This window comes from Amblyomma mixtum, chromosome 2 (assembly GCF_055824585.1).
Source record: "Amblyomma mixtum isolate Tamu chromosome 2, ASM5582458v1, whole genome shotgun sequence".
Taxonomy (NCBI): domain Eukaryota; kingdom Metazoa; phylum Arthropoda; class Arachnida; order Ixodida; family Ixodidae; genus Amblyomma; species Amblyomma mixtum.
Window position 1 is genome coordinate 133626412 of NC_143013.1, and position 72089 is coordinate 133698500.

At 45.1% G+C, this 72089-nt stretch overlaps 2 protein-coding genes across 2 annotated transcripts in view; one reads left to right on the plus strand and one right to left on the minus strand.

Moving 5' to 3' along the window:
* Nucleotides 1–894, plus strand: part of LOC149360953 (P2X purinoceptor 7-like) — a 1492-nt gene extending 598 nt beyond the window's left edge. The window contains exons 2-3 of the mRNA XM_089569427.1: nucleotides 453–668; nucleotides 729–894. Coding sequence (XP_089425553.1) covers nucleotides 463–668; nucleotides 729–894 — 372 coding nt within the window. The 5' untranslated portion in view covers nucleotides 453–462. The remainder of the gene's footprint in view (nucleotides 1–452; nucleotides 669–728) is intronic.
* A 4282-nt stretch (nucleotides 895–5176) lies between these two features.
* On the minus strand, nucleotides 5177–45868 carry LOC149360954 (uncharacterized). The gene is made up of 10 exons (XM_089567959.1): nucleotides 45797–45868; nucleotides 8775–9108; nucleotides 8443–8596; nucleotides 7871–8255; nucleotides 7641–7805; nucleotides 7292–7478; nucleotides 6968–7210; nucleotides 6202–6373; nucleotides 5411–5559; nucleotides 5177–5349 (listed from the first exon to the last, which is right to left on the minus strand). The coding sequence occupies exons 1-10, from the start codon at nucleotides 45866–45868 to the stop codon at nucleotides 5177–5179; spliced, it is 2034 nt and encodes a 677-aa protein (XP_089424085.1).
* Between the last annotated feature and the right edge of the window lie 26221 nt (nucleotides 45869–72089).

Below are 72089 nucleotides of genomic sequence, written 5' to 3' on the forward strand. Positions count from 1 at the left end.
TCTAGAGGCCCGTGTACTGTGCGATGTCAGTGCACGTTAAAGAACCCCAGGTGGTCGAAATTTCCGGAGCCCTCCACTACGGCGTCTCTCATAGCCTTAGTCGCTTTGGGACGTTAAACCCCATAAACCAAACCAAATTCTAAAGGCCCGTGTACTGTGCGATGTCATGGCACGGTAAAGAACCCCAGGTAGTCGAAATTTCAGGAGCCCTTCACTACGGTGTCCCTCATGGTCATAGTCGCATTGGGTCGTTAGACCCCAGTAAACCAAACCGATAGCATGATCGGCGTATGACAGTCGGTCTTGAATATAAGTTCTTTCAGTAAACGTAAATTATTCGGCATGCGCACGTTTGTTTTTCATATCTTTAGAGTAATGCATAACACCATTTTCGACGGTTTGCCTAGTCTCGGCACTTAAACATTACCACAGCTTTTCACCTTCCACCTCAGGTGTTCCTGCATGCACTGCTCTGTAATGAGTGAAGAAGAAGACTGCTCTTGTTGTCAAGAGATCCCCAAAATTACTGGAAAGCAGAAGCAGGCACGCTGCATCACAACAACAAAAAAATTCAAAGATGTGTGCCTAAATAAAGCAGTGCTTCAAGTTGCACTGGCACGAGAGGAAACTAGTCCATCATCGAGAAACGGCAGGGGCTCTGTGAACAGGTGAGAAGGAGCTCATATGGTAGCTTGGGCAGTTTCACTGACCTGCATTCTTTATTTTAGGAGGATGAGGCACGCTGCATATGGGCAGTTTGTGCACCTTGTGTGGAAGCGACTGAGCAGGCTCAACAGAAAAATCCTGCCGAGTTGCGTGCTCAGTGCCATACGCAAAAAATATCCATCTCCAGATGGCAGTTACACAGGATTCAAGCATCCTTACACCTGCTGAGGTATGTACAGTCGCGAGCAAAAAATATTAGCACCGATCACTGGCGATTAGAATTGCGATATCTGACCACGTGGCGCTGCGGTACGCAGACCTGCCTAACGGGCCGTTTCCATGTTTGCAGCCTAGGGGGGGATGGCAGGAAGTAAGCTTTATCAAGCGTGAACCGCCCGAGCGTTGAAGTGCCGGCCCTACGTGACTGTGCTTGCAGCATTTATTTTCGCTCGGTTATGAGCAAAGATGGCTTCTTTTTATTACGGTTTTTTATGTCCGCGATGGTTTGTCAAAAGGAACTTGCGGGAAGAATAGATGATAGCGCTGCTTTTAGCCAGTAATTTTTCTCTCCGTGGCCGTCCGCTGAACCCCCCTAATACTGTAGAATGGAAACGGCCCGGCACTCTCGTTATCAGCCTCTTCGCCACCCGCAGCGCCACGCGTTGTCATTCCGGCGCTCTGGTGTTCCGTCATGTCTGCTAATCTTTTTTACCCGCGACTGTACAGGCGCGGTCAAAAGTAAACGGAGCACGCAACTGCCTTCGAAAATTTTTCACGCGTCACCTAATTGAAATTTCCAGCAGTGGTACGCGAATGTTGGTAGAGGAGGTTGGTGGGCTTTCTTGTAGACAAACAATGCTTCTTCATTACCAATGGAGAAAGCGTGATTGCACTTCGAACGCAATAGCGTGCTCCGTTTACTTATGGCCGCGCCTGTACACATCATGAAGTCTATATAGCTATCCACACAAGCCATTTCTCTAATGTTCAATTATTTGTACCTCCTTTAAAAGTTCATGCAAATGCCAAGCACCTTTATGCAATAAATTTTCATACATGGCTGGCAAGACCAGAGTTCTGTGTAGAGTGCTTCATAAACACACAGATGCTTTCAATAAATTATTTATTTGGAAAGATTTTGCAAGTCAGCATACATCTCACCAGTAAGAAGGTGAACCAAGTGGGCTGTAGAAACCATGCTAAAAATGAGCTGCATGAGAATGAGATTGTAGTTCCCCATTCCCAACAATACAATGATAATTCCAGCTGTTTCATTTTTAGTGCTTTCATTTTCATATCTGGAAATTCCATTCATGGCACCACATTGATTTTCTGCGCCTGAATTTATAATCGTGCCATTTTCCAAATTAGGCACTGCATTAGCTCACCATCTCCATCACACAGTGTTCCGTAACAGTGTCTTTACACTGACAAGAAGCCGTCACACACTGCTTCAAAGGCAAAGAAATGGCTATATTCAGCTGGCGTTACCTATATTTGCTTCAAACTGTGGTTCACAGGTAATTAATAATGTCATACTGATTTCGTTCGTGGAGACACACAAGAAACAGCAAAAACATGCCATGGACAGGGCATCCCTCAAGTTTCCTACAGAGGTGAATTATAAAATATGAGAGCAGTCTGACTGAAACAAGGAAGAATGGAAGCTATTTTCTGTATGGTCTGGTTTTGCTCTGCAATGTTGCAACATCAACAGTGCAAGAACACAGATAAGCAGGGACACTTCAGGCAACAGATTACTACCATAACTCATCAGCCCACTCAGTTTGCTACAGAACAAAGTCCTCTTCCAATGACCTGTAAATAATTAACACTATACTATGCCAGCTGTGACCACTGTACCCAAAAACTTTATAATCTCGCCGGTCGCCTCTTGTTACGTTTACCTTCCCTTAAAATTCACTCCCTTTCCTACCACAATTAGAATCACTGGAGTGAACTTCCTTCCAGGGCACAGTAATAAATTTCAGCCTACATTAAATACTACAATAGTCTTAATAATTAAAATTACACTCGTAGAAACAGTTTCATAGAAAGATTGTAACAGTGAAATACTCTTGCAAGAGGCAGATAGAATCACAAGAAGACAGGCTTCCAAAAGTGTAGCAGCACACAATACTCTGGAAGAATCCAGGTAATGGCGCTTGTCAAGTGCAACGAACCTGCTTCAGTTGCAAAAAAATGTACACATGCAAAAATGTTTAAAGCACAATAAATCATGGAAGTATGTGAATTAAAAAAGCGAACAAGGGGCATGATCAGCAGGCCTTGCCTCTAAGGAAAAGTTCGGAACAAAAACCATAGCCAAAAGCAAGCAACACAAGTTAAAAAGGAAATATTGCAGCAGAGAAAGCTGAAAACCATACTATAAGATGGGTGCATTTATTGGCACATTTCATATTATCAAGCGACCTGGGCGAGGAGAAACGAAGAATGATAAATGGTGAGAGTGACGCTAACACCACTAATTTCATCTAAGTGTGACCCCTATTAGTACGCCACGACATATAAAGCATACCAGGCTGAACAAGAGCCAAAGAACTTTATCGGCACATCAACTCAAGAGGCGAGAATTTGCATTGTAAGGCAGATCGCTGATTGAAACACAAAGATCGCCATTCACAACTTACAAAATTTCTTCAACTTCAAACACATCAATGTCGTCCAAGTCTGAACCAAGGAAGGCAAAGCCGCAACTGAAAAATTCCAATAGTGCAATGGCTAAAACAGTGTTTGTTTAACCCTTTATCCTCCAATTTCTCAGAGCCCCACTTCAGATGGTGCCTTGATCGTGAAACGAATCTACCTCACATTTAATGTTTGCAGATGACCGTCAAACAGGCGTTAATGAATGGAGTCAGCTGAGACGAGCACCTTGCAGACTAACACAGACCAGTAGTTCATTGCAAAGAAAGCTTCAATAACCAGTTTGTCCAGTCAATACTGTTCCTGTATGAACTGCTCGTTAATATAAAAAGGTGGAATAAAAAATACAGATTTTGCAACTGCTACAAGAGGCAGTGCATTTGATACCCGCATATTTCTTGGACGCAGTACATGTATAATGAATTTTTACCGGCCAAACCCAGGCAAGCGGCTAAAAGGCACCCCTTCGTGCAGGGCTTTGCATTAATTCTAAGCATCTGGGTATTTTAGCATGGACATTAACGTTCATATATGAATGTTAAAGTGCCTTTTTAACCTAAACATCACCGCAGAAAAAGAATGGCACAGTCGCAACCGGTATTCAGAAAGTGTGTGTACGACGTATACTACCAGCTGAGAGACTGCAAAAAAAAAGAACATGAAAGTTCTGGCTCTTCATACTGATGGTACTCCCAAGATATTTTAACAACTGAAATCACTTGCATCACTTTTGCCTAAGTCAGAAAGAATCGGTTGGGAACAAATTATCATGGGAGAATGCAACAATTACAATGGCACCAAGTGTATCAACATAGTTCAAAAACGACAAAGGAGTACTAAGTCCAATACTCAGAATATGCATCCATTTGTTCTTATACACAAGGGGGCTTGACAATCAGGACCTCTGATTGCTGGACGCTACCATGACATCAGAAACCACACCCACAGTAAATCATGAAAAAATATAGTACAAGGCTGTACAACACGCTTGAGCGATTCAGAGAGCTTGGAAACTCCAGCTGTTGTTCTAGCTCTAAAAAAACAAGCGTTTTTCTTCCTTCTTGACAGGTTCAATGGACCCCTGTGGCTAATTACTATGTTGCCATATCCTTACATGGTGAAAGGAATTTAAGCCCATGACTGCAAGTGTTCTGAGAAACTGCAACACGAACTTTTAGCATAAAGAATATACGTACAAGACTGAATGGTACACCGCAGTGTGATATACGAGGTCCAATGCCTGAAAGCTGCAAGTGGACTATTGGGTATGGAGTAGCGGAAGGCTCTGGTTTAATTAGGCCACCTTGGGTCCTTCAATGCCTACTGATATTGCGTAGCACACAAACATTTCTGCATTTTGCCAGCATTAAAATGCAGCCGCTGCCGCATAAATGAAGAGGTGTGCACAGTAGACATGAATAACTTCAAAAAACAGCAACATTAACAGCTTCAAACCATATGAGAATAGTGAGCAGGCTAGTTTTTGGAGCTTCATTCTGGCAGAGAAACAGAGCACAAAATGACACAAGAAGTATACAGCACAGCGTTCCAGCAACACTTCTAGATACGTATTAGATACACAGTCCATAGTGAGAGATGCACCTTGTGCGTTCATCTAAAGGCATTCAGCGGGAGACGAAACTTGCAGATGCTACCAAAGTCTGTCTCCTGCACAACGCATGACAACAAACGCACACAATGCATCTCATACTGCATGGATGCTGTATGTAGAACAGCTGGTACAGCACTAAGTTATATACTTAGTGTTCTTTTGTCCTTGTTTGTGCACTGTTTATCTGCCAGAATAAGCTTCCGACAAGCAAGAGGAAGGTTTTACAGTTTTTCATGTCTGCACATTGAACCTTGACTGTCTGTTCTGCACAACATCTTTCTTTGCCACTCGAGGATAGCAGCTGCTGAGGGGCGGCGGAGTTGGTGAGGCCGCCTTCTGCTTCTTTCTTGACTTGTGCTTGCCTGCTTCCGACTCAACGTAGTCCATCAGCTTTTGCACATAACCTGTGTAAGCAAATAAAACCATTGTAACCTGTGGGGAAATGCAATGGCTCCATGAGCCTACCTAATGTGGGCTTTTCCTTCACAGGACAAGCAGTAGGTGCACTACCTCTTGCTTTTGAGTACTTCCCATTCCACCGAGCCACACCATCTGTTATGCATGCTTGTCTTCTTTCACAGTTCTCATTATAATGAAGTAGTGTAAGTCGCGTCCTTAAAAGGTGCATTTCATCAAAGCATTCATCAGGAAATAAAAAAACTGCATTGCACCTGCATCACCTGGGTCGATGCAACATGCATGAGCTTCCCTCCAGCCACATTCAGCGAGCAAATTACTTCATACTGCATTCAAAACATCGATTATTTATATTTGAGGGATCTTGTAATAGTGCAACGCTACGAACCTGAACACAGGATGAAATGTCAAGTGAAAATCTAAAAGCGTTTTCGAACAATGCTGTATTTAATTTTGTCTCCTTTCACGTCCCTGTCTTTCGCGCAGGTAGATTCACCACGACACCATACCAGCCGTTAGAAGTTTAGAAGTGTTTGCAATTATTGGGTTAGTGCAGTCTTCACCTTCTACGCCCTGACACTAATTATTTTGTACAAGCTTCCCCGGCACAACGGCTGCTTCTAGTGGCTTGACTCCGAACAGCAAGGGTGTTGGCAAGTGCACCCTCTGTAGTAATAATTCCCCCCGATATGGCTAAGAAGGTATGCCCATTGGTGTGTGTCTGGTCGCTGTTGCCAGCACAACTAGAAAAGTTCCGACACTAACACTTTATACAGTACCTATGATTGTCTTCCATCAGGCTCACCACAATGCTAAGAACATTAAGTCGAGGAATTTACCTGGCTTTCATTCCAGGATTAGAATACTGGCAGGACTTCGGAGCAAAATGCAGCAGCAGGGCATGAAATGCTTCCAACCCGTAGGTTTGAAACCTTGTTGAGAGCAGTGGCATGTCAGATAGGAGAAGTTTAGCTGTTGCAATCTCGTCCAGCTTCCTGCATGCCTTGGAGTCTTGAAAAAGTGAGGTATAGCCATTTTTGTTTTGTTTAGAAACAACCATGAGCACACAATGCTATGAACTTGTCACGAGTCAGGTTTTGTGGAATATACTAATGCAATTACAAGTTGCCACGGGAGAAACCAAAGCTACGCAATAAGTACGTCAGTAGTTTCGGATTTTAGAGAGAAATGAAATTGCAATGCACACTTGAAAAAGATAAACAGCTGCGTTTCCCCTATAGACAAAGCAGTTTGTTCTGATGAATCCATTTTCTAAAGTCAATGGTGTCTAAATGTCACTTGTTTACATCTTGAATGGCAAACTGCAATCCATAGCTTTGCAGCTGACGGTAACTAGTAAAGCCAAAATTCTGGAAGGAGTTCTTTACAAACCTGCTTCCCTTGCTGCTCGCAATTACATGTGCTCATAATCTACACAACTTAGTGATGTTTCAATTAATTTGCAATGCCTCAGATTCAAGTTTGACAAGGCACGTCACATGAAAGCAATGTGTTATCAGGAGAGTAAAAAGATATAAAACTTCTTATAAAAAGATAAAAAAACTTCTTAGCAAAGTTGCCCCAAATAACAAGCAGAAAAAATGCCTGAATGAAGCCACTTTCTGGGCTGAACGTCTCCATGAAGGCACACTGGGAAAAGCTGCTCTTCATGTGTGTGAATATTTCTGATATGATTAAGCAGCGACGTCCACTTCGGAACAATCAGTTCTTTATGTCCATCACTTGATGCTGCCGACCAATAAAGATGATTGTTGATGGACTGAATCCACGGCTCAAGTTCCTCCTGGCCAGCCTTTTTGGCAGCTATCTGCAGTTTTTTGCAAACCCCTGAAAGATGTTGACTGAATGAAACCACGATTGTCTAAAACATCTTGCTACACTAGGTGCAATGAAGGCTGCTCATGGTACCTTTTGCTACATGCCAGACGTCAAACTCATGTTTGATGTCGCTCCTTTCCTTTTTGAAGAAGGATTTTATTTGTGAATGTCTGTCCGTCACCACTCCTTGGACTTTGACGCCGTGACTTTCGAGGTATGTTAAAGCCAGCTCAAGACCCCTTCGTTCCATTCGGCAACTTCCACCAGTTTCATTGGACTGAAAGATATGATTCTGTTACTGCAATTTTACATGTAAGAAAAGTGTTGCGTTAGGTTTCATGGCACGCCATGAAAGGGCAGCATTATTAACATAATTAATGGTGAGGAATAACGCCAAGCCCTGGCAGCAAGTAAAATGACAGCAAAAATTTCAACATACCTGCACGACTTCAAAGGGCAGTATCTTGTTGCGTTCTACATCTAGAAGTGTATATGTGCCAAACTTTGCACTAAACCCCGGCGAGTCTGCACGCCCATCACCAGCGAGTGTCACAGCCTTTTCTTGGGCTTCCGCCAGTAACACAGCTTGCTCTTCTTCCCAAACCTAAAGAAAAAATCACACACTTCATGGATGAAGAACTTTAAAATCTTTTTGGAACCTCCACTTACTTTTTTGACTGCAGGCCACAAGTAGGAACGCTGAATATTAAAAAATGTCCGGTTGGTGACCACTTGCACACCAAATGAAGCCAGCATCTTTAAAGTGGTAGCGGCATTGTTCCCTGAAGAAAGGATGGCTGCACACAGCTGCAGGTTGAGAATAGGTTGCTGATGCACTATTTCCTGGTTTGACCATGAAAAATGGTGGCCAGCTCCACACTGACTCTGCACCTGCAGCAGAGTCCCCTCACAAATCATCACTACATAACAAGGCGCCAGGCAGACTTTGCAGGTTATGAAAAGCTGTTTCAAAAATTCTTCTCTGACCAAAAAGATGCGGCTCTTCGTCTGTTGTTCGGAACTTGGCTCCTGTGATGCACGACCAGCTTCGAACCTGCAAAAAAGTCCAATATAAAATTGAGGTAACAGCGGACATCCATGCAATAAGAATGCAAATTTTTAATCTTCCCTGGCAGTCAGCACTTAGAGAAGCTAACTAGTTTATGCATTTCTACATAGCTAAGTTGTTTTACTTCTAGAGAGACAATTAAGCAGGAATCAACATTGTGAAATTTACGTGCTCTGATTCCAGCTCATCCAAAGGGCTGTGATCGTCGGAGCTGTCCTCATCAAGCACAGGCTCATCAACAAAATCTTCAGCTTGAGCTTCAACACGGGGCTGCGCCATATTTACTTGTGTTCCCACATCAGCAGTGCAGCTGCCAACCTGGATACCTGAAAGAAGGTGCGCAAGAGGTATAAGTGGAATAGTGTGCATAAACACAACTCGCACAGTAATTAGCTATTTGTAATGGGCACAAAAGTACATGCTCTGCAGCACACTGTATTTAAATCTTTGATAGGCATCCTTTTTGAACAACTGCGAAATTAGTATGCAGCATTCACAACTTACCAACAGAAACACCACGAGACCTTGCCTGGATTTTCTTCGTTGACGTCAATTTTTTCAAATCTGTTTGTGAAGATTGGCTGCATGTTTCTGCTGGTAACGGGGTTTGTGTGGCTGTTTCAGCAGTCTTGGTGTTGGCCTCTGCAACTTGTGCAACAACCATCTGGGTGCGCGGTGTGTCTGGATGTACAGCATCTGCCAGAGACCTCTCTTCACATGCCGCTGGTGGCGGCGAGTTGCCGAAAATGAAAGACCCTGGACTAAGCGCATGGCTGTGCTCCTCTAGTGCTGCTTCAGCTGGAATTTCCGTGCTGTCATTTAGCAGCTCGGCCAATGTCTGCAACAACATGACACAGAGGTTCATGACTAATTATAGCACAAGAGATAAAACAGGTCGACATTTCATTCCCTGTCTTTTCATACCCCTCCACAAAACACACCCTACTCCTGCTGTAAAAGCGATTGGTACAGACATAAGTTGTGAATATCAGCGTTTTCCCTCTGAAGATCAAATGCGGCCGAGAGCCGGTATCAAAGGTACTCATAACAAAGGGGATTTTTTTTAAGGACGACAAAACAGTGCAGAGTGAAAATGGTACGTGAGCTAGGCTAGGGAAGTCATGATTTCACGCAAGCAGCTTTCGTGTTCAAGTTCATTTTGCAGTAGATAGCAGAATTAAGTAGAGATTGCGCCCTACACCACGTATGGACGAGCGGTGGTGGCCGCCGAAGTTGAAGCCTGTCGTCCCGCGGCAGTATTGGTTTATTTTGTTTTAACGTCCCGAAGCAACTCAGGCTATGAGGGACGCCGTAGTGAAGGGCTCTAGAAATTTCGACCACCTGGGGTTCTTTAACGTGCACTGATATCGCACAGCACACAAGCCTCTACATAGAATTTCGCCTTCATCGAAATTCGGCCGCCGCAGCCGAGATCGAGCCCGCATCCTTTGAGTACGCGGCAGTATGGCGAGAGGGGCAATGTGCGTACCCTTTTGAGTACGTCAGGTCCCGGTGAACCAAGATACGCAGAGTGATACATTCGCGGATCAAAGAGCATACAGATTAAGTCCTTGTTCAACCGCTTCCTCGACACCGAAAAAAGGAACTCGGGGAAAAACGAACAAGTAGGAAACAAACATCCAAATACACCTCATGCATGAATCCCCACAAACATGGACGATCAGAAATATTAGAAGACACAATAATGCTCGGTAAAGCATCAACTAAATTTACTTCTAGGGATTCACGCACTACTGGGTGTGTAGTGTCCAGGAAAATATGAAACGTGAAACCATCTGCCGGACATATAGGTGGACTAAACCGAGGCCGCCAGCGCTTATAGCCCGGAAAACGTTATCACGCCTCAATGATTCAAAAGACCAATCCACACAAAAGTTTCGAAAACTCTGTGGAACCGCTGGATATAAAGTCTTGTGCAATGAATAATTTGCATTAAATAATAAATTTTTGTGGCGAGTAGCAGGTTGCATGCGGGCGCCCGGCCAAAAATCGAGATACCATGAACACAAAAGTCTGAGCATATCGCTCAATAGTTGGCACGTGGTTCCGACGCTCATCAAGCAAGGCCTGTCTAACTGGCTCCTCAAAGGGCAGAGCATGATTGCGGCGGGATCGTACACGGGCCTCTCGAAAGAGTTCTGCATCGGTCATTTTAAGGTGACACTTTATAGTGCAATTTCTTGTGTGTGCAGCCGTGGAGCCTACCATTCAAGTTCGTGCAAATTATAAAAGCTCTGAAGCAGCCATTTCTCCTCACCCTGCTTAAAGTAAGACCTCATGGAGACGATCTCAATAGCTACGCCTGGAACTTCCTGTTTAAACATCTCCCAAGCTGCAAATAATTGTACTGCCATAGTTAAGCAAGATTCCAAAGCTGTCCTCACTCGCTGCTTGAAGTCCTCCTCATTTAAACGAAAAAGTTGGCTACCACAGTGACCACTGTGACTTAAATTTGGGATGGGCACATTCTCCAATCCGCGCAGTGATCGTGGCATGATCAGACAAAGAAACAGGCTCTAAAAGGGCTTTAAGAGCTCTAAAATTTCGAAGAAGGCAGAGAGAACTTTAAAAAAAAAGACATTTTAGCCGGCGTGTCTATTCGCTGACATGTTACTCTGCTTAAGGGAGGGAATAGGGGATTAAAGATGGAAGAAGAGGGCTAGAAAAGAGTGTGGTGGTTGAAGAGGGCTGTAGCGCAATAGTTTAGTGCAAGATGGATTCTTTGGATGAGACTAAACTAATGTTCTATGCCTGTACAACGCGGTGATCTGTAACAGGCAGTGCCATCGCACAGTATACAGGCCTCTAGAATTTCGCCTCTGCTTAAATTCGACCGACGCGGCCGGGATCGAGCTTTCGTCTTTCGGGTCAGCAGCCGAAAGCCATAACCACTGTGTCACCAGGTCACCAGGTTGTTGTCATTCCAGGTCTTGAAGTGGACTAGTTTGTGTTGTAGTGAATTAAAACTACGTACCAGCGTTTCTATTGCAGGCTTTTTCATGCTTCGCACATCACATTCATCGTTCAGCTGATGAAACCGTAGCCGCAGCAGCATCTAGAAGAAATTCAAGCATAAATTATTTGGTGGTTGTAAGCGAATACTGTGCAGCGACCCATGTATCCTAACATCTAATGCGTCATATGAAGGAAGAAAACACACAGCTAAAATTCGGTGTTTAGTCCTTTGACGCAACAATCCTATTGTCTCACCACACTCATTTGTCTTCTGTACTTCGTAATTCTCTTGTGACAGTTTATAACTCAGGCTGAATAGCAAGCAATCTGTGGCGTACTACTCAAGGATGCTGTCTTTTAAGGCGGAAGGAAGTCTTTAATGCCTTATTGTTGTAGGAGTAGTCGACAGAAATGTCACGCTTTTCAATCGGTCGAAACGGTCGTGACGTCACAGTGCGCGCATTTCAAACGGGGCCAAAGGTACTTTGGCTAGTAACCATGCAACCAATTAAAGGGATGGTATAGTGATGCTCCAAGTACAATAAATAAACAAACAAAACTGAGAAGGTGATTGGTCGAGTTAGGGGATGGAACCAGGCTCTCCGGAGTGCGAGACGAGCACGCTAACCACTCCGCCATGCAAGCTCTATGGTATGCAAAGAACAAAGGCGCGTGTAGTGAATACGGTGTCTTCGTTCACTACCATCTTCCTCCGTCCCCTGACAGAAAAAAAATAAAACAGCAACAAAAAATTGAAAAACAAAATTGATAAACATTAAGAACAAATAAAAAGAAAAGAAGTTAAAAATAAATAAAATTAGAAAGCTCAAAAATAATAATGAGAAAATTAAAAATAATCAAGACATCAATGCAAACCAGCGCACAAGGAAAGGCCTTCGCCTTGCAGCACTTTAGAGAGCCAAAGTGCCCCTTGAATTTGTTTTTTCATGGTATGCAGATAGTTCAATTACCTAGAACATTGCTGCACTGTAATAAACACCATGTTTAAAAAAAACAGCGGTATCGTAGTGGTCTCATGCAGGGGTCTTTGAAGCTGATCTGTTCGTGCCGTCACGGATTTGACTCTCAGTCGTGGATATTGATGACATTTCTTTTACGCGCCTCTTCTTCTATGCGGAAATACATCGGTATTAGACAATTTTACTATGCTCCGACCTTCCAGACAATTGCTTCACACTATAAACAGCTGATTCACCTTCCCAACATCCCATCGTACGTTATATTCAAAATACAGTGAGTTCTGGCTGCAACTGCAGGCAAACTGCCACATCTCACCCTACTTCCCTCATCGCTACCACCCTGCCTTCGCACTCCTTCTGTACTTCAATATGTGGGGCGGCCAAGACCACTTTCGTACCCAACCTGTCGGTATTGCCCCACCCATGGGAGTGCCCCCCCCCTACCCCACCCATCCCTCTCATGGGAAACTACCCAGCGAATTCCTCAACTTACTGGCCAAACATGGGTGGTGGACAGAGTTCTCCGTGAAGCCCAGGCGCGTGGACTCTAGGACAAGTATGAGCCCGCCGTTGTTGATTTTTTTTTAAATTTTGCTTCAAGAAAAATTGTTACTACCAGCACCGGCACCCGTATCTGCCAAATTAACCCGTTGTTGTGTCATCTGCGGCAGCCTTATCCGCTAAAACTTCTTGAGCTTATCAGCACACATATCTTTTTGACACCCTCTCCTGTGATTTCCTTCTCTTGGAATCTAATCCTCTACCCTTAACTAAAATAGGTTGCCTTGCCTTTGCAATACATGCCCTGCCCATGCCCTTTTCACCCATTTGAACTAGGACATCGTTGACTTGCGTCTGTTCCCTGACCCACTTGTCTAAACGTGACACATACTTTTATCAAAACGCTGAGTAGGGCTAGTTGGTACGGATTCATGACATAACAGCGCTCGTCCTGTGTTCTCCTTTCTCTGGTCCGTTGTCTTTTGCGCTGTTAGGAACATAATTTTATTTTCGTACCTCGCTTGCGTTGCCCTTTATTGAACCCTTTGAACCCTTTCTTCAGCCTCCACCTTTCTGTCCGATTAGAGAGAACCGATAACATAGAGCAGTTATATACTTTTTTTTATTTTCCTGCGGGACAATGAGGAATTGCCATTCATGATGTGAGAGTACCTACCAAATGCGCTCCCCGCGATTCCTAAGCTTCTTGTCATTTCACTCTGATGGTCTGGATCTGCGGTCACTGCATTACCGGAGTAGGTGTACTTCTTTACAACTTCCAGTGCCTAGCTACATATTATTAACTAGCACTTTGGGTTGGAAACCCATAGCCTAGAGGCAGAGGAACGCCAACAAATGAAACGAACGATAAGCGGCAGTAACGTCGAGAGGCGGTCGGGGCGGAACTTAAAGTTCTCCACCAAAGCCACCAGCGTGGTGTATGAACTTTGTGCCAAGCAGCCGCCGAGCGGCCGTTGTTTTAGAAGCGCCATTACACTCCATCGCGCAGTGAGGATACACCCTTTGCTTTAACAAGCCAACAAACAACAAAAATGAATAGCGCGCTGCGCTTTGCCACTAATTGTCTCGCAAAAAGTGAGGATTCTTCCGCGCGACACAAGGTCAAGGGGTGCCATAGAATGGGGTAGAGTACAAACTCATCTTCTGAGCTTTGCATTTTAAATAACATTAGTCCTACAAAATGCGCAGGTTACTCCTCTTGGTGCAGATCAAGCCCCGCGCTCTAGCACCTCTGTAGGGAATGCCATTACAATCAGAACCAACGGTAAACCTAGGAAGGTTACAAACTGCGGGAAAGGGCGAACACAGTAGGTAAAGCAACGAACTCAACACCAGGGGCGCAGGTTGCGGCGAAGTGTTTGCTGAAAGACGCGAAAGCACAGGATATTTAAGGAAGGAACCCAAGGAGAGCGACCAACTATGTCACTCGCGCACGTAGGAAATAAAAGCAGGGGAGTTAATTGTACAAAACAGCTGGTAATAATTAAGGCGCCTCAAGAAACAAATCTGGAATCGCCTAACACATGAATGGTTTGGCTTATGTGGGTTTAGTGTTTTAAAGCGATTCAGGCGATATGTCTAAACAAATAAGTGGAGTAAAGGAGAAAACTAACTAAACAAACAAGCTGTATGGCATCCTAAACGGTAAAATGAAAAGCAGCAGTTACAACAGTAAAAGCGCTTGTGAAACAATGAAACGCGAGGTGACTGCCGCGATGACAAAATGTAAAACAGAGTAAAAGTTAAGGTGAGGATGTAAAACATGGTAAGTATTGTGAAAATTAAAAAAACATGCATGACGTCAGGGTAATAGCAGTGAGCAAATTAATGGAAATAAAATGAGATAAAAGATTGAAACCATGCCTAAAACTCATAGACTAATAAAGACGGAAATGGTGAACAGAGCCCGTGTAAAGGTAAAAAAAAATACTAGAAGTGGCTAGTGTGCTGTGCGATGTCAGTGCACGTTAAAGATCCCCAGGTGGTCGAAATTATTCCGGAGCCCTCCACTACGGCACCTCTTTCTTGCTTTCTTCTCACTCCCTCTATCCCTTCCCTTGCAGGCGCGGCGGTGGTGTCCACTGATATGAGTTACTGCGCGATTTCATTTTGTCAAAAAAACAATTTTCAATTCTCGCTATGAAGAAGGATACCCTGCAGGTTAGATCCTACGTGCATCGCGTTGCGCATATAAAAAAAAATGGCGAGCGATACGAGGCCAAGATCGCCTTCTCGGCCGCTTCTAAAATTAGCTGGGTGTGCCGTATGATGACTAAAGATTAGGTCCCAGTGCAGCAAGAAGACGTCAGAGGTCCACCAAGTGTATTTCGGGGGTTGTGTACTATTTGCCCCTCACCTGTGGCCGGTTCTGCAGTGGATAAAGGAGCAGATGTTTTAATGAAAGGGGATGTGGGTATAATTCGGCAGAAATGAATAACCCGGGAGGACACCTAGGCCAACATTGTAAGAGGAGCGAAGTTAAGGGTGATGGCAAGAAGAAGAGACCTTGCAAACCGATCTTTGAAAACACGGCTTCTTTGTTCAGATCGAAAGACTTGACGGAGAGGGAGATGGTGGAACCAGTTCACGTAGTAAAAGCCGCCGCGGTGGCTCAGTGGCTATGGTGCTCAGCTGCTGGCCCGAAGGACGCGGGTTCGATCCCGCCTGCGGCGGCTGGATTTCTTTGGAGGAGAAATTCGAGGCCCGTGTACTGTGCGATGTCAGTGCACGTTAAAGAACCCCAGGTGGTCGAAATTTCCGTAGCCCTCCACTACGACGTCTCTAATTGCCTTAGTCGCTTTGGGACGTTAAACCCCATAAACCAACCAACCATCACGTAGTAAAACCAAGGGCAGCTACGTCAGCCCGCTGTCCATTTTTTTCTACCGAACGAATTCGCTTTTCTGGAAGGCTATTTCTTTGTTTTTTAGAGCGGGACCTCTACTCATCGGGGTACTTCTTCCAATTTCGATGTGCATGAGGCAACCACCTTCATTGCCTCAGAAGGTCAAACCGAACTTAACTGTGTGATGGTATGGCCCAAGCTGTGGTAGTATGACCACGTGTTCATATGACTATGACCATTAGGTACCTGACCTTGACCTCGTCATCTGATTTCAGGCAGTGGGCTTCACATCGACAATGACCTTCACTGCCTCACAACATAAAACCGAACTTAACTGCGTTGGGTTATGGCCTAAGCTATGGTTGTACGACAACGTGATAGTATGACTATGGCCATTGGTTACTACATCTTGACCTTTGACATTGATCTTGATTGATTTCATTTTTGAGTGTGGAGACCATGCTTAATAGAGTTTTTTCTCTTATAACTATCGTCAAGCAGCTTTGAACCCCATTAATGTTTTTTCACCTTCTCATGCACTGTTTTCACCATTTCTATCTTTACTTGTTGCGAGGTTTAGACCACGGTTTCAATACATTACCTGATTTTATGCACATTCGTTTGCTCATTGATATTACTTTGGAGTCATGTCCGCTTTTCTATTTGCACATGAATATCACGTTTTACTGCTACACTTTCACTTTTACTTTGGTTGATTGTTTCATATTCTGCAATCTACGTAGTCATCTCACGTTTTATTTCCCCACCAGCGCCCTTACTTTTGTTAACTGTTGTTTTTAATTTTACTATTTAGGATGTCATAGAACATGTTTACATTCCGTCAATTTTCGCCTGTACTCCAGTTATGTGGTGAGACAATATATCATCTTTACATCTTTTTCTGCGCTGCTTTTACGTGAATTCTGGCGTGATGCGATTCCAGATTTATTTGTTGATTCGCCTGGCCTCAAGTATTGTTAGCAGTTGTTTTGTTCATTCAACTTTCCTCTTTTTATCTGTTTTCTTCTTTTTGCGCCGTTTCTAACCTTCCTTGAGAATGAACCAACTAGCCAGAAAATTCGTTCTAGATACGTTAAAAGTGCCACGCCCGGTACACGAGCAGTGGTAGGCAGCCCTGACCAACGACAAGCTGGATCAGCAAGCCTGGATCAACCAGCAACTCCCCAAGTCAGTTGCCACCAGGGGAGACTTAGACCAGAGATACCTACCACCCAGCTCCTGCAAATTCCTGTTTTACACAACTGCCGCCGCGGTGGCTCAGTGGTTATGGTGCTCGGCTGCTGACCCAAAAGACGCAGTTTCGATACCGGCCGCGGCGGCTGGAATTTCTTTGGAGGAGAAATTCTAGAGGCCCGTGTACTGTGCGATGTCAGTGCACGTTAAAGAACCCCAGGTGGTCGAAATTTCCGGAGCCCTTCACTACGGTGTCTCTCATAGCCTGAGTCGCTTTGGGACGTTAAACCCCATAAACCAAACCAAACCAAACAAATGTTGCCTCTCTCAGCCTACAGTGTGATTACGCAATGCAGACATGACTACTGAGCTGGGACTGAGTAAAATGCATCTCCTCATCGATAAAGGATATATAGGGGTTAGTTATTGCATGTGCTTACCTCTGTCACCTGATTAAGGCTTTGGATGAGGTCTATTGAAGACTACCTTTTACGAAAGCATGCATTGCCCTTTGGTGTATTAAGTGTAAGGTTATCCTGATTATAATACGATTACCTTGGCGAATACCTTCTAAGAAACCACCAGTAAGCCAGTCGGTCTAATTTTCCAAGTCTTTGACGTTTCGTTTCTTATTGATTAAGAGAATATTAGCCTTCTTCCTGGTACGCCTAAGGTCATACGGCAGTGCGCATAAGAAGGGGCTAGTTTTTCAAGCCCAATCTTCCCGATATCCTTCAACAGATATGGTGTGACGTGATCCTAACCAGCTGCGTTCCCCTTTATTTTAGCTGCGTTCTTCCTTAAGCTTATTTTATTTTCATTATTGTTAGTAGTAGTCGGATGTTAAATTGCACGGCGCTACTCTCTCTTTAATGAACGCCCTTTTTATTTCGGTGACTGTCAAGATCAGTGTTAGAGTCCTCGGCTACTCTATCGTATCAATACCGGTGATTACACCCTCCCTGTCTCTGCGACGTCATCTTTCGCACATTGTCACCAGAGTGTCGCGAGTCAGAACCAGACGAGGGCAAAAGCTTCTTCAGCTTCGAGTACATATCTCTAAGAAATTAAACGTGCCTCTGCTGCCGGACAAGCGACAACAAAGCATCGAAGCACAAAACTATCGGGTTTGAAGAACAGCAAAAATTTGATTTCATCCTTCTTCACTGCCCTTTGAAAACGTCTCCCAGATGACTTTGTGGGCATTATAGTTAGGGCATGCCCTAAGTGCCAAAGCTAAGAGCAGTAGTAGTTTAGAACTGTGTCAGGTTTGCATTTTTTACGTTGTGTCAGGTCAGCATGAATTGTGCCTCAGTATTCATCTGTGAGAAATTCGGCACCAAGAAGACAAACTCCAAACTCTCCTTAGGTGGCAGACCAACGACGTACTGACGTGCGCTCCTAAGTAATGAAAGTGAGTAAGTCTGCATGAAGGAGTAACCTACATGCTCTCTCTCTGCACGGCAAAACAACATTCCGTTTATTCATAAGTTGTCATACATATACCAAACCGAAAAAAAGCGTCGAAGAATTGAACAAAACCTAGTCTCCATGACTGCACGAGAAGCCGTTGTTAAATCCGAGCATATTGGTCGCCTGCAGGAAAAGTTGGATACATGAAATTAGGATATGGTGTGATATAGAATACTCTTCGCCCAGAAAGACCTCCAAAATTCCCTCGTCACCTGCGCCATCCTGTCATCGCACTATATCTCCATAGTGAGAAAGAAATGTTGGTATAACAGCTCGTTTTTATGCAAAATAGCTATTGTTTTGTTTCGTAATTGCAATTTCATTGCGCACCGAGAAAATATTTCTTGTGCACGGTGCGCAAAGTAGAATGTGCCGGAGCACTTTGATAATATAAAGCAAAGCAGCAGAGGACACCTTCTCGATTTTTCGATTTTGTCCTTCAGCAAGTTTTTGCTGAGCCTTGAAGAAGCAAAATAAACCTCATCTCTCTAACAATGGCAGCTGCGTCGGGCGAACTTTCTTCACTTTTGAACTTGGCCTCAAACTGTCGCATAAAGTTCCTTCTCGAGTTTCTCTGCCTTCACGGTTCTAGCGACCAATCGCGTGCGATGACCAGAGTCGGTTTGTGAATGGGGTGTAGGGCGCGAGTCAATCGACGACAAACGATTGGGGCGAAGCTTTATGATGCTTGCTTGCTGATGCGCGAATCCACCGGCAAGGGGCTTATAATTTTCTGACGCAAAAGGTGACCACATCTCTCTGTCAAGATTGTAGCTACGCGGAAATACTTCTATGTAATAAAAACAAAGGACAACATCAAGAAAGCAACAAAGGGGCACTAAACTTACAAGTCGTGCTCTTCTGCCGCTTAATCCTCTTTCCTGTTTGTCGCGATGTGTATATTTTTTTAACTGTGGTATACCAACTCGCCTAGTACGTCATATTGCTATACATGCGCTATGTTCGCGACATTTGATGGCGCTTTGAGCGCCTTAAGTGGAAAGACTCTCGCCAGCTTTAAAATGACAGTGGCCGAGAACGGCTGTCGGTCTGGCAATCGCCGTGTACAATTGCAGCTTTCACCACCGCTGAGTTTTGTTAATTCGAAGGCCAAGGTTCGCCGAACAAACAGTTCCCTTCGAAGAAATCGAGCTCTCTTCTTGCTTGACTGACGTCACCGCTACGTGACATTTGACGAGGGGCTGTCCGGATGTCCAGGGCTGTTTCAGCTCCTCAGAGCCGCCGAAAATCCCGAGCCGTCCGCAAAAATTAATAATGGAAAAGCCGCCGAAGCTACCTGTACAAACACCTCTCCAGCCCTTAACTCGAACAGGAAAAAAGGCACGATGTCGACTATGGCCCCATCCACAGAGTCGGCTCCGGTTATCCTTCAGCACTCCCAAAAGCCGCCCAAATAAGCACTGCCATATGAGAAAGGAAACACTTGATCACTTTTAAGAGTCGCATTGTTCATTAATATGCATTAAACAGAACACCGAGCAGAACTGTGGCGTGAAGAACATGAAGCTCGCCTTCATCTACGGGAGCCAATCAAACGGGAAGTGCCCAAGGCCTGCATCATCTCCGTCGGAAACGAAAAGAGAAACCTTTGCTATAGACATGCATAAAATACCCAAATGTGGCGTGGACCACAAACATACAGCAACTACAGCGGTTTTTCTTACGAGCCAATTCCTGCATAAGCCGGGTGAAAAAAGTGGTCTTTTATAATGTCAAGTGTCAAGGCGTCACTTTCTGCTGCTCTGATCTCACAACAGAAGAATGGACAGTTGAGAAGAGGTTGTACGCATGAAAAGATAGCAAGACTGGGCTCTGGAAGCAACCCTGACCGCTTATACGAGCGAGATACAGATACTGGTTACGTCTCTGTCTTTTCTAATCTTCGTTGCACACATGGCCGAGTTTTACCATTCTCACTATAAAGAAAGTCTTTTCCTACTACCGTCGAATATTGCATCGTAATGCCGTCTCTATACTAAATTTTCTAAAAATTACGCATTTACACCACCGCCGAGAGATCGTTCAGTGTCTTTTGCTACTGCACCTATTCATCCTGCGTTTAAAGAAGGTGGCGTTTATTTCAACGGGACCTCGCATGTTTGCGACGATTCACTGTGCGCATAGCATATTAAAAAATCGGAGCTAGATAAAGAATTAGTTTCACCTCCATATACTTTTAATATTCGTTACTCACATGGACTGATTTTAGCATTCTTATTATAAGGAAAATATTTTCCTAAGTCTGTCGAATACATCGTAATGCCGTCTCTATATTGACTTTTTGTAAAATTGCATACAAACGCCACAGCCAATCGCTCGCTCAGTATTCTTTTATAGTGCAACCACTCGTCCTCCGTTGTGAGAATGTGGCATTCATTTCGACGGGACCACGCACGTTAGCGACGACTCACTAAGTGTCATAATACACTACAAAATTCGGAGCGAGATATAGAATAAGTTTCACCGCCATATCCTTTTAATATTCGTCACTCACAGAGACGCCTTTTAGGGTTATCATTGTATAGAAACTATTTTCCTAAGTCTGTTGAATATGACGTCATAATGCCGTCTCTGTATTGGCTTTTGTAAAAGTACATACCTACACAACCGCCAGGAGACCATTCTGTTTCCTTTTAGGGTGCATCCGCCCATCCTGCGTAGGAGAAGATGGATTTCATTCCGACACGACAACGCAGTTAGCGACGACTATCTGTGCGTATAGCACTCTACAAAATTTAGAGCGAGGTACAGAATAAGTTTAACCTCCCTGCCCTTTTAATATTCCTTATTCACATGGACGCATTTTAGCATTGTCTGTGTAAAGAACCCCTTTTAATTTGTCTGTCAAATAGTACATCGTAATGCCGTTTGTATATTGGCTTTTTGTAAATTTACATACCTACACCACCGCCGAGAGAACGTTCAGTTTCCTTTGATGGTGCATCCACCCATCCTGCATTGTGAGAAGATGGTTTTCGTTTCGACAGGACCCCGCACTTAGCGACGACACACTGTGCACATAGCATACTACAAAATTCGGAGCGAGATACAGAATAAGTTTAACCTCCCTGCCCTTTTAATATTCCTTATTCACATGGACGCATTTTAGCACTCACTATGTAAAGAACCTCTTTTAATTCGTCTGTCGAATATTACATCGTAATGCCGGTTGTATATTGGCTTTTTGTAAATTTACATACCTACACCACCGCCGAGAGAACGTTCAGTTTCCTTTGATGGTGCATCCACCCATCCTGCATTGTGAGAAGATGGTTTTCGTTTCGACAGGACCCCGCACTTAGCGACGACACACTGTGCACATAGCATACTACAAAATTCGGAGCGAGATACAGAATAAGTTTAACCTCCCTGCCCTTTTAATATTTCTTATTCACATGGACGCATTTTAGCACTCACTATGTAAAGAACCTCTTTTAATTCGTCTGTCGAATATTACATCGTAATGCCGTTTGTATATTGGCTTTTTTAAATTTACATACCTACACCACCGCCGAGAGAACGCTCAGTTTCCTTTGATGGTGCATCCACCCATCCTGCATTGTGAGAAGATGGTTTTCGTTTCAACAGGACCCCGCACTTAGCGACGACACACTGTGCACATAGCATACTACCAAATTTGGAGCGAGATACAGAATAAGTTTAACCTCCCTGCCCTTTTAATATTCCTTATTCACATGGACGCATTTTAGCATTCCCTATGTAAAGAACCTCTTTTAATTCGTCTGTCGAATATTACATCGTAATGCCGTTTGTATATTGCCTTTTCGTAAAGGTACATACCTACACCACCGCCGAGAGAACGTTCAGTTTCCTTTGATGGTGCATCCACCCATCCTGCATTGTGAGAAGATGGCTTTCGTTTCGACAGGACCCCGCACTTAGCGACGACACACTGTGCACATAGCATACTACCAAATTCGGAGCGAGATACAGAATAAGTTTAGCCTCACTACCCTTTTAATAATCTTTACTCACGTGGACGCATTTTAGCACTCACTATGTAAAGAACCTCTTTTAATTCGTGAGTCGAATAGTACATCGTAATGCCGTTTGTATATTGGCTTTTCGTAAAAGTTCATACCTACACCACCGCCGAGAGAACGTTCAGTTTCCTTTGATGGTGCATCCACCCATCCTGCATTGTGAGAAGATGGATTTCGTTTCGACAGGACCCCGCACTTAGCGACGACACACTGTGCACATAGCATACTACCAAATTCGGAGCGAGATACAGAATAAGTTTAGCCTCACTACCCTTTTAATAATCTTTACTCACGTGGACGCATTTTAGCACTCACTATGTAAAGAACCTCTTTTAATTCGTCAGTCGAATAGTACATCGTAATGCCGTTTGTATATTGGCTTTTTGTAAACTTACGTACCTACACCACCGCCGAGAGAACGTTCAGTTTCCTTTGATGGTGCATCTTCCCATCCTGCATTGTGAGAAGATGGCTTTCGTTTCGACAGGACCCCGCACTTTACGACGACACACTGTGCACATAGCATACCACAAAATTCGGAGCGAGATACAGAATAAATTTAACTTCCCTGCCCTTTTAATATTCCTTATTCACATGGACGCATTTTAGCATTCCCTATGTAAAGAACATTTTTTAATTCGTCTGTCGAATATTACATCGTAATGCCGTTTGTATATTGGCTTTTCGTAAAAGTACGTACCTACACCACCGCCGAGAGAACGTTCAGTTTCCTTTGATGGTGCATCCACCCATCCTGCATTGTGAGAAGATGGCTTTCGTTTCGACAGGACCCCGCACTTAGCGACGACACACTGTGCACATAGCATACTACAAAATTCGGAGCGATATACAGAATAAGTTTAACCTCCCTGCCCTTTTAATATTCCTTATTCACATGGACGCATTTTAGCACTCACTATGTAAAGAACCTCTTTTAATTCGTCAGTCGAATAGTACATCGTAATGCCGTTTGTATATTGGCTTTTTGTAAACTTACGTACCTACACCACCGCCGAGAGAACGTTCAGTTTCCTTTGATGGTGCTTCCACCCATCCTGCATTGTGAGAAGATGGTTTTCGTTTCGACAGGACTCCGCACTTAGCGACGACACACTGTGCACATAGCATACTACAAAATTCGGAGCGAGATACAGAATAAGTTTAACCTCCCTGCCCTTTTAATATTCCTTATTCACATGGACGCATTTTAGCATTCCCTATGTAAAGAACCTCTTTTAATTCGTCTGTCGAATATTACATCGTAATGCCGTTTGTATATTGGCTTTTCGTAAAAGTACATACCTACACCACCGCCGAGAGAACGTTCAGTTTCCTTTGATGGTGCATCCACCCATCCTGCATTGTGAGAAGATGGCTTTCATTTCGACAGGACCCCGCACCTAGCGACGACACACTGTGCACATAGCATACTACCAAATTTGGAGCGAGATACAGAATAAGTTTAACCTCCCTGCCCTTTTAATATTCCTTATTCACATGGACGCATTTTAGCATTCCCTATGTAAAGAACCTCTTTTAATTCGTCTGTCGAATATTACATCGTAATGCCGTTTGTATATTGCCTTTTCGTAAAGGTACATACCTACACCACCGCCGAGAGAACGTTCAGTTTCCTTTGATGGTGCATCCACCCATCCTGCATTGTGAGAAGATGGCTTTCGTTTCGACAGGACCCCGCACTTAGCGACGACACACTGTGCACATAGCATACTACCAAATTCGGAGCGAGATACAGAATAAGTTTAGCCTCACTACCCTTTTAATAATCTTTACTCACGTGGACGCATTTTAGCACTCACTATGTAAAGAACCTCTTTTAATTCGTCAGTCGAATAGTACATCGTAATGCCGTTTCTATATTGGCTTTTCGTAAAAGTTCATACCTACACCACCGCCGAGAGAACGTTCAGTTTCCTTTGATGGTGCATCCACCCATCCTGCATTGTGAGAAGATGGATTTCGTTTCGACAGGACCCCGCACTTAGCGACGACACACTGTGCACATAGCATACTACCAAATTCGGAGCGAGATACAGAATAAGTTTAGCCTCACTACCCTTTTAATAATCTTTACTCACGTGGACGCATTTTAGCACTCACTATGTAAAGAACCTCTTTTAATTCGTCAGTCGAATAGTACATCGTAATGCCGTTTGTATATTGGCTTTTTGTAAACTTACGTACCTACACCACCGCCGAGAGAACGTTCAGTTTCCTTTGATGGTGCATCTTCCCATCCTGCATTGTGAGAAGATGGCTTTCGTTTCGACAGGACCCCGCACTTTACGACGACACACTGTGCACATAGCATACTACAAAATTCGGAGCGAGATACAGAATAAATTTAACCTCCCTGCCCTTTTAATATTCCTTATTCACATGGACGCATTTTAGCATTCCCTATGTAAAGAACATTTTTTAATTCGTCAGTCGAATAGTACATCGTAATGCCGTTTGTATATTGGCTTTTTGTAAACTTACGTACCTACACCACCGCCGAGAGAACGTTCAGTTTCCTTTGATGGTGCTTCCACCCATCCTGCATTGTGAGAAGATGGTTTTCGTTTCGACAGGACTCCGCACTTAGCGACGACACACTGTGCACATAGCATACTACAAAATTCGGAGCGAGATACAGAATAAGTTTAACCTCCCTGCCCTTTTAATATTCCTTATTCACATGGACGCATTTTAGCATTCCCTATGTAAAGAACATTTTTTAATTCGTCTGTCGAATATTACATCGTAATGCCGTTTGTATATTGGCTTTTTGTAAATTTACATACCTACACCACCGCCGAGAGAACGTTCAGTTTCCTTTGATGGTGCATCTACCCATCCTGCATTGTGAGAAGATGGTTTTCGTTTCGACAGGACCCCGCACTTAGCGACGACACACTGTGCACATAGCATACTACAAAATTCGGAGCGAGATACAGAATAAGTTTAACCTCCCTGCCCTTTTAATATTCCTTATTCACATGGACGCATTTTAGCATTCCCTATGTAAAGAACCTCTTTTAATTCGTCTGTCGAATATTACATCGTAATGCCGTTTGTATACTGGCTTTTCGTAAAAGTACATACCTACACCACCGCCGAGAGAACGTTCAGTTTCCTTTGATGGTGCATCCACCCATCCTGCATTGTGAGAAGATGGCTTTCGTTTCGACAGGACCCCGCACTTAGCGACGACACACTGTGCACATAGCATACTACCAAATTTGGAGCGAGATACAGAATAAGTTTAACCTCCCTGCCCTTTTAATATTCCTTATTCACATGGACGCATTTTAGCATTCCCTATGTAAAGAACCTCTTTTAATTCTTCTGTCGAATATTACATCGTAATGCCGTTTGTATATTGGCTTTTCGTAAAAGTACATACCTACACCACCGCCGAGAGAACGTTCAGTTTCCTTTGATGGTGCATCCACCCATCCTGCATTGTGAGAAGATGGCTTTCGTTTCGACAGGACCCCGCACTTAGCGACGACACACTGTGCACATAGCATACTACCAAATTTGGAGCGAGATACAGAATAAGTTTAACCTCCCTGCCCTTTTAATATTCCTTATTCACATGGACGCATTTTAGCATTCCCTATGTAAAGAACCTCTTTTAATCCGTCAGTCGAATAGTACATCGTAATGCCGTTTGTATATTGGCTTTTCGTAAAAGTACATACCTACACCACCGCCGAGAGAACGTTCAGTTTCCTTTGATGGTGCATCCACCCATCCTGCATTGTGAGAAGATGGATTTCGTTTCGACAGGACCCCGCACTTAGCGACGACACACTGTGCACATAGCATACTACCAAATTCGGAGCGAGATACAGAATAAGTTTAGCCTCACTACCCTTTTAATAATCTTTACTCACGTGGACGCATTTTAGCACTCACTATGTAAAGAACCTCTTTTAATTCGTCAGTCGAATAGTACATCGTAATGCCGTTTGTATATTGGCTTTTTGTAAACTTACGTACCTACACCACCGCCGAGAGAACGTTCAGTTTCCTTTGATGGTGCATCTTCCCATCCTGCATTGTGAGAAGATGGCTTTCGTTTCGACAGGACCCCGCACTTTACGACGACACACTGTGCACATAGCATACTACAAAATTCGGAGCGAGATACAGAATAAATTTAACCTCCCTGCCCTTTTAATATTCCTTATTCACATGGACGCATTTTAGCATTCCCTATGTAAAGAACATTTTTTAATTCGTCTGTCGAATATTACATCGTAATGCCGTTTGTATATTGGCTTTTCGTAAAAGTACATACCTACACCACCGCCGAGAGAACGTTCAGTTTCCTTTGATGGTGCATCCACCCATCCTGCATTGTGAGAAGATGGCTTTCGTTTCGACAGGACCCCGCACTTAGCGACGACACACTGTGCACATAGCATACTACAAAATTCGGAGTGATATACAGAATAAGTCTAACCTCCCTGCCCTTTTAATATTCCTTATTCACATGGACGCATTTTAGCACTCACTATGTAAAGAACCTCTTTTAATTCGTCAGTCGAATAGTACATCGTAATGCCGTTTGTATATTGGCTTTTTGTAAACTTACGTACCTACACCACCGCCGAGAGAACGTTCAGTTTCCTTTGATGGTGCTTCCACCCATCCTGCATTGTGAGAAGATGGTTTTCGTTTCGACAGGACTCCGCACTTAGCGACGACACACTGTGCACATAGCATACTACAAAATTCGGAGCGAGATACAGAATAAGTTTAACCTCCCTGCCCTTTTAATATTCCTTATTCACATGGACGCATTTTAGCATTCCCTATGTAAAGAACCTCTTTTAATTCGTCTGTCGAATATTACATCGTAATGCCGTTTGTATATTGGCTTTTTGTAAATTTACATACCTACACCACCGCCGAGAGAACGTTCAGTTTCCTTTGATGGTGCATCTACCCATCCTGCATTGTGAGAAGATGGTTTTCGTTTCGACAGGACCCCGCACTTAGCGACGACACACTGTGCACATAGCATACTACAAAATTCGGAGCGAGATACAGAATAAGTTTAACCTCCCTGCCCTTTTAATATTCCTTATTCACATGGACGCATTTTAGCATTCCCTATGTAAAGAACCTCTTTTAATTCGTCTGTCGAATATTACATCGTAATGCCGTTTGTATACTGGCTTTTCGTAAAAGTACATACCTACACCACCGCCGAGAGAACGTTCAGTTTCCTTTGATGGTGCATCCACCCATCCTGCATTGTGAGAAGATGGTTTTCGTTTCGACAGGACTCCGCACTTAGCGACGACACACTGTGCACATAGCATACTACAAAATTCGGAGCGAGATACAGAATAAGTTTAACCTCCCTGCCCTTTTAATATTCCTTATTCACATGGACGCATTTTAGCATTCCCTATGTAAAGAACCTCTTTTAATTCGTCTGTCGAATATTACATCGTAATGCCGTTTGTATATTGGCTTTTCGTAAAAGTACATACCTACACCACCGCCGAGAGAACGTTCAGTTTCCTTTGATGGTGCATCTACCCATCCTGCATTGTGAGAAGATGGTTTTCGTTTCGACAGGACTCCGCACTTAGCGACGACACACTGTGCACATAGCATACTACAAAATTCGGAGCGAGATACAGAATAAGTTTAACCTCCCTGCCCTTTTAATATTCCTTATTCACATGGACGCATTTTAGCATTCCCTATGTAAAGAACCTCTTTTAATTCGTCTGTCGAATATTACATCGTAATGCCGTTTGTATACTGGCTTTTCGTAAAAGTACATACCTACACCACCGCCGAGAGAACGTTCAGTTTCCTTTGATGGTGCATCCACCCATCCTGCATTGTGAGAAGATGGCTTTCGTTTCGACAGGACCCCGCACTTAGCGACGACACACTGTGCACATTGCATACTACCAAATTTGGAGCGAGATACAGAATAAGTTTAACCTCCCTGCCCTTTTAATATTCCTTATTCACATGGACGCATTTTAGCATTCCCTATGTAAAGAACCTCTTTTAATTCGTCTGTCGAATATTACATCGTAATGCCGTTTGTATATTGGCTTTTCGTAAAAGTACATACCTACACCACCGCCGAGAGAACGTTCAGTTTCCTTTGATGGTGCATCCACCCATCCTGCATTGTGAGAAGATGGCTTTCGTTTCGACAGGACCCCGCACTTAGCGACGACACACTGTGCACATAGCATACTACCAAATTTGGAGCGAGATACAGAATAAGTTTAACCTCCCTGCCCTTTTAATATTCCTTATTCACATGGACGCATTTTAGCATTCCCTATGTAAAGAACCTCTTTTAATTCGTCTGTCGAATATTACATCGTAATGCCGTTTGTATATTGGCTTTTCGTAAAAGTACATACCTACACCACCGCCGAGAGAACGTTCAGTTTCCTTTGATGGTGCATCCACCCATCCTGCATTGTGAGAAGGTGGCTTTCGTTTCGACAAGACCCCGCACTTAGCGACGACACACTGTGCACATAGCATACTACCAAATTTGGAGCGAGATACAGAATAAGTTTAACCTCCCTGCCCTTTTAATATTCCTTATTCACATGGACGCATTTTAGCATTCCCTATGTAAAGAACCTCTTTTAATTCGTTTGTCGAATATTACATCGTAATGCCGTTTGTATATTGGCTTTTAGTAAAAGTACATACCTACACCACCGCCGAGAGAACGTTCAGTTTCCTTTGATGGTGCATCCACCCATCCTGCATTGTGAGAAGATGGCTTTCGTTTCGACAGGACCCCGCACTTAGCGACGACACACTGTGCACATAGCATACTACCAAATTTGGAGCGAGATACAGAATAAGTTTAACCTCCCTGCCCTTTTAATATTCCTTATTCACATGGACGCATTTTAGCATTTCCTATGTAAAGAACCTCTTTTAATTCGTCTGTCGAATATTACATCGTAATGCCGTTTTTATATTGGCTTTTTGTAAACTTACGTACCTACACCACCGCCGAGAGAACGTTCAGTTTCCTTTGATGGTGCATCCACCCATCCTGCATTGTGAGAAGATGGCTTTCGTTTCGACAGGACCCCGCACTTAGCGACGACACACTGTGCACATAGCATAATACAAAATTCGGAGCGAGATACAGAATAAATTTAACCTCTCTGCCCTTTTAATATTCCTTATTCACATGGACGCATTTTAGCACTCACTAGGTAATGTCGTGCCGGCGCCCACATTTCGCTGGCGGGCCTGTCTAAACAAGCGCTGCGCGCTCGCCGACGCTCAAAGCAGGCCCAGACTTTCTCGGACAAGTCGCGACATGCAGCATGACTCATCCAGCCACGCCGGCGCCGACACGGACCCTTCCTCCTGTCCTCCTCTCCGTCGGTGCGAACTCCTCCGCCGCTCGCTGGCTCTCGACCATTGGTCTAATTTGAAAGGTGGCCAGTGATTGGAGGATTTGAACGGCTGACTGCCGTAACCGTTTCCAGCGGCTTTAAAAGCGGAGCCGCGCTGAACCCGAGCAGCAGACGGGCAGCAGAAGAGCCATCACGCCGGAGCTACGCTCGCCGCCGGGGCCGCCCTTCTTCTGTGTGCTAGCCCGTGGTGCTCTTGGCCCTTGTATCATGTAAAAGCCCTTGTACATACTGTACATAAAGTTCATTTGACTCACCGTCGCCTCGACCGTTTCCTGGCTCGGACTCCCAGTCCCAACAGTGGTGACAACAGTGGGATGCCCCAGTCTCAACAGTGGATGGCAGCTGCGGGATCGACCGGCGTCAGCTACCTCGGCGCGGTGAGTGCCTGATGTTTTCCCCTCAATTCGCCAGACTGCTCTAGCACACGTGATTGTAGTTTAGAGTAGGGCTGTGTGTTGCACTGGAGAGAGCTTTGCAGTTTCGAGCCAAGTCGGAGCGCTTTGAAACGAAAGCTGGTGCAGAGGGAGTAAACGAGGCGTTTTGGAAAGAATAGACCGATTTCACAAGCAGTTGCGCTACGCCACCGCCGCCGCGATGCACTCTGGGAGTTGTGGTACTCCGGCCGGCGGCCGCGTCAGCGCGGTGCGTGGCGCACGCGCGAGAAGCATCCCTGTTTGCGTCGCCACACGGTGTCTCTCTGCATGAATGCTGTATTTGCGGGACAAGTGCGTTCACCTGAGGTGTGTCGTGAGCTCCGACAACTGTGCGAAGCAGTGCGTCCCGGATTTTCCGTTTTCTAGAAGAGAAATGTCCAAACGACATTGCGTAGAAGCTGTTCACGAGATGCAGCCGAAGAAGTGCTGTTGAGTACATTTAGCCGTACTGTCCCTGTTGATCAGTGGACAATGACAAATGGCAAATTTTAAAGTTCTGAACTGTATTAAATGCCTTTTACGCGGCTCTCAGCTTTGAGGCAGTCCCTTAAATTGTTAAAAAGAAGGCAATCGGATTTGCCTTCGTGCTGCGTCGTCAAGCCTTCTTTGCAGCGATTTCTGCCCGGTGCAAGGTTGTAAGGGAACAAGTGTACTAAGATTTATTGTTACATTCAGGAATCCACAATGTTAGCTTGATGCACGTATTCACTCCTGATGTCTCGAGCTCCCATACTAGCGATAATGCTTTCTCTATTTCACGGAATGAGAAAGCGAGGCTATAAAACTGTCGAAATGTGGAATAATTTCCAACGTTTTGTTGCTCACTGGTCGTTGAGTGTACATGGTATTCCAGTAACAGCCACATGCCATTTATGCTGGATATCACCCACATTTTGTCCGTTGTTTTGGATAAAAAAGGCCATCTAGTGTTTACCAATCAGTCAACCTGTTCAGACTCGTACTACGAAAATAGCGAAAGTGAGTCGTACGGGAGACGCCCTGGCAGAAGATTATATTAACCGAAATAAAAAAGTAATTAGTGTATCAATAATCAAAATAAAACTATTCGCCACGAAATTAAATGCCCCTAAACCCTAATTAGGCGTACTCAAAAGCTCCCCGATTGGCTTCTCCTTTTCTCATTTTGTACTGAACACAAGCATTTGTCACATCTCCATTTAGAAAAACGGCATAGCTCGCTCGAATCGTTCACCTTTCCTGCTGGTGACCCGCCGAGCACGTCGTGAGTATACATGCATGTGTTTACGTGAATAAGAAAAAAACAATCGCATGGCCGGTTTTGATCAAGGGCTATGATGAAAAAATAAAGGCAACAAACGCTGTGTGACACGTCTATAGCGAATGCCTAGATGAATACAGCGAATACTGAAACAGCAAAATGAGGTGGCAAGAAATGTAAATACTGTCTGAAGACGTTAATTAAATCGCGTGCATCGCTATGCGTTCAAATGTTCTGCTGACAAAATTAACGAAAGCGGCGGTCATGCGCGTTTTTATCGCCACCTGCAGCATTTTCCAAAGCAAGGTTCGAGGAACAAACGCAGCGTCGTCACCGCGGCCACTCCACTTCATGCGGCAACTGACCACCCTCTCTGCGCTGCTCCTACCGCGATTATCATTGCACCCCTCGAAACTCCGCCGCGGAGCCTCTGTTTCCTTTATAGAGCTCAACACAATAAACGAAACGGCGGAAAGCTACTGCGGCCGGGTATAATGCCAGTCAAGGCGCAAAGTAATGTAGGCTGTCGTGCAGACCAGACGACGCCACGAAGGACTACAGCCAAGATGGCGGCTGGCTACTTCCGGTAAACGCGCGCATGCGCAGTAGGCTTTGTGAAATCGGTCTATTACTTGCGCGTGTCATACTAGTAGCGCTATAGTAGTGAGCGGCAAGGCAATTCTAAGAAAAGGGCAAACTACAAGAGGCTATTGTGAGCGATGGAGAACTTCAAAGTGAAGGAACTCATCGAAATTTGTGAAGAGTTGGGCATTGATTTGGGCCCCGCAAAACGAAAGCATGCGATTCTTGAGATCATGCGGAAGGAGAATGTAACGGCTGAGGAAGCCAATGAGGCCTGGGAAGAGATCACAGAACGCCGTGAGCGCGAGGAGGCCGAAAGACGCCGTGAGCGCGAGGAGGCCGAAAGACTCCGTGAGCGCGAGGAGGCCGAAAGACGCCGTGAGCGCGAGGAGGCCGAAAAACGCCGTGAGCGCGAGGAGGCCGAAAGACGCCGTGAGCGCGAGGAGGCCGAAAGACTCCGTGAGCGCGAGGAGGCCGAAAGACGCCGTGAGCGCGAGGAGGCCGAAAAACGCCGTGAGCGCGAGGAGGCCGAAAAACGCCGTGAGCGCGAGGAGGCCGAAAAACGCCGTGAGCGCGAGGAGGCAGAAAAACAGAGGCAGCTTGAGATAAAACGGTATGCTCGCGCTAAGAAACTGATGGACCTGGAGCTTGAAGCGCATGAGACCGATTTCGAAAGATATAAAACATTGTCCGCTCTGCATGAGACCAACGGTCAGCAGCTGAGAGACAGGCCGCAGCCCTTCGTGATCGCCGAAGATATGGCGAAATATCTTGCGGAGTTCGAGCGCGTCTGCGAGAGAAAGCGCGTTGAGCGGAATGGTTGGGCACAGAAGTTGGTAGCCCTGCTTTCCAGCGAAGCGTATGACGTTGTCAAGCGCCTGTTGGACGACGGCTTGGCGGACTACGATGAGCTTAAAAGCTTCTTACTGGCGAGATATAACGTGTCACCGCTGGACCTTCGCCAAAGGTACCTGCGAGAGAATAGCACCCCATCGTTTAACGATTTTCCGTACCAGTTTAAAGCCGACATTTTAGAGTGGCTCGAAAATGCTGAAGGGTCGGAAGATCGTGACACAGAGGTAGAATGCGTCGCTGTAGAGCAGCCCTGCCAGTGCGGCACAGAGGAACGTAGTCCGTACGTGGCAGATGTAACTGCTGCTGTAACATTGGGAATTGCCCCGCATTCGCCAACTGAGAAAACCTCTACACCATCGGATAAGGTAGTCACAGCATCGGACGATGCACTAACAGAGGTCTCGCCCATTGAGATTGTGACGGAGTTACCGGAAAGCGAATCTCCTAGCGTGTCGAAAGCAGGAGAAGTTGCCTAACAGGGCAGAGAGGACGTCCGTCTGGACATTAGTGCAAACGCTTGCGCCGACGCAAGCGAAGTAGATGAGGACGGCACACCGTGTTGTGCAGCGCGTTCGGCAGAGATGCAGAAACCCGAAACTTACGATCAACGGAAGCAGGCGCATGGAGAGTTTGCGAACGCTGAGTTATGCGTTAGTGTCTCTGGCGAGGAATGCGAAACGAGTCCCGTGCTTTCGCACTGCTCTGAGCTTTGCGACTTTCCAGAAAGCAGCTGCAGCAGCGGGAACACCGCGACTGAGTGCAGAGCCGACCCTCATCCGAAATTGGCTGAAACGCGACAGGAGCATGACGAGAGCTGTATACCAGCACTCATGTCGGTTGAAAACACTGGTTCGTCTGCGCCTGAAGAAACTAAGGTGCTGGACGACAGTGGAGAACAGAACGTTCCGGATGACACAGGAGCGGTAGACGTCATTCCATCCGAGGGAGGTGAGGACGAATGCGCACTCAGAGACGCTGAGCAGGAAGAGCGCAGCTTTGAGGAACTTAGTAAAAGCGTCAAAGACAGGCCTGATCTAGGTAGCGCACGTGAATTGGCTGACAATCACAGTGATATTGTCAGAGGGCGGAAACCTACGCTACGGAAGCAGCATGTGCTTTCGAAGCATCAGCTAGCGAAAGAGAATTGCCACCGAAAAATGAAAGGAAAGCACAAGATAAAAAGCTGCAACCGGAAGGAAAGGCACCGCCAGTTCAGGAATGCGAGCTATCGCCACAAGGTGATAGCGAAACAAGAGAAACAGTGCTGCCGTCGAAAGGAGAGGAAAGGCAAGCTCAAGAGAGAGAGCTGTCACCGAAAGACGATGGAAGGCAGGCAAAAGAAAGAGTGGTGGCGCCGAAAGATGAAAGGCAGGCATAAGAAAGACAGGCGCCGCCGAAAAGAGAGAAAGGGCAAACGCGCGAAAACTGGTTTCCACCATCGGAAGCGCCAGCGTCGCCGGCAAAATGACTTCAGTAAAGTCAGTCACGTTGTCAGTCCTGAAACTAGCGTCAGAACCAGAGCTAAAGAAATGTGCGAGGCATTACTATCGCACAAAGCGAAGCGCACCAGTGTGTCGAGGCACATAGATCTGAGCAGTCGAATAAACTGCAAAAAGAAATCGTACAAGTATTCGTGCGGGAAAGAGTATCGGGGGAAACCGAGATACAAGAGAGCGCTGCCCGTGAGGCGAGAAATTAAGGAGCGGGACAAGTGTGAATCTTGCCGCCAGCACAGAGAGAGCGAGACGCGCAAAGGCACGTGCTCTCATGCGGGCTCTCGCTTTCCGCTGCATTCACGGGAGAAACCGCGCTCCCATAGAAAGCGGCACGCGCGCGGAAGGAAAGCGCGTGGACGGCTCAAAAAGCGAAAGATTGTACGTAGCCGTAGTGACAGAGGCAAGAAGGAACTGCCTAAGCGTTCGACTAAGCTTAGGTATCGCGATGGAAAGCCGCGATTGGAAAACCCACCATTTAGTAGGCGCAAAATCAAAAGGCCGGGTAGGTGCGCACTTCGCATCGAGCGAAAATGCAAAAGGGTGCGTGAGAAATTAAAGACTCGTGGAATGTCTCACTTGCCACGAAGAACAAAGGAAAGGAACGAAAGGTCCCACCGGAAGCTTTGCGCAATCGCAGTTGAACGCCGTAACTGGCGCGCGAAGCGCAAAGAAAAGGACAAGTCGCAAGTCAGTGAAAGCGAATCTTTCTCGTTTTGTACCGCCCGTAGAAACTGGAAAGACAAGTACAGAGAGAAAGAAAAGCGCGTATACCGCGAAAGAGGCAGAGTCACTAGTTTCCGCTGTAGCGGGTGTCGTTTACCGTCCGTTAGAAGCGAGGAAAACGCGAACGTAGACGCACTAAGCCGTGTGTTCTAAGCAAGGCTGGCTTCGCCTCCTCGAGACCTACATTTTGTCTCTTCGCGAACAGCTGTTAAGTTCGCTCGTAGATCGGGAAAAAAATTGATATCCTCATTTGTGGCCTCAGCTGAGTGTTCTTCTGGCCGAGTGATCTCAAGAGAGCGAATTTATTTTGCATTCATTTCATTCCGAGTGTTTCATGTGTCTGACACTTTGTCTGAGTTAATTACTTTCAAGTTCTTGTATCCCACATGTGTCTCTTGTTGGAGAGGGAACAAAAAGGGGACAGAAATATAGCCAGCAGAGTTTTTATGACGTTTAAGTCTGGCGTTTTGACGGGTGACGGAGGGCACTTGCTCGTGTTGGGTGTTGCCTGTTGTCGGTCGGTTCTTCGCAACATGCAGAACGATCAACGACCGATGCTGAGAAGCAAGCTCTTCCGAAGGACCGAGCGAAGCTGATCCAGTCACCTGGGCGACTAAGCTGCGGAGCAGTGATCCTGTCCTGACGAGCGGGACCCGTTCTCGGAAAGGAGCCTGGAGCTACCTGCGGCTGAACACCGGACGAGAACTTGGAGGAGCCTGGCGTACGAGCGCGCCCCGCATCCGAGCCACGCGGAAGTAGCTCGTCTTCGTGGCGCATTGTCTGGCGGCGGTGGTGCTGTCGTGCCGGCGCCCACATTTCGCTGGCGGGCCTGTCTAAACAAGCGCTGCGCGCTCGCCGACGCTCAAAGCAGGCCCAAACTTTCTCGGACAAGTCGCGACATGCAGCATGACTCATCCAGCCACGCCGGCGCCGACACGGACCCTTCCTCCTCTCCTCCTCTCCGTCGGTGCGAACTCCTCCGCCGCTCGCTGGCTCTCGACCATTGGTCTAATTTGAAAGGTGGCCAGTGATTGGAGGATTTGAACGGCTGACTGCCGTAACCGTTTCCAGCGGCTTTAAAAGCGAAGCCGCGCTGAACCCGAGCAGCAGACGGGCAGCAGAAGAGCCATCACGCCGGAGCTACGCTCGCCGCCGGGGCCGCCCTTCTTCTGTGTGCTAGCCCGTGGTGCTCTTGGCCCTTGTATCATGTAAAAGCCCTTGTACATACTGTACATAAAGTTCATTTGACTCACCGTCGCCTCGACCGTTTCCTGGCTCGGACTCCCAGTCCCAACAGTGGTGACAACAGTGGGATGCCCCAGTCTCAACAGTAAAGAACCTCTTTTAATTCGTCAGCCGAATAGTACATCGTAATGCCGTTTGTATATTGGCTTTTTGTAAACTTACGTACCTACACCACCGCCGAGAGAACGTTCAGTTTCCTTTGATGGTGCATCCACCCATCCTGCATTGTGAGAAGATGGCTTTCGTTTCGACAGGACCCCGCACTTAGCGACGACACACTGTGCACATAGCGTACTACCAAATTCGGAGCGAGATACAGAATAAGTTTAGCCTCACTACGCTTTTAATAATCTTTACTCACGTGGACGCATTTTAGCACTCACTATGTAAGGAACCTCTTTTAATCCGTCAGTCGAATAGTACATCGTAATGCCGTTTGTATATTGGCTTTTCGTAAAAGTACATACCTACACCACCGCCGAGAGAGCGTTCAGTTTCCTTTGATGGTGCATCCACCCATCCTGCATTGTGAGAAGATGGCTTTCGTTTCGACAGGACCCCGCACTTAGCGACGACACACTGTGCACATAGCATACTACCAAATTCGGAGCCGGATACAGAATACGTTTAACCTCCCTACCCTTTTAATAATGTTTACTCACATGGGCGCACTTTAGCATTCGCTATGTAAATAACCTCTTTTAATTCGTCAGTCGAATATTACGTCGTAATGCCGTCTGTATATTGGCTTTTTGAAAGATTACATACCTACACCACCACCTAGAGAACGTTCAGTTTCCTTTAATGGTGCATCCACCCATCCTGCATTGTGAGAAGACGGCTTTCGTTTCGACAGGACCCCGCACTTAGCGACGACACACTGTGCACATAGCATACTACAAAATTCGGAGCGAGATACAGAATAAGTTTAACCTCCCTGCCCTTTTAATATTCCTTATTCACATGGACGCATTTTAGCACTCACTATGTAAAGAACCTCTTTTAATTCGTCAGTCGAATAGTACATCGTAATGCCCTCTGTATATTGGCTTTTTGAAAGATTACATACCTACACCACCGCCGAGAGAACGTTCAGTTTCCTTTGATGGTGCATCCACCCATCCTGCATTGTGAGAAGACGGCTTTCGTTTCGACAGGACCCCGCACTTAGCGACGACACACTGTGCACATAGCATACTACAAAATTCGGAGCGAGATACAGAATAAGTTTAACCTCCCTGCCCTTTTAATATTCCTTATTCACATGGACGCATTTTAGCACTCACTATGTAAAGAACCTCTTTTAATTCGTCAGTCGAATAGTACATCGTAATGCCGTTTGTATATTGGCTTTTTGTAAACTTACGTACCTACACCACCGCCGAGAGAACGTTCAGTTTCCTTTGATGGTGCATCCACCCATCCTGCATTGTGAGAAGATGGCTTTCGTTTCGACAGGACCCCGCACTTAGCGACGACACACTGTGCAGATAGCATACTACCAAATTCGGAGCCGGATACAGAATACGTTTAACCTCCCTACCCTTTTAATAATGTTTACTCACATGGGCGCACTTTAGCATTCTCTATGTAAATAACCTCTTTTAATTCGTCAGTCGAATATTACATCGTAATGCCGTCTGTATATTGGCTTTTTGAAAGATTACATACCTACACCACCACCGAGAGAACGTTCAGTTTCCTTTGATGGTGCATCCACCCATCCTGCATTGTGAGAAGATGGCTTTCATTTCGACAGGACCCCGCAGTTAGCGACTACTCACTCTGCACTTAGCATATTACACAATTCGGAGCGAGATACAGAGCTTAGTTACACCTCTCTTCTTTTTGGTTTTGGTTTATGGGGTTTAACCTCCCGAAGTAACTCAGGCTATGAAGGACGCCGTAGTGATGAGGTTCAGAAATATCGAGCACCTGGGGTTCTTTAACGTGCACTGACATTGCACAGTGCAGGTGCCTCTAGCATTTCGCCTTTATGGAAATTCCTCCGCCGCGGCCGGAATCGAACCCACGTTTTTCGGGTCAGCAGCCGAGCGCCATAACCACGCTGCCACCGCGGCGGCTTCTCTATCCTTTTGAATCATTTTTACAGACTTGGACGCATTTTAGCATTCTTCTTGTAAGCAAACTCTTTTCCTACGTCTATCAAGTATTACCTTGTAATTCTGTCTTCATACTGACGTTTTGTAAAATATACATAACGACAACACCGCCGAGTTATCGTTCAAGGCCCTTTGATACTACATACACTCGTCGTGCGTTGCGAGAAGGTGGCTTTTATTTCGACGTGACCACGCAAGTTAGCGACGACTCATTGTGCACATTGCATGCTATACAATTCGGAGCGAGATACAGAAATTAGTTACTTCTTTTTAATATTTACCCATTCATGGCTCACATGGGCGCATTTTAGATTTCTCACTATTTCAAGAGGCTTTAGCTCTAACTGTTGAATGTTGTACGGAATTCTATTGCAACCTCTAAACTGACTTTCCTGGAAACTTTCCATTCTATACCGTCACCGAAAGATTGCTTAGGGTCCTGTGATATTCTTTCTACTCGTCCTGCCTTGTGAGTCACTTTGGATGCATTCGACCACACGTTACCGATTCTCTCTACATCATAGCATACTACACAATTCTGAATTATTCTCAAATATACTTTTTTCCTTCTATCCCACTGATATTCACGACAGTCATGGATTCACTTCGGCGTTCTCATTGTGTTCAAAAGCTTTTCTTACATCTGTTGAAAGCTATACAGAATTCTGAGATCCCTGCACTGACATATGCAAGCTTTACGTACCTACACCGCCGCCGAGAGATCGGTCAGTCTCTCTTCTCAGCAATGTATCGCTTCTTCCTGTGTTGAAAGAGGGTGACTTTTATTATGCATTCGACGACATCAGCAAATGGTTCAGTGTGCATCATCCGGTAATAAGGATTTATGAAGGATGTAATGATTTTTCAGTTGTTTCCAATAGTTCCTGCATTCACGACACATATCTACGTTTTAGTTAGTTTTCTCATTATACCTAAAATGTTCATTACGCATTTTGAATAAAATACAGTCTTTAATAACTACTTCTAAGGTGCCTTTTACCTATCTTTAGATATCTACATCGCCGCCGGAAATAGCTCAGCGTCCCTGTTTGACACTCCATTCACTATTCCTAAGTTGAGAGGGTCACTTTAGTTGGTTGGTTTATGGGGTTTAACGTCCCAAAGCGACTAAGGCTATGAGAGACGCCGTAGTGGAGGGCTCCGGAAATTTCGACCACCTGGGGTTCTTACATAGTGCCCTGACATCGCACAGTACACGGGCCTCTAGAATTTCTCCTCCAAAGAAATTCAACCGCCGCGGCCGGGATCGAACCCGCGTCTTTCGGGTCAGCAGCCGAGCACCATAACCACTGAGCCACCGCGGCGTCACTTTCGTAATTCTCTTGACCACATGGGTGACAGGTTCACTGTGCATCATAGCAGAATGAACCGGTAATTTATTTTCGTTACTTTTTCCTCTGCTTTTCGCTTTCTGGGCCTTCACATAAAGTGCGTTATTTTTGAGCCACACCTCTTCATAGTTCTGCTCGCCAGAGGCTATCTCACTCCGTATCGCAAATAGACCGTGACTCTTCTAAGTCGCTGAGCCAAGACGGAGAAAAGAAAGCATGCAATATGTGGTGTATCGATGAAACCTTCTATCGAAAAACGGCATTGTCATTCCTAAGCTTCGCGGCGACGCCTGCAATATCGTGAAACTCTCCAAAACATATTTCCAGCCAATATTTTTATGCCTAGGAGCAAAAATGCTAAACGCATTCCCTTTTAAAGTAGCGAGAATTCTGATGTCCACAAATATAATTGCATGTCCTTTAAAAGCCGCTACTACAACTCGGCGGAGATGGTTGCTAGGATCTAAAACTTTGATTTTCATATTCTCAGTTTAAATGTTTTTCAAGAGGCTAGTAAGGACGCAGCGATTTACTTCAAACCATAGTTTTTTTACTTGATATTCCTTATTCGGACTGTATTTCCGTAATTTTTGAATTGCGTTGGTGGTGTCAATTACTCAATTATTATGTAGATTCTATAGAAGGGCTACCCAGAACTATTCTTACCCTGATACCTCTTCCTGTATGGTTATGTAGGATAATTGTAATATTGACAATAAATTAACACTGAGTTCATTATTTTGGAAAAGAAGAAATCCTCGGGATACCCTAGTTGAATTTTGCGAAGTAGTAAATCTCTTTAAAAACGCGGTCATGTCCTGTGTTTCTAAATGAAACAGGTATATCAGCAGAATAGCATTCACCAGTGCTAGTTGTGGTTTCATCTTTGGGGCCACCTGAAACTTTGGGACGTAAGGGGACACAAGGAACACGTTGCTTGCTTTGAACTTTCATGAAAAACTGCTGAGGAGCTGAATATGAAGCTAATTTTACTAATCTCGAGTCCACAGGTTACATCTTTAGGCTCTGCCTCTTTCATAAACTTTATCACGGCGCACTTGACGTTTCAGCTATCTTGCCAGCTCATCGCTTATCAAGCCGTACCAACCATTCCAAAGCAGTCTACCCTCCCCCAGCACAGACTACAGTTGATCTTCGCTCATTCGTCGTGCAAACGGCTCGAGACTGGAACGGCCCGCCAATCGACTCCGTGCACCACTCCGATCCACTGCACTTCGAGGCTGCCATCCAATCTCTCATTAGTGGAACATTCAGCCCATCCCTCATGTAATGCCCCATTTCTGGGGCATTTGAGGTATTGATAATAAATAAATAAATAAATTAAATTAATAAATAAATGTGCAATGTGCAGGGTACTGCATGAGGAGGAACGGAGAAGTACAAGTATGACTAATAGGAGAGCAACAAAGAGAGTGGATAAGGTCAACTAGACTTGCGTCAACGGGAACACGGACGCCAGTGGTAAACTTAAAAATTGAGATTCCGTCATATAAGCAAAAGCAGTGTGAAAAGCAAAAGAAAATGAATACTGCTGTAAAAAAACCAAATACCAAAGCCCAAAAGTCGAGTACGAAAGGACATCGAAGGTGCCAAAAAAAACGGCTAAACAGAGCTAAAGAGGGAATAAAATGGTTAAAAGGAAGGAGCCTTTGTAGCTTTTAGCTTTGTTTAGCGTGTTTCTTTTAGCACCTTCATTTTGCTTTCCGATGACACTTTTACGGTTTTACATTTAGATTTTGGTATTAAACTGGTTTTGAATTTGATCTTCAGACTTACTTTTTGTTACCTGTAGGGGTTTCGCTGGCAGTTTTGCGATTAACATGTGACGTAGCACCAGAGTTTTCCTTTACTACCGGTTTCTGTGTTCCTGTTCACACCAGTTTAGGTAACCTTATCACACGTTCGTACTTTCTTTGTTGGTCTCCTATTTTTTTTTTGCTCAGATTCCTGTCTTCCTAATTCCTTTTATGTCTGCGCACTGCGCATATACTTAGCTTCTTTGCACACATTTTCATCAAAGTTAGATGTGAAAATCGTTCTCCGTGTCCCACATGCTAGCAGAGAATGACTCCTGAAATGATCACATGAAGCGAAAACTTCTTGGGAAACTACCAAGACAAATAACAAGAAAAAATTCAAGTTTGGCTCACAGCAGGCTCAAAATCGCTATCGTCAGCGCCGTCAGTCTGTTTCACCTTGTCCTCTGTCCGTGTTCGTAAGCGCTGGTTTTTGTACGAGGGATCGCTATCGTGTTTGTTCAGTGAGAGTGAGAAGATCGCAGAATCCGGGAAAAAATGTACCGTGACGGTGCCAAATCACAGCTATTGGCAATGTGAAGCAATGTGTTTCGTATGCCAAGAGTGCGGCACACAACTTCAACCAGCAGCACCGTTTTTTTTTTTTTCATTTGGACGTTCCACGTTTTATTGTTTAAAGTGGTTGTTGGGCCGCAGAGAGGTTTCGCTAGTGATTTCCCTACATGAAGGCACGTTCAAGAAGTGATTATTCGATTTTTAAGGGAGTCTATCACCAGAGTACACTCTTTATTTGCCACGTGAAAGACGGGGGCCTAACCGATGTATTGGGTGTGTTGATTTTAAGTAGGGTGGTCTCGCTTGACCAAATCCTAAGCAGACATAATAAAAACCAGATCGTACCAAGCAGCGATAAATACGAACAAGGCGTGTCCTATCGAACCACCGCGTTCCCACGAGAACACTTTCAGGATGTTGAAAGTTTGCAAGGTTTTATCTTTAAGCTCTTTCTGTGAAGATGGACTGCGAGTTCGAGGAGGTTCTTGCTAGCGCCTTCCTCAATTTCCAGCCGTCATCGCAGTCGTCGGTGTTGCCACTGCTTGCAACGGCGATCACGATCGAGCTCGTGTGCCTTAAAGAGCACGCCTGAACAGACCTACAGGTTAACTGTCACTGCTGTAAGCGATTTTTCAAATCAAGTTCACTTCAGAATATCACAGTATTCCTGGGGAAGGATGCATCACGTTCGGCTGTCTGAATACGAAAAAACAGGTGTCACACAACAGCTAAAGCTCTAACATTCGCGTTACACACTCGTACCTATCATGTGTTCTTTTGTTACAGGTTGTGCCTAGGAATTTATTTTTGAGCTTTAGTGGTAATAAGTTATTTCGGCGATGGGTGGGGCTGCCAGCTCACTTAATTTGAGTTTACAGGACGAAACTAACGCAAAAATGAAGCGTTGTAAACAAAGGCAGACATACGAGGCAAAAATGTAACACGGGGGCCTTCCTACGAGTTTCATTTACATTCTGCTGCACAGTCTAATGTCACTTCCAGATCCAGTTATCAAAAAAATTTCAGTATTATGTAATAGGCGTACAAAGGTTTCTCCCTTTCGAGCTAAATGGTGCCAGATCATGACACCGTGCTATATTTGGTGCACGCGGCGTCACCTGCATGCCCCATTGCTTGGCTAAGGGCAGGCGTGGTGCTTCAACAACCTCGGAGCTCTGCAGCCGCTGAGAACAAGAACTGACTACCGGTGTCCTACACACCTTGTGTACTAAATCACACTACAGAAATATTTCGCAGAGGCTTCCCGTAATTTTAATACTCGAACAGCTGGAATGATTTTCAGTCTTTAAAAAACGGATGGCGACAAGAAAAACCGCTTAGCTCTCCTAACATCTGAAACAGGGTTCTGCTCAGAAGCTGATTAGCAGTGGTCCTAGCATATACGCTAAGCAGTGCGGCCTGCGTAGCGTCCGCGGCGCTCTAATTCTCACAAGCTTCACGTTCACCCTGATCTCTTCAACCCTATATAGGCTTTGTTACGTAGCGGTGCCAGCAGTCGTTGCTTCGCACGCGGCAGAGAATGTTCTACACCAGGAACCTCGCGTAAACCACGAGTTCTCTGCTTTGAAGCCGTCCCTGGTGGCCAGTAGCTGAACGGACACGGCACTGGTCATTAAGCAGAGTGTAAGATTGGGCGAGTTGGTGACGGATCACTTGCCACATAACGCTAAACAAACAGGGACGCAGGGAGCCACACAGGACGGGCGCTAACTTACAACTGAAGTTTATTGCTTGAAACCAGGCACTATGACCTCTTTCTTAACAGACAAGAGGAAAAAACCTTGAAAAAAGGAAGCACTCAAACAGCGTTATCGTCGAACACCGTTTACAGATTAGCAGACAGGAAAAGCATTTCCTTGTCAGATAGAAACACTGATTGAGCACTGGAACACGTATCTTCTTTTTGCGAATGTGTATTGAACTCCTCTATAATTTCCCTAGCAAGCTGATCTTTGTGGCAATCGCCCCCAGCACAGACCACAGCCCATCTACGTTCGTTTTTTGTTCAGACCGCTCGGGACTGGAACAAACTGCCTGTCGACGCTGTGCACCACTCCGACCCACATTCCTTCAAGACTGCCATCGAACCACTCTTCACTTGAACATTATGCCCATCCCTCATGTAATACCCCACACCAAGGGGCATTTGAGGTACTAATAATAAATAAATAAATAAATGACAACAGGCCTTTTCTAATCCGGATAAGCGCCAGGGCGCTTCTTTGTTTTTCCATCTTTTTCTTTTGCGTTGATGTCGCCAGCAAGATGCCCTTTAACACCATTCCTGACATCATTGTTGTGTTCTCTCAACCTATCGTTGAGGCATCTGCATGTCTGGCCTAGTATTGTGAACGCTAAGCAATACTTATATTGCACTATATTGCCTATATTATGAACGCTAAAATCCGTTTTGTGACACTTCTGTGAGCTCGGTTTACTCACGAACACGGAGTGATTGTAATGTATCAACCCGAAGAGATTGTCAGAACGCAGATTTTATTTCATGCATGGTGCCGACGTATATTCAGCACAGCACTGAGAACGGCCTCTTTTCGAGAGAATAATTACGAAGACATGAGAGCTCGCCTGAGTACGGATTAGCGGCTCCTTACCAGTCACGGTGTTTCAGTTTTGTCACCGGATAGAATATTTAAGGTTTCAGAAAATATTTCCAGATGGCAGCAAATGTCGCTTCGTGTCACGTGTGGCACCTTCCTCTTGGCATACTCGGGAAAAAGTTATATTTACTGCGGTACTTATCCTAACTCCAACGCAAGTTGCAGTTAATTGGACGAAAGCTGGCTTACCGAGAGACACAAGAACCGCCATGACGGTGAAAACTGAAAACATCTTCACAAAGGCCATGTTCGATCCCTGAAAAATACAAAATGTGTGCTTTCGATTACAAAGACACTCTGTCTCGTCTTTGTTTAGCGTTAGAATGAAAAGGATATGACTGAGAAAGTTTTCGCTTGCAAAATAGGCTCTTCATACCAATGCGTTGTCAGCAGCAAATTCATCAAGCTTCATGGTAAAAATTTGATTCTATCCCGGAGAAGCTCGAGACGTTGCAGGAAGCCATTTATTCCTCCTTTGCATGACTCTCTAACTCAATAGGAGCAAGGTGCTCTCAACGATGCTGCCGAATTAATATATCCCTCGGTTACAAGCCACCGTTTTTCTTCAGTCGCTTCTTTTTAACGTATTCTGCTCGTTTTAACAATGCAACAAAATACATACCATCGAACAATCGGTTGCATAAGTGGCGGTCTATGTCCCTTTTCATTTTTGCAATTTTTGAGCTGCTTTGCGCATATGAAATCCTTCTTCAGTGACCTCAGAGTTGACAAGATAACCTTCTGAATACATTGAAGTCTTTAGGCAAGTACCCACTTGAACCGTGATTAAGACGCGAAATTGTTGCAAATATATTGTTTTGAAGTGTACAACTACAACTAGACCTCGTGTGTGCAACTACAACTAGACGCCTCACTCTCGCGGTTCACAACACGTTTTCGGATATACAGGATTCTATTCTTAAGTCCCAATTCACTCGTCTCCTCATCACCTCGGAGGGTAGGGCTATCATATCACGAATAGGTGACCTGCAACCCAACAATACCCTAGCCCGGACCCGGATTCTCACCGCTGCTACTTACTCCTGCCTTCACACGGACCCTGTCTTTCGACACATGAACCACGAGTCCTAGGCACCCCGCCGTCAGGGCCATCTTCGTAGACTCCTTAGGCAATACGGCCATGTATATTAATGTGGCTTCGTATACAGCGGCCCATTGATATGCCTACGTTGTTGTCTATCACGCCAGCACCCCCTAGCGTCCTTCACGGCACCGGACCCGCCGAAGAAACCATCGCTAGAGCCACCACCATCAAAATCAGTGCCATCCAACACCACGGCTCCCACACTTTTACAGACTCCCAAGCCGCCTGCAGTGCCTACACGAGTGGTAGTCCCGTGCACGGCTCTCCACTTTCTGGGCGGCTACCTCTAGCATGACCACATCATCACCTGGATCCCAGGACACGCATCTCTCGACTGCAATATTAAGCCCGACGCATTAGCTCGAGAATATACTTACCGAGCGGGGCACACTGACTTTATCCTCTACCCCCTCTCAACCTATATTTTCACCAGTCTAGAGACCCTGCACACATAAGAAACTTTCCCCGGAGGGACTCCTGCTATCTAAGACGCATCCAAAACTCCCTTTCTCGAATCTCCACCGCACTGACCCAAAATTAAACGCAGATACATGTCCCTGATGTGCTGATATTCCTACATGCACAGCTAAACCCAACCACTTAAACCCACCCAACGCGGCGCTGGAGCAATAGGAGGTTACTCTGGCCAGCGGCACCCTGGGAGACCAGTAGGTGCTAGACGCCAACTCCAAAGCGCCGGCGGAAGCTTCCTGAGCCCTGGACTGACCATCCCGCCCACAGTACACTCCGGTCCCCTTTTATAGAGTAAAAATTTATTCTCTCTCTATCTCTCTCTTGGGCGCGTACTTTAGCTCGTTCCTTGTGAACGTAATTTATTATTTCTGCCGCGCTTTCGAGCGATTCAGTAAGATGGAGGGAACTGAAGTCGTAAATTTGTAAGAGCAGTAAAGTTGTTCTTTTTTGTAGTCTATGAAGGTTAGGTGCGATTCATAGCAAAATTATGTGCACTTGAAAAAGTTTAATATTACTTAATGCCTACCTAGCTAGGGGGCTTTCAAAGGGTTGCAAGCGCTGACAATTGTTGTAACCATGTTAAAGTGGAGAGATATCTTTTTGCGGGTGGAGTGACGTCAGAGCTTGCATTCAGAAAGGCCATGTCACTGCGCATCGTGTCTTACACGCAAAAAAACGCTGCCTTGAACCGACGAAGAGCAGCAGCTTGAGCTGCAACTTTAGGGAAATGTCTTCCACGCTCCTTCCCAATGCTTGAAAGCGATGCGTGGGTTCCGCAATGCCGCCCGAAATGCGGCGCTCACGGCGACATGTTGCCCGCTTGGCCCTCGGACCCGCGGGGCAAAAATAGCCGGGAGACACAGCAAGCAACCTGTGCTGCGCAGCCTGACTCCGAAGAATATGTCTCTGGTTTCTGGCGTCAAGGGTCTCGTTGGGCAGAAGCTCCAGCATCGTCACAGTCGTCGCCGGCATTGTGAGCGAAAAATTCCCGGGGACGCCACCTAGGTGGTCAAACTAAGTCACGTGATCTTGTGGCGTCGTCACAACCTGCTCACCGTATTGTGAGTTAACTGATCACCGAGGCAGGTGGCAGTTGAATTAATTATTGGTCATGAGAGGTGGTTCGAGAAGATCAACCTAGGCGGAACAAACCCTTCCAGTAGCAGCTGCCTTCGCAGGGCAGTGGATCATCGCTTAACCGCTACACCCCTGGGCCAGGAGTGGGTATGAGGACTGCGCGGGATCTATGAATGTAATGTCGACAATTACCAGTTGCGCATATATGCGCGTTAACGCACTAAAGCTATCGAGTCATACCCTTAAGGGGCAGCTTCAGCGTCACCTCCAATTTCTCTTCTCTCTTATGACATTAAAACTTAAATTTATAACCTATAATAGCCAAAACTTTTGTGAAGTGAAAACGGTCACCGAGAAATGTTTCGCCCGTTCACGCACCTGTAAGTTCGGTCTCAGTGTGCGCCGCGTATTTTTGAGTGCTGATCGCAAATGAATCAGCACTGGCGCCCTTTCGCTTTCTCCGTCGGCCCATCCTAGCTAGCCAAGGGTTCACCTTAATCTGCAGTCCACATTGTCGTGGATGCAGTGACATGGCGTGTGATGTTATGCGGTGGCTCGTGAAGGTTCGTACGAGGTCTTAGTAAACGAATAGAAAAATAATCAGAGAAATCGAACGTCCTCTTCAACTTGGCTAAACTTAATTTACCTAGTGCATCAACCATGGTAAACCACAAAATTACTAAGATAACTGTCACCGTTATGTTGCTGCTGCTGTTTAATGCAGCTCATCGGCTTTTCCACCATTCGAAGATGCCAATGCAGGAATACCGGGACAGCGCTTCCTGCCACATTCGTTTCATCGCCTCCAGTCGACAGTCTCATTCGCGATGTAGGGGAAATCTTTAAGGTGGCGGATGCACTGAGGTTAGCAAATTTCAGTACATGGCTTGTCAAAGCAAGTCCGAATTTCTTTAAAGCAGTAACCCCGCAAAATGTTCTGGAAATCTACGGCTTCATGGTTCTCTCAAGGCAACACTATTTTAACACCATCCTTAGCAACAGCCAATGATTGACTATGCTAAAGAAGCGAAAGTGTCACATTAATGAAAATTATTTTTTCCAACCTAGCAACCACATAGAAGTCAACAAGGCTACCTGTATGTTATCCTTCGATGAAAACGATACATTACTTACCCTTTTAGGACGGCAGTTTAGGAAGAGAACTGCTGAGAAGATATTCTGTTCAACCGCTTTTTATAACGGCCTAACAGGAAGCTTACTCCTGCAAAAACAGGAAATATCGGCCGAGTTATACGAACTGTCACTAGTTCGATCAGTAACCTGTGATTTACATCCTGTAGCAAATCGTCAAGGCTGCTTGTTGCCGTGTACGTATCGAAAGCACAGGCTTGAAACGCATCGGACAGTAATGTGCGGAAAGAGCATTACTAAAATTGGGTTCTTGAACACATTGTAAACTTCGAAAATATGATGGGCAACGCGTTGCAAAATGACAACGTACGCGTCTTAATGTGGGTTAAATGGCATCGTTTTCAAAATACAGTTTTTGTTGTCTGTTGTCTCCTGTTCTGCACATTTCACATCCTGTAAATCGTCTAGTATCATCGTTCAATCTTAGCCGCCGCGATGGCTCGGTGATTATGGCTCTGGACTGCTGAACCGAAAGACGCGGGTTCGATCCTGGCCGCGGCGGTCGAATTTCAATGGAGGCAAAATTCTAGAGTCCTGTGTACAGCGCGATGTCAGTGCACATTAAAGAACCCCAGATGACCGAAATTTCCGGAGCTCTTCACTACGGCGCCTCTCATAGCCGGACGTTAAACTCTAATAAACCACAGCCATCGTTCATTCTGGGGGTCTCAAAACCGACAAGTTCAATATCGCGCGTGGGCGATGAAGTGTCGAGTGCGCTGTAGATACAAGGAAGAATGTCGATTCGCTAATCCAGCAAATGTTACGTTTACATGTGTAGCTCAACTGCGACGGAGTCTTATTACCAGGACCACGGTTTTGCGACTTCGATATGTTTGAGTGGTTGTTGTAATTTTAGAATGAAAGTAAAATAAAAAGACACCAAAATTGTTATCGAGGTATTTACTGGATTAAAGAAGTCATAAGGCCAGGAATTTAAACCCGTAATTAAATGCAGAAACCACATTCACCAAATTTTTTTAGTTTTATAAATGCGGGAATTTCGCTGCTAGATACGCAGGGTGGAAAAAGCGCAGTTCAGACTAATTGATTTGGCCGGTTTGAAAAAGAAACTTATAACGCATCTTTAAACGATGACTGACATAGTTTACTGTAATCGCTGCTTTTCTATTTAGTAACGCATGACACGAAGCATGACGTCAGTAACACAGCTGGTCAGCGTAAAGAGATTTAAACATCGTCTGAGGAAGGTGGGAATAAGCGTGGCATGCGGAATAACACTTGGGACAACGATGCAACAGCTGATATTTGACGAACAGTCTTCTATATTTTATAGTTCGTGGGGCATTCGCTCCAGAGTTGAGGTTAATCATCTGAATTGGGCCACCGAAGTATTTTGAGCATAACTTGCCCTGTTAAGTCACCGCTACCACTTAATAAAGTTGATCTGCTTTTCGAGCACGCGACGCTGTCAAACAACAGATACCTGGCAAGCTCTTTCTACCACATTCGTTTCATCCTCGCCATTGGTCAGTATCATTTGCGCTGGTGGGGAAAATTTAAAATGCAGCAGACGCACCGTGCTTAGATAATTTCAATCAGTGACATGTGAAGGGCACACTTTTACTTTAAGCGAACATATAAGTCCGTACGGACTGTCTGGAAACGGGTAGTTTAAGGGTTATCTCTGGACAACTTTATTTTCGTAGCATTTCTAGAAACTGCGAATGGCTTAGGAAAGGATCTGGCGAAAGGATCTTCACAGTTACAATCTATCATGCACTCCGACGTTAACAGGACTAGCGATGTTATCACTCGATGTTGGCAATTTAAAGATTGCGAAATGACCTTCCATGGCCCATAAAACAATAATTATTATTCATTACTACATTCGCATTTAGACTGCTGTCCCTGTGTATAGTTCACAACGACGCAAGCAAATTTATAACATCGCCTTGCTCTTGAAGTGTGGGCGTTGCGGGCTATTGGCGTTTACAGTTAGCGCAAAGCTTCAGGCCTGTATTTATGTCCAGTTGTATATTAGAAATAAGTTAACTACGCACATTTACATTGAAATCAGTGCGAACTAGATACAATGGTCTTCGAAACAACATATAAGTATCATATTAAGACAAGCGCTTAAGACCTTAGAGAAAAATTTAGACACACAACTCACATGAAAACATGATAGTTTTCGGAGGTTAAGATGGCAAAGCAATGAAATACTTATTCTATGACCAATAATTATTGATCTCGAACATAGCACCTCTTACCTACAGCAACAGAAAGGAGCAATTAGAGAAATGCTAAAACTAACTCTGAGACACAATCTAAGGCCTCTCTTATGGCTGTCTGATATATCTGGTTAAAAATTTTCTTATCGTTATGCACAGGTTAAAGCATGTATATTTTTGCAAATGAACTCAGTGCATGTCAATCAATCCTTTGTTCTTGTGTAAAGAGGAAATTTGCATCAGTTGATGCAACATCTGTTCTCTTCTTTGTTTTCAGATAGCTGCTCTCAGTTTACACACCTTCATGCAACATGTCAATTCCGCTGTTTGCCATACGGGAGGCGCGGCCCTGTTACGCACTGTATGCCTTTTACCGAGTCACCTCAAACAATTTTCTGTTGTCTTAAATGAGCCTGGAGTGAATGAGTAGGAATGTGGAAGAAAATTTGTGAACCGTAGCAGCTCTTTCCATGCCGCTGTCAGCACTGCGAAAACTCTAAAGGGTTCTTTTATTCCCAAGAACATCCTTTAAGTTGTGTTACTCTTTAGTGACAAACTAGTTTCCAGGGCTCATCTCGCTGATTTTTAATTACACTGGCAACGGTAGGCAAATATTCTCTCATTTCATATGCAAGGGGGCATCCATTTCAGTGTGCCGGGACTGCGGTTTTGTGCTGACAGAAATTAAATAGTAAATTCGCAAGACTTACACCAAGCCTCGCGAGCTCCTGGTTAATGAATACAAGCAAAAGACAAAAAATTCGCTGTGGCTTAGCTTGGTTAAGCCCGGTAATTGCGAAATCAATATCCGTACCTACGCCATGGTTCAGCTGGTAGTGTAGCTGGTGGTGGTGCTTGTGGTTAGACTTGTGGTGATGCATCGGTTATACAATCTAATCAAATCCAATCCAAACCAATCCCATCCATTCCAATTCCCTCCTATCCAATACATTCCAATGTAATCTAATCTAATGTGATCTAATCTAATCTAATTTCATCTAATCCAATCCAATCCAGTCCAGCCCAATCCAGTTCAATCCAGTCCAATCTAATCCAATCAAGGTCATATGAAGGTCAATGGTGGTCACGGCCGCGGCACGGCAAAGGCGTGAAAGTGCAAGTAGTATTGCTTTCGCAATAAAAACGACTGCCGGTACACCGCTCTCCCCCGGCCACCCCCCCTCCCCCCCCCCACCTCGATGGAACTTGGTGCGCAATGAAGATGCAAAAGACTGCCTGGACGTGTACGACCGTGTGGCAGCGCTGAACGCCTGGGACGACGGCACCAAGCTTCGAAACGTGTATTAATGCGAAAGCATTTCTAGGCTATGTCGGCGGGGTCTTGTCACCAAAACGTGTCCGCCAGCAGTTGTGACGTTCTCAGAAGAGGTGGCGTCAAAGGAATGGTGTGATCGGTATAGGACGGTGTGAGGATGCTGCGCGAAAAAGAAATTATGCCGATACGAGGATTAGTTCATTAATTAGAGCCAAACATGTCGAAGAAACGTCTAAATAGCACGGGCGTCGATACAGTCAGTGGACGGGAAAACAGCTGTGGACGACAAAATAGTGCAAAAATCGGCAACGAGTGAAAATAAAGTTTGAAATTAATTGAAAAGTATTTGATGAGTTAAAATTTATCCAACAAAAACTTTCATTGACATCGATAATTAGTTAATTTATTATCAGGAAAAATCATTTTATGGTAGAGCATGCTGAACGGGGATATAATAAGTGGACGGGAAAGCTATCAATGCGCCAAACTTCAAAAACCAAAATGGTTGATTGAGATAAAAGAAGGTATGACCAGAGTAAATAAATCGATCTTTAATTAAAGCATAAGATAATTACGCTAATTGAGTTGTTAAATTAACGAACAAAAAGAAAATTATAGAGAGGCAAAGAAAGGCGACGAGTGCCGAGGAGGTGTCAGTGCTTTCCCATTCTCCCAATGTGGGTCGCCGCAGTGATCTCCAATTTTTTTTTTAATGTTTTCATTACTTTCTTAAAAATTTCCGTCTGTTACTCTTCTATTTTAGAACTTTGCGTGCCTCTCTCCTTCCGTTTTCTATCCCCTATTCTCTTCTCCCACCAAAGTAGCATGTCACCGAATTTTTCACGCCGGCTAAAATCTCTGCTTTTCAATAATGGTTCCCCTCTCTTTCTGTACGACCATATGTGCGCTACGACCATATGTCCTGTACGACCTCTGTACGACTATATGTGCCAGCCGTCGCAGAATTATTTAAGACTACCCGTGGGGGACTCTAGACAAGTGTGATCGACTCCGCACAGCTGACCTTGTTGACAGATATGATGTCCCCATTTAAAAATCCAGTGACAGTAAAATGATAGAAACAATGGACACAAAGCTTAAGTTTTTTTTTTATCAGTTCTCATGTAATCGTTGAGCTGTTGCTCTGTGGCCATCGTGCTGTGGGTTAAGCAGAGGGCAGGGCATCGCATGGCCTGCGCGCTGGCTGCAGCGATGGAACTGCTGCTGAACCATTCTGGTGGACAGAAAACACTTTTTCGCGACGCTTAGCGCTAAGGCTTAGGCACCTACTCAACGCAATAACTGCTCTTAGCGTATGATGACAGTGAATGGCACTAGGCTAACAGACGACTTTTCGCGAGGAGTGCAGCCTCCCGGTCGGCAGGGTCGCAAAGGAATCAGAGAAACACCTAAAAACGCACTTTTTTATAATTGTAAGGCTTGCCATGCGGCATAATAAGAGGCTGACAATAAGCAAAGGAGGTGAAATCCGCGCTATACATTCCAACGGTAAAATTGTCTAACTCAGCCAACATGTTTTCCTTCTTTCTGCAGTCCCGATTCATCCGAACCACAACCAGTATCATCGAACACATTTTTTTTATATCATGTGCAGTGGACGTGCAGCTTGTGCTCGGTCACACTGTGGACCATCGACACGCAATCCGTGTCCGGTCTCTCCTGACGTCACCCTGCCTCCCCAGTGTCTCCTCAAAGTCTTGTCTGCCCCTCGGTGTCCTCCTCGTACATCGGTTCTTTCGTCGTCTCCGCTGCTGCAGAGGGCAGCGGGCCCCCGCCAAGTTTTGAAAAACCGAGGTCGTTACATACAGGCTTCCCTCACTTCCCCAACTGGCTGGTCCTGTTGGGGATGGCTGCAGGGGAGCCAGTTCTTCCTTCCTAGGGCGGTGCGCTCTCCCGCAGCCAGCCTCTTTTTTATTGCGAAAGCAATACTGCTTGCACTTTTCTGCCATCGATGGTCGTGGCGCCTCCTTACCACGGTGTAAGCTCCTTACACAGCGGCGCGTCACGTGACCGTGTGACGTCACGACAGACCGAGAGACGGGGCCCCAGCTCGCGCCATCGATGGTGGAGGTACAGCATTCCACGCCGGCTGCGCCGCTGCCCAGATAGGGCGCTCGCTAGAGCGGGATAAAACGGGGGGGGGGGGCTGCAGCTGCACTCCTCTCAGTGCGTTATGTCGGATGATGTGTACAAGGCGAGGCTGGAACGATGTGCTGCGGCCAAGCGACGGCGCCGCGCCGAAGAAACAGGCGAAGAACGCGAAGAACGGCTAGCTAAACAACGCGCGTATGCAGCAGCCTGGCGAGCACGCCGGTCAACATCGCTTGATGCGGGTGCATCTACAAGTGCAGGGCCAAGTTTAATGAGTGGTGTTTATCTTTACTCATATCTTTCAACTCTCTTCTATCTGCACGCGGCAGCGGTGGTGGCTCGGCTGGAGCCAGCAGGCAGGCCCGTGCACTTTACTTTTCATCCTTCTCTCGGTCGCAACCAACCAACCGTCGGCGCAGAGCGGCAGTAGACACGGCGGATGCGGGCTGAAGAAAGTGATTAAGTTGCTTTCGCAATTTCCGTGCTTCACCAAGCTGGGCCTCTGCCAATGTTTTTTTTTTTTTGCTGCTGCTAGCCGTTCACCAGGCGCCAGTTAGATTACTGTGTCTCCATTTCTAACAGTTCTGCGGCATTATAAAAAGTTTACGGTGGAATGTCAACTATGTCAGTTCGCGACACGAGAAGTTATCCAGTTGGCCGCGTGGCTTGCAAGCTGTGACACTAGTATACCGTGATTAATCAGAACAAATAAATCTAAGAGCGCCGTTTTCGAGGATTCGATGTCTTTTAGAAAGTGCCCATGATTGTGGCCCCAGATTGGTGACGCGTAGTGGATTTCACGATGTAATAAAGTAATGTATGCTTGTTCTGTGATGTGTGCACGGGAGTGTTAGAGTCCGCGTTAAAAAACGATGGAGCATTTAGTGCCTGATAGAATTTCGTGTGTCTGACAATTCTGTATTATTTTAGACTGAAGGCGTAGGCTTAAATACTTGTAATTAGTAGAAAGCCCCACTGGACTATTATGAAGAATGTGATATGTGTGGTAGAGCCTGAAATGCGCATGAATGAGCCTTCGTTTTAGAAGTATTAGGGATCAGGGGTGATGAACGAAGCTGAACACAAGTCGCCAGTGAAATCGAGATTAGTTCGCAAAGGCAGCCGGTAAATATGGCCAGTTATTTTTTGCTATAGAACACAATTATTTCAGAATATTCTAATTCGACATGCTACCAAACCGAGCAAGTCATTGATGAAGATGAGAAACCTCGAACACTCCAAGACACTTCTCTGGGGAACGCCAGATGTGACAGGAATGGAAGAAGAAAGCTGATCGTTGACGAAGCAGGAAACTCACTCTCGCGAAAACACAAAATATAGACATAAGCATACGAAACATCAACACGTTGATCGGTAATCTGTGTTTCACGACCTGGAACAAATCTAGTTCTCGTATTGGCGCCTGAAGCTTAGGTTTGAAGCGCCTCTGACAGTAATGTGCGGAAATGGCATTACTAAAATGGGTTCTTGAGCGCATTGTAAACGTGGTAACGTGATGGGCAAAGCGTTGCTAGATGCGAACGTACGCGTTGACATGTGGGTAAAATCGCATCATTTTGGCAACGCCACTTCATTGATCTGCATATTCCCAATTTTTACCTTTCAACATCCTGTATATCTTCTAGGACCATCATCCATTCTACGAGTCTCAAAAGTGACAGGCTAAATTTTACGCGTGGCCAGTGATGTGCCGAGGTCGCTGTAGTAACAAGGAAAACAGTCGATTCGCTTATCTGGCAAATATTATGTTTAGATGTGAAGCTATAAACTGCGACGGAGACTTAATGCCAGGACCAGGCGTTTTGTGACTTTTACCAGGCGTAAGTGCATGTATTATTTTTCGAATAATAATGAAATAAAACAATCGCAACACTGCTTCTGAAGTACCTGCCTGCATTAAAAGAGTCACACCACGAATATAACCTAACATCGGAAAAGTTGAAACCAGATTCGCCACAGTTCTTTATCTTTCCCAACGTTTAATTTTAATTCTGGATACCAACGGTGGAAAGAGCGCATTACAAAGAAGTATTTTGGTCTGTTTGAAAATGAACCTTACCGCCTACCGCAGTTTCATTATCAATGACGCGACATCTTCCGCAGCAATCATTTCTTTCCGGTTGAGTAAGGCATGACAAGAAGCATGACGTCGTCAATACAGCACGTCAACATAAACAGGTTTGAACAGCGGCTGGAGAAGGTAGGAAAAACGAAAAGTATACTGAATTAATAGTAAAAAAGTTATGGAACAGCTCGCATTTCATAGCTTGTCGGCTAGGTTTGATCGGACGTGGAACATTGGCTCCAGAAGAGCAGGAAGTTGGGCAAATTGGTTGAAATTCATAGCTGAAAAAGGCGTGGTGGTAACACAGGGACGAAGAAAACGAAATACAAGGACCGGCGCTTACTCCCATCTGAAGTTTATTCGAGAAAAATACGCGTGTAGCTAGGGGCACAAACGACACGAAAAAAAAAACACAAAGGCAGCAACAACCACATTTGACACCACACGTAGCGACCGAAGAACTAAGATTAGCATTGCAACCCAAGTAATGGGGCCTAAAACTCAAATTATCAATCAGTCAATCCTATGGGAGTTTGGCTGATACAATTATCGCTATTCAAGCGCATATAAAGAGCTTCCGAGAATTTACGAACCAATTGGTCGCTTGCCTAAAAAGGATGGTTGTGCTACCAAACAGTGGTGTGTACTTTCTTTTTTTTTTTCGTTAGTACCACGCATGCGGCAATGCTTCGGCATGTCATTTAGGGAATCTCCCCGAAGTAATATATTGTGCTCTCCAAATTTTTCATTAATACAACGCCCGGTCTAGTCTATGTACAAATCACCATCGAGAGTGGCAACGTGTAGACCACCCCGATGCCACACGCAACGAACTGGGCTGTGTTTTTGATTATGCACACACTTCTTGCTTTTATTTTCCAACCATCATTCTACCCCTAACGCACCTGAGAACAGACTGCACCCAACTTCCGATGCGCAGAAAAGACCACCGAGACGTTGTAGCGCCCTGCGGCATTTTTAAGTCCAAGCGCCATTTGGTGCGCGTGTGGCATCACTGAAATTTAACTTCATAACCTGCCACGCCTTGCACGATCGCATGCTTTGGAGATCCACTTCTTTTTAGCCTGCTAACTTGGGAACTGACAATTTTATTTATTTAACGTGTCAGTTTACTTCAGCGGCGAGTTAGCGCCTGTTCTTCTAGTTCCTTTTCTTCGTCCGTGTGTAAACTTCGCGATTTTTTCTGCTATCCATTGGCTCTAGAGTTCGTGGCATCGAGGCATTTTGTGCCTTGTGAGTACGGAGGAACATGAAAATTTGTTCACCTTTGAAATCATATTAATTCCGCTATCACTAATGCGACAACTGAAATCGGGTTACTTTCTTCCCCAGAAAATCTTTTGAATAGCGATGCGCTTCAGTGATCAAGGCACATATTACTTATTGTTGGTCAAGGCACATCTTACTTATTTGAATGCGCAGTCATTAGTACAGTCATCCTCTCCAAAACTGAGCACGCGGGAATGTGCGAAGATGCGTGATGGATTAAAAAATAAAAGTAAACTAAAAGCGCAGTGACGGTGTCACTTCTTGGCGGGCACCTGAATCAGCACCGCCTCAATTTTTACAATGCCTACAGAACACGGCCGATGGAACCGTCCAAGCCCTCTCCTATCCTCCTTTCCTACTCTCCCCCATCGGCTAGCCATCGCGCCTGCTCTGCGTCTCTGGGGGAGAGTGCCATCTGAGTGGCGCCTGATTACTGAAAGCGGACGAAGACAAATTTTGAAACGTTCTCTCTTTCTTCGTAAGGCGGCGCTCTGTATCTCTCGTGAACATCAGGCTGCCTGTCAGGTATGGACGCGTCATAGAGCGCGCCATTCGTGGCGCTGCTCATCGTGGAGCCGCTGCAGGCGCTGGTTTTAAAATGACCCAAAGTGCATGTGGTGCAGCGGCGTTGGCATTGCAACGAAAGGCTGAGGCGGCTCGTTCGAATCATGTTTGAGCTGCAACGCTGAAACATTGCGGGAGAGGCACTGAAACTGCTTGCCGGAAATATGAAATCAGAGTTCAAAGGTAGTTAGTATTAAGTTTTGCTATATTGGTTTGCGATTCAATCATGTTTAGTAAGGAAAAAGGGCGGATGAAATAAAGAAGGCGCGGTAAATGTTTCCGAGAAGGCATTTTTCGAAACTAACAGGGAGAAATAGCTTTCAAGTCGTAGGTCTACTGGTTGCAGGGTGAGCTGTCATCGTTACGACCACTAGATAAAGATTTTCCCGGGTTCGTGGCAGTCTGCAGCTACGATTGTTTTAAGAAGCGAAATGTGAACTCCCATCGGAAAAGCACGGCGCAGCAGCTGTTTCCAAAGCATTTCGGACGTTCTGCCTGGTCCTGACTACAAGCAGGCGCTTATAAAACGATGCAAAACTAGAAAAAAGCGCTTGAAGAAAAGGAGACAGTTAAACCGAAATCAAGTCCGCTTCGGCATGTGTTCCAGCGCATTCACCACAAAGTCCAAACCACAAGGCAGCGTCTCTTCTACTGCCGTTGTAGCTCGGCGCCGCAGAAGAAGGCGGCCAAACACGCCAGGGCGTACGAACCGACACCTCAAGACTAGCGTTAGGTGTGTCTTGTTTCACTCACTGTTGTTGTGTTGCGCTCGCGCGCGAGATGCTTTGTACTCTTCACGCATGTAAAGGTGGCTGCGCTACAATGCAAATTTCTTATGAGTGTAACTACGCCTAAATACAAGCAAATAGACGAAATTCTATAATTTTAAGAGGCAATAAATAAAAAGAGTGGTAATGTATACAGCAGCAGATGCATGCAAAGAATTGATTATGCTGTTTTTTAAGTAGTTGTAAATATATGTAAATGAATGCACGTAAACGTCCCCTTCTTTAATACAAAATGCGCAGCGAAGTTCCTCAGCTCCACATAAACGAGCTTAATATCTCCCACACTGCCCACAAAATTGAAAGCAGCAGCCGTACTGAACATAGTTAGGTTGGTTCCATTTTTCCGCTGCTGCGAGGACACCTCGTCAGCGTCGCGGACCACGCCATTCACCCGCGCAAAACAATTTTCGTCAACCATGGTGCCACGAAACGAAAGAACGTAAAAACTATTCATCCGGCAAGGAAAAGCAATAAGCGGCGCAAACACCTGAAGCAGGGCCTGTAGTGTGCCAGCCACCACCCTCAGGCGGAGCGACCGGCCTCAGCCAACCTCTCCAAACGGCGAACAAAGCTGCCGCTCATTGTCGTTGGAAAAAGCGCCACGCCGCGGATGAAGCGAGAGCTACACAAGAAGGGGCAGGAAGAAAGAATCTGACAGATGCGTGGTGTAGGAGTAGGAAAGAGCTATCACCTGAACGCCAGCACCACGCGACCATGCGCAAGCGTAACGCAAGCAGTGCTACCATCCGGCTAGCGCCCCAGCGCGGCAACTAACTGAAATGAGGCGTACCGACAGCCCCCTTTGCGAAGCGGGCAATGCGGCTGGCACTCCAAAAACACAGAGGAGGGGCAGTGTGAATAGCTTTATGGTGGAAGGAATGAACGAGGGAATAAAAATAAAAAGAAACGAAAAGCGCAGTCACTGTTTGACTTTTCGCTGTGTACTTCAACCGTGACGTCGAAATGCGCAAAGCGTAGAGGAGGGCGATGATTTAATCAACTAGCATTAGCAGGCTTTTCATGAGCCACACCCGGCGTTGTTAGCGGTTTCAAGACTCGCTGTGAGAGAGTGAAAAGCTCACAACCAGCACCATAGAGGGTAGTTGATGGCTATTGAACATCGTAGTTGTTGTAATTGAACAGCATGTAATAAAAAAATTAAGTCTAAAAGAAATTTTCGTTACTGTTTGTGTGAGTGAATCTGTTTGTCAACTGGAATCAGTCACACGATCGAAGCCGCAAAGCTAACACATTCCCATCCGCATCTATACCAATGATCGCCCGCCACTTTTCCTTTTATTACATTATTAAGGCTAGGCCAATGTTTCCTCCTTGTTTCCAGTACAGGCGAGCATCCATATCTGTGTTTCGGGCCTGCCGTTTGCGCAAGTTAGGTTTGTTTTGAGTCAACTTGAATAATAAATTCGCAGGACCGACAGCTGTTGCGCCTCAAAGCAAGCCTTACAGGCTCCTGATTAAATCACATGGAGAAGACGCAACACCGCGGAAAAAGCAGGACCTCTTGCCTGGAGCAGATGGATAATGAAAATTATACCAGTAGACAAAAGTACACAGGCCGCATTACACAGGTTTCGCGTCATAACTACAAACTTTTGGTGCATTAGGACGGGACCAACTGCTGCAATAGTGCCACAGGTGCGTGTTATGGTGGTTTGTGACGTGCCCGATATGAGCAAATGCAAAAGAACTTTACCTGAAATAGTTTGCGATACTCATCACTTTAGGCGAAGGTTATGCACAGTTTGCCTAACAGAAGAAGTCAATTCGTGCTGACATACCAGCTTTTAACGAGCCATAAGCGTAACAATCCTTTCAAATGGCAATTGCTGAGGATTTAAACCCCAACTACGCGTATATTGCCCCTCACTCAATGGTCGCTCTTAATTATCTCAATTGCCCATTTTTACGTAAAGATTCGCGCACGAAAAAAATGATTCAATGTCTTAAAATTCCATTTCTTTTTATTTATTTCTTCATTCAATACACTCATAAATACCTTCACTTTATGCTATTACAGAGAAGGGATCACTGGTGCACAAAAATAACAAACTACCCAGACGCATACATTGGAGCAAATAAAAAGTGAATAATGACAGTGAATGAACTTTTTTATACAGGTAGATAACCTGGGAACAGTGGCAAATTGTCTGAAACAATGTTAGCGTTGACAAAAATATAATTTAGAAATATTACAAATGCTATTATAAAAAAAATCAGAGATGCTTCATGCGAGAGCATTCTTGCAGGGTAGTTGGTACCTATTTGGCCGGATTTCTAGCACAGAAGATGAGGACACAAGCAAAAGTTCACAAGGCGCAGCACTGCTAACTCGAGTTTTTATGGACAGAACATTGCTTTATACACTAACAGTTCTCAACACAAAAGCAAATGCGCATGGAAGCTTATATCGTTTTCGTTATCTTGTCCGCTTTGACATGACACCGGGTGTATTAGGGCTTACTTGTGTCTAAGATACATGATCTCTTTCTGTGAGCGGTATTGATGGATTGCGGACGCACACGTGTTCCCATAACTTTAAATTTCGATTGTTTGGATAATCTCCCTTCCAGGCTGCGTTCGTCATCTGTGCAGAAATGTTGCGTTTTCAAGAGTGGGCCTACGTTTACAGCATTCCAGAATATGCTGAACCATTATGTTCCCTGCCCTCTGTTCAACCTATCTGGCATGCTCCCTTAGACTCTCATTAAGGCACCTTCCTGTCTGGCTATGTACCGCTTACCGCCGGCCAGCGGAACGGAATAAATGACATCTTAGTTGCAGGCTGCAACGCGCTGCTGGCGTCGATTAGCGCAAGCGATGGTAGTTTCCTCAGCGGTAAGCCTCCGGCAGATTCTGGAAGGCTTTTCAGGTGCAGAAGAAGGACATTAAGGCCAGTCCTTTTGCATATTTTTTAGGTTGTGCCAGACACTATGAAAGTACGAGATAACTGCAAATTTCTGTCTACGTTTTTTGTCAAACTCATTCAGCTCACTCGCTGGCGCCTTCAGCTTTTTTAGCATGCTTTCGGCAACTGACGGCAACAGGTTAGGCTGGTATACTGCTCTAGGCAGGCGCTGCACCTGATTGGCAAAGGTCTGTAATAACATATGTACGCCGGATTTTTGCACGGCGCTGGTAAAGCACAATTGCACGATTCCTTTCTTGGCCAGCTTGAAGTGTGCAGAGTGGAAAAGGAGCAAATATTTGTTGCCCCTGGGCTCAAAGGTCCTCTTGAAAAATCCAGTCGTATACGATTATCTAGCACCCATAACTACAGCGCAAACGACAGGACAGAGATGAAGAAGGGACACCACACAGCGCTGACTCACAACTAAAGTTTATTGGATGCCAGAAGGTATAAATACCTCCCTGGCGGCCAGAAAGAATGCAGTCCACACTTACATGCGTGACTGACATAATAGTGTACCAGTCCTGTACAGTGTCCTGTCGTTTGCGCTGTAGTTATGGATCATCAAAAACACCAACTCGCCCAACAAATGCTTTTATCTAGCACCGTTATGAAATCCTTTTCTCGTACTTCATGTGAGAGTTCTGATGATTTAGGGCGCTTTCAAAACGTTATGATATGCTTTCTAAAACCAGCAGAAATACATTCCTTGCCACAGTGAACAAAATCAATCAAATAACCAACAAATATAAATAATTTTGAATGTCAGCATCTTTAAAACGGTCATAGATGACTTTGTCACATGCTGATAAAGAGTTATCACTGAAGTGCTTGGTCCGAACCGATGAATATTCCTCCATTTTGAATGACGGTGGTGTTCTTCCACGGCGCGTATGTATACCTCAGATACATAGAAAGTAACTCAATGAATGTATCCACCGAAGCAAGAAGCATCATGTAAGCCTACTCCACTATGCCTATCAATGCAGTCCTCGACACCTATCAGAAGACTTTCGTTAACTATAGAATCATATAGTTCATTAATATCAAAACTGAAAGCTAGCATACTTTGAGTGCTGTTGCATATAAGAAAGTCAATAACTTCATTTAAATTCGTTATCTTAAATGTTTCAGCAATGCCTATCGCCTTCAATTTCTCGTGTAGAAACGTCGCTACAGTATGCTACCGGGACTCCCGTTCAGATACATTAACTTTAAAAGAACAAGCTTCTTTGTGAGTTTTTGAGCTCAAAAAATATTTCCACGGACGATTTTCCTGTTTTGTCAACAGAGTGCAGCAGCGCGTCCAGGTTAAGCTTCTTTGCACAACTTTTTTTCTTTGCTCCTGATATTCTGGAACTACAGTATACACATTGCACAAAATTTCCGCGCACAGCGTCGGAGGCCATCTTTTGCATACACTCAAACACCGGATGTCATTATATGTTGACAGTTTCGTACCATTACCAGCTGTTGATGCCTCTCACGGAACTCAGGTCTCCGGACTGGAACTGAAGTCCATTCCCGTCTGTTGTTGTCACTTCCCTCCAAACAATGGGGATGCTTCCCTCTGGTAAAGTCACTTTCCTCTAACTAGTGGAAAGGCTCCGGTGGGGTGACTTCACCTTCCTCAAGCCAATGAACAAAATTTATGGCCGACGACGCATTTTGGCTATGTGATATTTCTAAAGCTATTCTATTAAAGAACTTTTACCACAAACAAAAACTTTGAGATCACTACGGCGACCAGTATTAGAACAACGCGAAAGCAAAACCTTAAATATGGACACCCGTGGCTGTTCTGACGCCCGTGTACTATATCGACGTCCTTTGCTATTTTGACACCTAAGTGTAAATTTTCGATTTTTTGCCGTTTAATTAAATACACTTCAGCGACCAAATTTTTCCCGCGGCCGCATTTTATTGCAGACTACGTGTCACAATCCTGCTTTCACACATTTATATTCACAGAACGACGCAGTCGTGCGGTCAAATTTGCGAACACTTTTTGCTGACGTGAATAATGCTTTCGCATTAATAAGCACCGCTAGTCAGCGATACATTCTAAGAGCTCCTGCAGCTCTGCGCTGTTAACTTCTGTTGCAATGTGCGATGGTGGGTTATTCTAGACCAAGGCTGTATAAAACATGAATGATTGTGCAAAGACAGAAGTGTGGCATGAGATGAGTTTAACATTGAAAAGGTGACTGCGGCGCGCAAAAGATGCATCGGATGATTGCAAAATATTGTGATGAAGCAATGAATGATCATAAAGTCTATTAAGAAGTGCCAACTGCGCTAGCTTGCGACAAGCCCTTAACGCTGCTACACTAGTATATCGTCAGTAATCAGTATGTAATAATCTAACAGCCCGGTTTTCTACGGATTCGATGCCATTTAAATCGTGTCCATGATCCGAATATCAGATAGCTGAGGTAAACTCGGTTACATGACTTTTAAAGTAATGTGTGCTACTTTTAGAAGGTCCGAAACAGCGTGTTTGATAGTACGTTCTACAAGGCCCATAGAGCGATTAGCAGCTACCTATATTAAGTTACCATGATAATTCCATTTTACGTTCGACTGAAAATGAACTGTCAATTACTTCCAAGTAGTAAAATCCTTGACCGGACTATTATGGATTGCGTAACATGTCGGGGTACGGCCTGAACTGTGAGTGGGAGACTCGACTTTATAATTATGGATTATCAAGACTCATTAACGAAGATGAACACCAGTTCCTAATGGAGCCAGCAGGGCTGGTGATGTTGCGGTACAAAGCACAACAATTTGAGAATAATCGAATTCGCGATGACACGCAGCAGGGTGAGTCGTTGACGACGATTAGGAACAGCAAAAACCTAGGGCACTTTACCGGGGAACACGAGACGCGTCATGAGTGGAAGGAGAACGAGAGTTCTTGATGTTTCTGAACTAAGATCGATATGCGTGAAAAGCCTTAACCCCAACTGAATCCGTCAGAATAAATATTATCTTCAGTTAGCCGAAGAAAAAGTCTGCGATGACGACCTCGTTGAATGCTGAATGAAGGAAACTGAGAAACAGCGCATTCATCTAAAGGCAGGCGTCGGCCAATAAAAGGATGTTGGGAATAAATTCGGCAAGTTGTATGTCGAATGAAATTCACTCTGAAATCTGTGCTGCTATGTGAATATGATGTTATCCTCAAGGCGACTAATCACCTCGGTGTAAATGACGTGTACCATGAAATTACACAATGTGCTGGTTAAAGAAGTAGAACCATAGTAGAAATATTTAGAGCGGTCAACAGTTATGAATATGGGAATTACTTTAGCTATGCGCCAGGGAGAAGATAAAGGAGGGAGCGAAAGAAAAACAAAGAAAGGCATAATAGAGAAAGATGGACAGTGGTGGAGGTCTCTGGATAATTTCCACCACCTGGGGTTCTTAACGTTCCCTGATATCGCAACAGCACACGGGCGCACACGGGCGCCATCGAAACGCGGCCGCCGAGGTCGGTTTTCAATTAATTTCATCCACCAACCTAACCCCCCCCCCCCCCCCCCCTGCCACGCTTGCCTTCTCCTGGAATCCACTCCGTTACTCTGAAGGACTAGCGGTTATCCTCCCTTCGCATTACATGCCCTGCTCAAGCCCATTTCTTCCTCTTGATTTAGACTAGGCTGTCATTAACCCGCGTTTGTTCCCTTAACTACTCTGCCCGCTTCCCCTCGCTTAACTTTGCACCTATCATTTTTAATAAGGGAGCAATTGCTCTTTGGCATCCACTCAAGCGATCCCATACGCCTTCAAAGGAAAACTGTACAGCTCACTCAGAAAGCTATATTATAGTTGGGTGGATGCCTGTGAATACTCCCTTATTAGAAATGTTCTCAACCATGGGGGATTCCCCTAAACATTTGACTAACACTGTTCGCACTTCGAGTTATTGATCAATTCGCTCTCGCCCTACCACAAGCTAGCCGTTCCGGTCAACTTAGTTGGTAGAGCGACAGCTCCGGTGAAGCGGTGGTCCTGGGTTCGGAACCCGAACCAGATTGAATTTTTCTTTCAACCTTCAAATTCCGCTTAATATTTCACCTGTAATTTTTCTTTCCATAGCTAGCTGCATTGTCCTTCACTTAAGCTGAACCCTTTTCGTTAGCCTCCACGTTTCTGTTCCATTGGTGATTACCGGCTGTATACAGCTGTTGTATACTTTTCTCTTGAGGGATATCGGTAAACTGTCATTCATTATCTGAGAGCACCTGCCATATGCGCTGCACCCCATTCCTATTCTAGTTATTTCCCTGCAATGATCCGAATCAGCGGCCACTAGCTGCCCTAAGTAGACGTACTCTCTTACCACTTCCAGCGCCTCGCAACCAATTGTGAACTGCTGTTCCCTTGCTAGACTGTTGAACATTGCTTTGGTTTTCGGCATGTTAATTTTTAGACCCACCGCTCTGCTCTGCCTGTCTAACTCATTAATCATGCTTTGCAGTTGATGTCCTTAGTGACTTCACAAGACAATATCATCAGTGAATCGCAGATTACTTAAATATTCTCCATTAACTATTATCCCTAACTGTTTCCAAATTCACGCCTCGGAATATCTCCTGTATACAGGCGGTGAATAGGAGTGGTGAGATCGTGTCTCCCTGCCTGACGCCCTTCCTTATTGGAATATCAAGATGGAATTTTATGAAGTTACATGATGCAGTAACCTCATAGACGCTCCATCATAAAATATCACACAATTTGTATGATACTCTATGACATCCCCCTGATGACTGTATGATTCTGCAGAAATGAGTGGGAATTATCACACAAATGTATGATAATTGTATGATATTTGTATGACAAACTGTATGACTTTATTGCATCATACAACTTTTTTCAGCAGGGGCACGCGCGCGCCCGGACTACGGTATACCAGCGCAGTCGTTAAAGATATCTTCCAGTATTCTCACATTACACTTTTCAACAGCCTGATTCCACGAAGCCTGCATAACTTCGGAAGTTTTTACTAAGTCAAATGGTTTCTCGTAATCAATGAAAGCTGTATATAGGGGTCAAGTTTATTCTGCGCATTTCTCTATTACGTGATTGATAGTGCCAATACAGTTTACTGTCGAGTATCCTTTATCCATAAGGCGCATTAGAACGCACCGGATTTGTGTACTCAAACAGCGCAGCCCTACACAGCTATACAGTTAATTAGGATAAAGAAGGGCGTACAAAAGTTTGAATCTTTATTGACATTGATGACAAACTACAAATTACAGAATAAGCATATAGCAAGAGGACCCATGATAATATCCTCAGGTGGGACCTCCCATTCTACAATTAAAAAAGACCGACAGGCTTTTCCAGACAGCATTTTCCAGACAATGGAATGCAGGGAAGTCTGGTAAAAGAAAACACGGAGAACCCGATAGCATTACAATTCTCCCGTGAAGTGTGCAACAAGTAATGAAGACTTTTTTGGGTGCACGAGCCTCCACAAGTATTGCAGTTAATAAAATCTGCCTCTGGTTGGTCGATATGCTTGCTTCTTTCACTGAGACCTTTCCTATATAATGTGCACTGCGTGAGCTCCAGCAACTTTGGGCCTACGAAGCCCGTCACATATTATAACAAGTAGTCAACGACCAGAAAGCTCGCATAAACAAGGCCCGCTGTGCCTTCACTGCCGTTGTCCACGTCAGATGTGACCATAGAGCTCTGCTGTCAAGTAATGCAGTGTTGCTTTCCCTTTGGCTTATATTCCTTAGACAGAGACGTGAAGTCGCACAATGTCAAACGTCAAAAGCGATGAATTTTCGGGTGTGCAATTTGGCAGGTGCCGAATTTCGGAGGCTTCACTCACCTTTAAATGAACAGTGCATTGCAGAGCTGGAGAACAGACGGCATTAAAGGAAGGTAGGTCATCTTCGCCACTTACGTTGCAGATGACGCCGAAAAACTTCTCCAAGACGCACTGATTGAATTTCTTCGTTAAAATGTTCTTAAACCAGAAACTTTTCAGTATCTTCATATCTCTAATGTTTAGAGGACGGTCTCCATCAGGCCTCCTGCTTTGGTGCCATTAAAAAGCTGGACGATGTGATTTCACCTGACAACAATTTGAGATCCGTTTCACAGGTATTCAGCCAATGCAGAAATTCATGGTTTAAACTGCGCGAACAAAAAACGAGGACAGAGCGGAAGAAAACACGCTCTGTGTCCTCGTTCCTTCTTCGTGCAGTTTAAATCATGAATCCCCACCAACCCACCCAGTCCTCCGTCCTTATCAATGAAGGAATGACGCGAACGCGCAAAGGTCTTTGCGGGGCCCGCGTGCTGTTCATTTTATCATCATCATCATCATTTATTAACCACTAAGGTTCCCGTAGGAACATTACATGGGGGGGGGGGGGGGGTGAGGGGGTACAGGTATCTGACGGTCATACATATGAAAAGGCAAAAAAAATGAGAGAAAACTAGGCAAAGCACAAGAGTAACAAATTAATGCTGTCGATAAAAGACAATCTGAAAAAGTAGCATACAGAAATACACACTACAGTAATACAACGTGTCTAATAAAGTGTTTGATCGTTTTGCAGTGCATGGTAGCGAATACAGGGTATAGGAAAGTTTCATTGTTCCTTGAAATGCTGCATGAGTACCTGTCTAAGGTTGGAACGATTAGTCTCAGCGACAATGCTATCGGGCAGGTTATTCCAGAATTCGATCGCTCAAGGAAGAAACGATTTGTTGAAGGCATTAGTGGAGCCGTGAAAGCGCTGCATGCTAAAGGAGTTATACACTAGACAAATGTGGTCATCGCTTACAAAGATGTCACATAGGCGCCAGGGCCGCTTTCCGTGCTTCCAATATACTTCTCCCTGGGAGCACGTGTCCGGATGTTACCCGAATGAAGGTGACACTTGTGATATTTAAGCTATTAACCTTCATTTTACCGGTGTAGGAATACTGCCATTGTTGTCATGGATTCGCCTTTTGGAACTTTCTGTGGCCACAGTTTCGTGTTTCACTCCACGACTTTCCAGCAAAATAACGGGCGGCGTTTAATGATGCATTCACCGTCAGTACTTCGACTGTCAAGAGTGATGAAGCAGCACAAGAGACAAATTCAGTCACGCTGTGGTATTTTACTGCCCAAGCAGCATGACCGCCATTTAGCATTGTCGAAGGTGGGGCGAGTTGGTGTACGTTCGTGATGAAAAATAGCGCAAAAGAGAACACGAAGGACGGAAAGAACGATGCAGACAAGCGCTAGGCCTAAGTCATTGTTCACGGTTTGCGGTTCATCTCCTGAGTGACTTAGCAAGGCAACGTCATCAGCGAATTGCAGATTCGCTGTTCCCAACTCAGACCTCGGAATGCGTACTGCAAACAGGTGCTGAGTAGAACGCTATGCGAAGCAGTCGCCTTTTGGTAGAGCATAGGGCCTCGCATGCGGGAGCTGCTGGTTTTCTAATGGCTACAAGATCTCGTTCGGCCTGGTGCTTGGCTTTTCTTAGGTGAGATGCTTGCGAAAGGGGCCAAACCGTTCCGCTGATGGGCCAGTGGTTCTTTCCGCCGTCAAGCAACCCTAAATACGCCTCGTGCGTTATGAGCCGTGCTACTTTTTTTTTTTTCATCACGACCGCCATTGGGCGAAAATGTTGGCGTGCGTCTCTGAGGGGCCGCTCAGTGAAGCCTCCGGCACCCGCAGCGAGCCAAGCGCGAGAATTGTCCCTCAACAACAGGCAGGATGGAAAATCTGCACCCGCGGTGGAGGAGAGGTGGGCGCAGCAATGCCCCCAAGTGAACAGAGAGAGGGAAGGCGGCACTCAAAGCGAGCGCGTGACATCGGTTGATCCAACTCAGCGCTCCAACTAAGGCGAAATTTGTAAACGCCGCACATGTTGAGCCGTAAGATAAAAATCATTGGTGAAGCATAAAGCCAATCCCAATAAAGCTAACTGGAAATGCAGCAACTGCCAATCACAATTTGTTTAGTGAGCCAAAGTAAAGCGAAAACAATTGCCGCAACATTTAGGCAATGTGGTGTCGCCGAAGGGAAAAAGCTCAAATGGAAAAAGACGAAATAAAAAACCATGACATTAAAAGCGCACATTTCTTACGGAGTTCATGGTATAAAACCACCTGAACGTCTGTATTTTTTTTTTCAGTGAACTATGCCTGTCTGGAATAAATACAGCATGAAATGCCTTGAAATACTTTTTATTTCATATGAGAGCTTTAGAATGCTTGGCTGATCGGCTTTCTCTAAACCTAACGCGTAATTAACACACTTTTCTGGAGTACAACCAAACAGGCATTTAAAAAAAACATTCCTGCCCCTGCTTAGTCCGCATTTTTTTAAATAGGTGCAATCTTGACATGGAATCAGTCCCCATAAGGTGTGGATTAGTTTATTTACGAGGAATATTCCTGACGCATCATGATGTGAGTAACTATATATTACGTTTACTTTACAAAACTCCACCTAAAGCGTTACGTCGATTTACATTTCACTCATAATGCTAGCTCATCCCTTCCCTAGCCGTGTAAGAGTCGCAAATGTGTGACTCTTACTCTCGGGAAATCCTCGAACTATACTCATCCTTAGTCAGTGCCTCTCACAGGTGCAACAGCTTTGCAGGAATGTTGCGCACAACTCCGGTGTGCGCGGCGTTCAGTAACTTAAACGTCTAAACAAGTCGCTCGTCCCTCATACCGCGCACTATACATTCATCGTCTGAGGAGAAAGTAAATGGATATGGGTGGCGGCCCTAAGGATTCGGAACAGCTGGCTGTTTATATCTCTTTTTGGGGGGGGTAGGGTAAGGGGGGTCTTCTTTACTTGCTTCTCGTAGCTAACTGACAACGCTTGCAAGGTGTAGTTGAGGCTGGCAATTCTAGAGGCCCGTGTACTGTGCGATGTCAGTGCACGTTAAAGAACCCCAGGTGGTCGAAATTTCCGGAGCCCTCCACTACGGCGTCTCTCATAGCCTTAGTCGCTTTGGGACGTTAAACCCCATAAACCAAACCAACTTCTGAGGCCGCCCAGTGATGCGAAGATTTGCGTTTTACTTCAGTACCACCTTGAAATGCCGTCTGTCCATGACGGTACCCGCTATAGTGACGAATGTATGGGAGCCGCTTTCTACAACACGTGCGCGCTGCGACAAAAGGTAAGAAAGATGTTCCATACATTCGCAAAGCATTACTGAGGGTACTAAGTAAAAGGTTTTTCGGAGAAATGACGCAACAGAACTGTTGATATTATACCTCCAACACTTACGATCAAGATGACCCCTGCTGCTAGAGGTGCTCTAACGTAGGCGAAAATGCAGTGTGCTAGCTGGGACGCGGTGGGCTTTATAGTACTTTCGACGAGTATAATTGGAGAAATATCAGGAAAAAAGAAACAAGAGCTGAGGGCGCACATGTCAATACCGTGACTGTTTCCCTGTTTCACGTAGAACAGCTTCAATTATCATCGGTGATTTTGGCATCTTTCTGCATTGAACCTGGGTGAAATTGATTGAAAATGTTGCTGTATGGCTTCAACATATAGATGGCTGTACACATAGAAAGAGCAGAAAAGGCGAATGCTTTCCTTTCAACTGCAAGTTGCGTTCCTAACATCCAAATTTTAGCGAGGCAATTACGGTATGTCAATAGTGACATGTAATTTTGGTCCCCATACTGATGGGCCGTCATGCTTCATGGCGTATTATTTATTACAGTGGCCTGAATTTCAGTTTTTGATCGTCTTAGCTCTGCAGGGTTCATTGACCCCTAAGCGATTGAAGCTTTTTGTTCCAATGCATATACCGGCAATTTTTATTCCAATGCATATACAGGAAAACACGAAAGGGGAAATACATTTAAATGAACAGAATAACAGCTCATAAGCCAGAGCATTTAATGCGGAGAGCAGACAAAGATACTAACTCAGCAGAATTACTGCTTCGGAGTGGACTGCAATAGAAAGTAGACCTAGCAGATGGTGGCGGAGGGCCATTTGGGTGGATGAGATTAGAATGTTCGCGGGTATCGAATAGACGGGTTGACGTCACTGGTGCAGGAAGGAGTTAATAGCACTGCAATGGGAGAAGCCTTTGCCTTGCAGTGGGCGTGGCACAGCTGATGGTGATGAGCGTGCAGTTAGTTTTCTTTATCTGGTATTCCAAACAGCTAGCTTGCGAAAGAAAGCCTTGCATAAAGAGGCTTTGTTTCGGCTGAAGCTTCTTTAGACGCCAATACATCTTCAAAATTTTTCCCGAAACACTGCTTTACAAATA

Excerpts from the sequence above, each read along its gene's own strand:
- LOC149360954 (XM_089567959.1), bottom strand. The coding sequence starts at position 45,868 with ATGGCCCTGACGGCGGGGTGCCTAGGACTCGTGGTTCATGTGTCGAAA. Across the intron at positions 7,211-7,291 it reads CGTCTGGCATGTAGCAAAAG|GGGTTTGCAAAAAACTGCAG; the intron begins GTACCATGAGCA and ends AACATCTTTCAG. Across the intron at positions 5,560-6,201 it reads AATCCTGGAATGAAAGCCAG|GACGCGACTTACACTACTTC; the intron begins GTAAATTCCTCG and ends GCACCTTTTAAG.